This window comes from Macaca fascicularis, chromosome 8 (genome assembly GCF_037993035.2).
Source record: "Macaca fascicularis isolate 582-1 chromosome 8, T2T-MFA8v1.1".
NCBI lineage: Eukaryota > Metazoa > Chordata > Mammalia > Primates > Cercopithecidae > Macaca > Macaca fascicularis.
Window position 1 is genome coordinate 148,877,442 of NC_088382.1, and position 72,089 is coordinate 148,949,530.

The following is a 72,089-nucleotide window of genomic DNA, read 5'->3' on the forward strand; positions in this document are numbered from 1 at the left end:
AGCATCACGGAACCAAATGACGCCATGAAAGTGATTTCATTTAATCTACTCATTCTATACTAGAGGGGACTGAGGCCAAGGAGAGAGGAGATTTGGTGAAAGAAGTTTTGAAAAGAACCGCCCTGGAGATTAGATTATTGGCTCTCACTTAAATGAGAGCATTCTATAATATTCACAGGAACTTGTGCTCCAACCACATGAAGCTCCTAAAAACAGCAATGCCTGCCCTCTTTGAAGCTGTGAGCAGTCTAAGATTTCTGTCTGAGTTAATCTCCTACCAGTGAAATTCTCTTACCATTAACCAGGATACATTCTCACCTTGGTCATTGTGCAGGAAAGGGTTAACTTGGCAGACCTGGGCTCCTCAAACCCTGCACATTCCCAAAGTATTCAGGACTAGACCTTGGCCTAGGAAGTCCTTGGAGTATCCTGTCTGACCAGTCTTTTTATATGCTTAAGGCTTTGGGTCGTGCCAAATAGGTCAGGCTAATGATGGGTATTTATTGTGAATACCCATTTGTGTATGCTTGAGGCTTTGGGGCACACTGTTATCAGTCTACCCTTGGGGAAGGAGGGTGAGGGTCTGAATAGTGGAGATCAGTCTGAAAGGCACTGCACACCCATGTGACTGACTCATAATAAAAACTCTGGATATCAAGGCTCAGGTGAGAGTGCCTGGTTGACGTCAATCAGAACAGGCTGTCACACACCATTGATCAGAGAATTAACCACTGCCTGCAAAACTCCACTGGGAGAAGACACCTGAAAGCTTGCGTCTGGTCTCTCCTGGACTCTTCCCTATGTGCCTTTGCTGAGTTTAGTCTGTATCCTTTTGCTGTAATAATCCGTAACCATGAATATACAGTTTTCTCAGTTCTGTGAGTCCTTATAGTGAATCACCAAAACCGAAGGTGTCTTGGAGACCCAGACACAGCCCTCTGCTCCATGTTATATGCCAGTGGAGGTGCTCTGTTGAGACAGAAAGCACATGGTCTAGACCAGCATACTGATTATATCAGCTAACTTCAACTGTATAATAATCCCAAATTAATGGCCTAAAACAATAACTATTTATCTCATGATTCTGTATCTTTCAATCTGAGTTGAGCTTAGTCAGGCTGTCCTTCTGCTCCCTGGGCTCCTTCTGTTGCCAGAGTGGCTCTGCATTGAGGGTTGGCTGGAATCCAGAAATGGCAATGGGAGAAACTGGACTATATGCTTTTCTCCCTCCAGCAGGTCAACTCTGGCTTGCCACAGAGCAGCGGGATTCCAAGGTCAGCAGGGAAGCAAGCCTCACTGTGCAGCCCTTTTCAAGCCTCTGCTTGTATTGTGTTTGCTAATATCTCACTAGTCAAAGCAGGTTACAGGGCTCATTCAGGTTCAAGGAATGGAGAAATACATGGCTCAACATCACATTGTGAGGGTGTGGATACCAAAAAGGGAAGAATTTACAGCCATTTTTACCATCTACCGAACCCTGAAGACAAGAGTTGCAGCAGGTTATGAACGGGGTGACTGAAAGCCAGCTGATTTCATCACACTTCTTTTGACAGTCCCTGCCTGGGGCACACTGTCACCAGCAGCTGGATCAGTAAAAAGACAAAACAAATACCCTCACTGCTCACCACAGATTTGCAAGCCAGTTTATTGGTTTTGATCTAAAAAATAAATTGAGACAATTTTATCAATACTGCTAAATCCCATCAGAAATGCCTCACACTTACTGCTCTGCAAAATTTCTTCCAAATCTGTCATAGTCTTGTGTACTCAAAATAATTGTATGCATTAGGAGCTATTATCCCTGTTTGATAGATAAGAAAATTAACACATGGAGACATGGTGTAGTTGCCCACCCAGATTCATACTCTTTGTCTGATTCCAACACCACTCTCCTATCACTGTGTTGTGTTGTCTTTTATTCATTATCACAGGCCCACTTTGAGATGCGTGTTTCTGCTCCCTTTATACAGATGGAGGCAGAGGCTTACAGCAGTTCATAGTGTAGTGGCCGTACCACCCTGAGGGTCACTTCCTCTGTATAATAACACTCACCAGGCACGTATTATTTCATCCTGAGTAATAGCCCATAGCAGAAGCATAGAGAATGCAGCAGTCAGACATGCAGAGCGTGCTTTTAAGGAGTGCCAAGCCATTTAAAACATACCTTCACAGTTTTTTGTCATTTCATTTGTTCAGGTTTAAGCAGCATACAAAGATGCATAGATCTGAGCAAGAAAAATTTCATTTCGAGTAGGTGATTCAGAATATGTGCAAACAAGGGGAATAATCTCTCAGTTTGGAAGGAGTAACAGAAAAAGAAAGAGACAAATATAACCAGCTGGTTTGAGGGCGTAATTGCAATGCTTATAACACTGGCCTCTCCCCCACAATCATACTGGGCTCTGGGGCCACAGAAACAGACATTCGAATACCAGTTTCTGCCTCAAAGAGTCACCAGAATGGTACACAGAGGATTATAACAGTGGGAGAAGCTGCGATGTGGGGAGTCAAGAGGGTCCTTTCAACTCTTAGAGGCAGGTGTATTGTTATTGCATGACGGAATATTGAGGGAGTTGGACCATTGCCTTTGATTTTCCACCTGTCTCGGTATCAGAAGGATGCAGTCATGCCTTTGTCATGTGACCTGACCATTTCACTGACTAGAGGTGGAAGAGAGCTGACCCCTGCCTTGAAATTGGCTGTTGGAATGTGGGACATGGTGGCCAATCCGTTTCAGCACCAGGCATTAAAAAGACATTGCGAGTTTCCATTTGCTTTTCTCATGCCCCTGCTTCTATCCTAAAATGCAGACTCGGTGGGCAGCTGCTGGGCTAAGGGTGACAGGGACTCCGGAGCAAAGCTAAGCCTCACCACAGCCTGCAGCTGAGCACATCTGCAGACCGGTAAACCTGTGAGTGAAAAGTAGAAATAGTTGCTTCTGGAGGCCACTGAGATTTTGAGGTAGTTTATTAGGTAGAATAAAATAAGATAAAATAAAATTAGAAGCTAATAAGAGTGCAGACTCTGCTGGCCAGACCAGAAGACGCCCACTCTGTTCCTTTATGTCAAGGCTTGTGTCTCTTTAGACCTGGTTCCTCCAGAGAGCAAGTTGGCTTCTAGCTTTGGGTCCTGGTTCACCCCATTCTGGTGCCAGTAGCTGATCAGTTCTAGGCTTTGGTAGGCCCCGGGTGGCCTAGGTAGTTCCACTCTCATGTTTAATTTGCTACTGGGGTGAAAGTAGTCTAAAATGTACCTGTCATGTCTCCTATTATATATGGACACTTTACACAATCCATATCATCACCCTCATAACCACCCGGAAGGTAGACATTATTAGCAAGTTGCATGATAAAAGCAGACTGTTGTAGGATAGCAAATTCTTCTCCACGCCCTGTTTTGAACCAAATGAAAATGAAACAGAAATAGATAGCAGATGAAGAACCACAACATGGCCTTACAACTGCCAAGGCTGACACAAGAGAAGGCGACTTCTGTCTTTGGGCACCTGGGGGACTTCAGAGTACTGATCCCCAGAAAAAGACAGGGCTACTCAACCAGCCCAGCTGGAGCTGACAACATCCCTAACCCTGACCAGCATGGGGCTGCCCACCAAGGCGGAGGAGCTGCCGGGTGTTTGTAGAGGGTCCATGCTGAGAGGACCCTGGGCATGTGCCTGAGAGTGGACCTCAGGCTGCTTAGGCAAGGAGACAGAACATAAAGTAGTGTAAGGGAAAGTTTATCAACATTGATGCCCACCCCTGGGATGCAGGATTTAACACCATAGCAAACTCCCTGGGAGATGCTGCTAAAATGCTGCAGGGATGCCTCTTAAAAGCAGAGAGAAAGTGATGTCCACACTGAGCAAAAGAGAGAAGCCGGCACTGCCTTGGAGATGGAGGGAGAGGGGGAGTTCATGACCAAGGGAGTCAGGAGGAGCCGCCAAGAGGCTCTGCCGCATGGAAAGGCTTGCATGGGCCTCAGGCTGGCAAAGCAATGAGGCCTGTACTGCAGGAGCGGCACTCTACAGTCAGGGTGCACCCCCCGTGGTGTTCTCTTTGGGCTGCGGCTCATGGGCAGAGATGCTTTCATGGTAGGATTTTGAAATAACAGTCCAGGTGGTAGCCCACAGCTAACAGAAGCATGGTAGGTGCTGGACCCTAGGTCAGGGAGGCGAAGGAGCATGGAACTCTACCCAGCAGTAGGGCCAGGACTAGACCAAGGTGAGAGAGAAGCTCAGAGTGCAAAATGTAAGAAGGCTCTCACCCTCGGGGCCCGACTCTGCCCCCGTGGCCCTGGGAGGGAGTTCCTCCCTACAGTTTGTACCCTGGGCCCCTTTCTTGCCTTACCCTAGTCCCAGCCCTGGTGGTCAGCAGGGAACAATGGATATGGAAGATGGAGCACAGCATCCTGGGATCAAGATTGGAACTTTGGGCCCACCTGATGGTCTTTCCCCCTTTTTCTGAATGTATAATTAAAATAAGTGGCACACCCTGCCACTGGGTTCTTGGCCTGAGGGGTAAGAGCTGTCATAGCAGCAGGGGCCAGGTGGAAGCTGCTGAAAGGGGTCCTCATCCTGAGCCAAGAAAGCAAACAAAACTAATATTATATCCCAGGAGATGGCAGAGGTCTGGGCCCCCTTAAAGGATACAGGGGACGGCCCCCATCACATCCCCTCTTCATGTACCAGTATGGTTCCAGGAAAAGGTCCAGGAGGGTGACAGTAAACCACAACACGCTCACCTTACTCACAGCTGCTGTGCAGGGCACAGAATCTCTATTAGAGTAGATTTACACAGATAGGATGTCACCATTAGACAAATGGTTCCCATTTCATCCCTATGAGAAAGGAGAACCTGAAAGCCTTCAGTTGGAACAGACATTTCCAGGTATGCATTTCTAGTCTTCCCCAGGCCTTGACACCTCCCACTGTCCTAAGATAGTCCAGGGAATGGGGGCCGCTCAGATATTCTGCAGATCATCACGTTGCTCCACTCCAAGATTTCACTGTGTGAATTGCATGAGCTGAGCAGGAAATGGCAAGTACACTAAAGGCCTTGGCAGACAAATATGCTCCAGCGGCAAGGAGATAAATCTCATGAAGATTCAACGGCCTCACATCAGTGAAGTTGTCTTGGACATGACAGGATTCCCCTCCAAAATAAAATTATCGCACCTCCTATTGTTAAGAAGGAAGTACAACACCTGAGCAGTTCCCTGTGCCAGCAGCACATTTCACACCTGGGACTAAGTGCTTCAACCTATATACCAGGTGACACAGCAGCTGGCCAGCCTGGAAGGTGGGGTCAGAGCAGGAAGGGGCTCACCAGCAGATATGGGCTGAAGTGCAGGTGCTGTGGACTATGTGAACTGGCAGACCCCATTGTGATAGAGGCAACTGCAGTGGGGAGAGACACTATGTAGAGTATGTGGAAAGCCCCTAGAGAAATTACAATAAAAGCTCTTGGGTCTGCGATGGAGTGTCATGCCATGTCTAGTGGAGAACCACATATCTTTCAAAACATAGTCCCTGGCATGAAATTGGGCTTTGGTAGAGACGCCTGTCTATGGGACATGAAGTAATGATACTCCCAGACCTGACCATCACGAAACCCATCAAGTTGGAAAGTTGGGTGGAAGATATTCCCTGAGGGAATGGGCAGGAGCAGCACTGAGGGCATCAGCCCACAACCCGAGCAGGCAGCCCAGCCACCCCCTTGCCCCAGCTATCCCCCACTGGTGCCTTGTTCCTCAGCTCATACATGCAACAACACGCTAGTTCCTTCTGACCAGGTGACAGAGGCGGAAATGGCCAAGCGTGGTTTATGAATGGGTTGGCTTAATATGTGGGTACACATCAATAATGGGCTGATCTGTAAATTGAGAATAGTAATGCAATTTAACTCCTGAGGTGGTTGTGAAGATCTATTATGATGATGTGTGTCGAGTACTGACACATTCATAAATGTGAGATACTGTTATTGACATTGATGTTGTTAGCATCACCATCACGGTAAGGTAAGCAGATGGTGCCACCCACGTTCACCTTTCTTGACCCTCTCCTTATTTCTCAGCTCTGGTCTCTGTTTTTTGACCCGCTTTCTCCTGGTTGCCACCTGGAGCCCAGGTGATTTACTGAGCTTGAGCAGCACGCTTAGAATATCAGCTCTTGGTAGACATAGCCCTGTTACCTGGTATCAGCTCCTCCAAATGTTGCCTGAAGCCCACCGAAAGAATAATTAAGCAGCCATCTGGAGACTAATGGTGGGGGCTTGGCAAACACAGGGGAGAGTGGAAATCTCTTTGGCTTGAGTCTGTGCACCTGTGTCCAGGAGGAGATGCATACACACGTGCGTACACACACACCTGCTCACAGCATTCCAGAAGGGCAAAACAGAACACACATGAGCTCATCCCCACAGGCAGAGAAGATCAGTGGAGTCCTTGGGAGATTTGCTGGCCTTGGAGCGGACCCATCTTAGCAGAAACTCATTTCCTAGCCTCTAGGACAGGAAATACATAGTCCCAGTCAAAAACGGGCAGCCTGGAGGTCAAACTGGCCTCTAAGATTAGGACTCATGTGTCCTGGATATTAAAAAATAAATTGATTTAGTGGCCAGTATTCAATGGTGAAAAGGTTTCTTATAAGAATCCAGATTTCGAGCTTGTCTTCAGAAGCAAGGCATTCTGGCAGCACTTTCTGTATCCTCCCACTGGCCACCCTAGGCTGCAGCCACTGCCCCTGGTGGAAGGGGCACCCCTCATTTGTCATAGTCCCCCCCAAACCGTGAGTGTCAGTTGGTATTTAAGGCCTCTAATCAGGGCTGCTTCTCTCACATTTACGATGCAACTAACACGTCTATATATTTGAACTTGTAACTTGTACTTGAAAACAATTCCCTTTCTTGATAGGTAAAGAAATCAAAGCTCAGAAATGGGAAGTGAGCTGGGATTAGGCATGCATGACCCGCAGGCATGGAAAATTCCCTTTTCACAAATCCTTCTTTTCCTTCAAGATCCATTTCCATGTCTACACGATGCCTCCAAAACCATTCCATGGTACAACATTGTCTTCCTCATCTAAACGTTAAAACCACGTGGCCTCTATTTGCATTTGCTAATGACTCACCTGCTGGCTTTAGTATTTCTGTGAGTGCTGATGTCTATGTGTGTGACATTGAGTTGGCCTAGGAAGAGAGAATTATATAAATTAAATGTTGTCCAATTCTTAAAGCAGGTGGGCTGTTGTAGTAGAAAGAACTCAGTCTTTAGCATGGGACCTGGCTTCAAATCCTGACTTCATCACTAACTGGCCTTGGGACATTGAGAAAGTTACTTAATGTCTCTGAATTTCCATTTTCTTGCATTTAAAGGGGAGGCCGTAATTTCTATTCCGCATGGTTCTTGCCGAAGTAAATGACAGAAAATTTGGGAAAATGATCTATACAGTCTCCGCTACGTGAAAAGGTACATTCCCTCTCTCGTGATAATTCAGAGAGTGGTGAAGAAGAAAATCTAGAGAACAAATGATAAAGGCACAAGGGAGGGAACAGCCAAGGCCCGAAGAGAAAATCCACAAAATGCATCATGATTTATTGAGCCCCTGATACATGCAAAGCATCAGAAAGATTTTGATATGTGTGATCTCACTTATCCTGGCTACCCCTGACCTGGCTAAGGCTTTGCTGTATCCATTTTCCAAATGAGAAGACTGAGGATCCCAGAAGTTAAGGGAGTTGCCCAACATCAACAACTCCCAAGTAGGAGAATCAGGTTTGACCTCATGTCTGGGTGCCTTACCTGGGAGCCTTCCCATAGCACCTCCCTGCCTCCACGGAGATGTGTGGGGATGCTGAATACTGACCCATCGCCCAGGAGACCCAATATTCCTAGAGCTGGCAATGGCTCTGAGTCACTATGAGCTGAGGACACAGAAATTCTAAGTCCAGGCCAGGACTCTGTAGAGACCTTGTGATGTTCCACGGAAGGTCAGGGCAGGGGATCTTGGATTCTTCCAACTCACCCTTGACCTGGGTCTCACTTCTCTAGTGTGGTCCCTCAGGCTGCAGCACATCCATAAGAATAGAGGACCTTGAGACTCTGAGATCAAAGCTCACTTCCCACTGAGGACCATGCCCTGGGGCTGCTGAAATTAGGAAGGCTGAAGAGCAGAGGGTGGGATCAGGGTTAGGATTCAGAGGCCTGTGGGCAATGGCCTCCAGCCAGGAAGATGGAGGGGCTTCTTGAGGCATCTTTCCCATCCTTTAGTCACCCTCTCACTGTGAGATCTCTCTCCTTCTCTTCTTTCTCATCTTCAGGAAGGCGATCCCAACATGCTTGGAGTCCAAGGCACTTTCCTTTCTGTGCCGGTCCCACAGAGGGGTGATACGGAATCGGGAAGATGCTGGCACCATCCCTGACCTCAGGTGTCTCCTCTTCCAGAGGATAAGACAGGCAGGTAAGCAGGTGAGTGGGATGACCTTTACTGATGGCGTTGGGCCACTGGAAGCATGTGGCCTCAAGTGGGCCCACAGGTGAGAGGCCAGTGTTGGCTCAATGGAGAGAACAGGGACAATGGAGCTTCACAGAAGTGTTGTGAAGATAAAGTGATGGCTCATGTCCCTTAACATCCAACACAGAGTGCTCAAGAAGGGGTAGAGAATGATGATGATGGTGATGATAGTGATAGGCCCAAGTTACTAAATTGATTGGAGAAACGGAGCTTGTGGAAATAAAGAGTAGGGCAATAACCATTGTGATGTGAGGAACGGGGTTGTCCATAACTATAATAGCACGTGCTGCTTACTCTGTTGCCTGGACCATGGTGTAGCTAGGACCCTAGGCCCTCATCCAGGTGGGAGAGACTGCACTAGGCTCAGCTTCTCAGAGGACTATTGGTTTTGCCAAGCTTCTCATGCCCTCAGGCCTGCAGCAGTCGGCAGCTGGTATTCCCAGGCAACTCTGAAAACATGTGCCACCCAAAGCCAGACTCCCTGGCACCAAAGCAGGTTTTTGACCATTCACTGATAGAGCAGCTCTTGCTCCTGTCCTGTCAGAAGTTAGAGTGTCAAGGCCAGGTCTCTCTATGGATGCACTGACACCCTGATACACAGTGTGTGGCCCACCAAATCTGGGCCCATGTCTTGTTAGAAGATAAGCTTAGGGCTATGAGGACACAAAGGTCTAAGAATGACATCATGGACTGGTGGAAGCAGGAAGGAGGCTGAGGGATAAAAGACTACACTTTGGGTACAATGTACACTGCTCAGGAAACGGGTGCACCAAATTCTCAGAATTTACCAATAAAGAACTTATCTATGTAACCAAAAACCACCTCTTCCCCAAAAACTATTGAAATTTTAAAAATGTGATAATAAAAGGAGATAAGCTCAGGCACCTTACATTTTTAATGCATTTATTTCAGCATTCAGTGATAAATGAATCTGGTAGTACCAGACCACAAATGGTTCAGCATCCCATCAAGGGGGTTAGAGGGAAGAATTTTTATAAGGTGTTCATGGAAGCAAGACAAAGAAAATATGTGACTGGTTACTGTAGAAAGTCCTTAGTTAAAAGTTAGTTGGCAGGTTCTGATGGGTAGAGTCTCTAGTTACAGGTTGGTTGGTGATTTCTGATTGATTAAGTTGAGGTTTACAATTGAGTTGAGTTTTGTTTGCTTGTGTGGGAAGGCACCAGGGCCATCTCAGCTTACTGTCCCCTACAGTTCATCATTTTAACTGGCTGACAGGAGGAGGGAGGGGTACCTGTCTTCTCCATACTTGCTAACTCTTGCTGTTTGTCTCTCTACTTCCAAATTAAGCCTGTTCCTTAGCCTAAATCATGTGATGTTGTAGAATTTTTCTCAAGCCCTGCTATGTGAGTAGTGATCACCCTAGGAGAGCAACATGGCATGAAACCATCTTCTTACATCTCTCCTTGAGGCTGCATGGGCTACAAAGCAATTCACTCTCTCATTCAACAAGTTGAATCCATACCACCACCCCAGGAGAAGTAGGTTCTATAATAATGCCTACGCCATGGAAGAGGGAGCAAGGGCAAAGCCTACACACCCAAGCTCACCTGGCGGATCAGAGGTGAAAACCCTGAAAAAAGAGGAAAGAACAAGACAGACTTGGCTTCTGCCCTCCAGTGCTGACTGGAGGCTCCTGGAGGGAATAGACATCAAACATATACAAATCCCTATGTCCCTGTAAAGGATCTTTGTGCCAGGAGGAAGCAGATGTGGATGTGACTGGAGGGAATAATGGGGCAGGCATTTTTGGATTAGGTGACCATGGCAAGATGTCTTCCATGAAGTGAGACCAGTGAGGCCTGAAATTTGAGCAGAAGCCAGGATTTCAAAGGATCCAGCCAGAGTCATCCAAGCAGGACTGGCATGGGCCAAGTCCTGAATGCAGGGCTGGAGCCCAGGTGGGAGGAGAATGTATGGAGATGAGGAGGATGGGGAGAGAAGTAGGAAGAGGAAGCAGAACAGGTCAGCCCTGGCTTCCGGAGCCTACTAGGACTTTTGGGTTGAGAGACTGATGAGGAGGAATTTGGAGAATCTGGGTGCTTGTCACAGATCAAAGGCTATACAAGTGCAGTGCACCAGTGCTTGAAAGAGCAGAATCCTTCAGTTGGGGCCAGGGCAGGCAGGAGTTCAGGAGGGGAGAGTCACTGCCTGTACCCAAGCACATGTCCCTGGGGCTCCGAAGGCTTTCTCTGTAGATGTGCAAACTCTAGAGGATAGCACAGAAGAGAATAAGAATACCCTTCTTTTCTTTCCCCTTCTCCCTGTGGAATTTATGGGGTTTGAAACACTGTCCTAGCAGGGATGCAGGAGAAACTATGAGAAATCTGATGCCACTAATCTAATTATGGCATACTTGATTTGACAGCTATGTCCCAACTCAGCTGAGGTCTCTGTTCCTCTTCTTTAGAAGACAATAAATTTCTCTGAAGTAAATCTGTTTCCCTGGGGAGACCCTGGGGTAACAACAGTGTTAGACACGAGCCTTTGCTAAGCCAAAATTCAGAGGGAGACTGAGACTCTTTTTCATTTCAGGTTTTTTAAAAAAATGATTCTTATTTATTTCTGTCAGGCCACTGGGGGAGAACTTGGAAAACATATACATACAGACAATAAACTTGGTATCAAAGGGGGACTTGTGTGCCCAGCTGTGAAAAACAATTGGAGAATTCCAGATGCTGGGCTCTGTTTATCCTTTCATCGTGATGGATAATCACTGTTTCCCTAAGAAAGTCTGTGTGTCATAATCAGATTTGACTTTGCAAATGTTGCATTTTCCCTGAGAGAACATGCAAATGGTTGCCTTTTCGTGGCAAAGATTAACCCCAGTTCTGCTTCCTGCAAAAAGTACAGGAAATTTCATTGAAGACATTGAAACCTTAGGACAGAATTCCAGAGAGCAAGAGGCATAGGGACTTTAACCTCCACCCTCCGGAGTCCCTTTCTCAACTCCTACCTGCTCAGTGCTGGGGCCTTCTTCAGGTACATTTCTACAGGGGATGGATGATCACTATGCTTCCTGTAGGACCACTGTCTTCCTGAACAACTGCAGCTGCCAGAGATTGTCTTTTGTGAGGGGATAACTGCTCATCCCAGTTCTACCCCATGCCCTTCTCCTCGACTCCAAAAGGCTGCCTGCTTACCCACTTCTGGGCACAGCCCTTTTGTGTACAGCAAGGGACCCTCCCACTCTCACTACTCTCCCTAGTGAAAATAACATAGGTTGAGACTACCTTGGGCAAATCACTTAACCTCTCTGAGTTTCAATTTCCCCATCAAGAAAATTGTCAAAATAGTAATACTTGTGATTATTTTATATAGTGGTTGTGAAAATTCCATTACATAATATACTCCTGACATACAACGACTTCATTGTTGGTGTTAGCTAATGATGTTGTCATCATCAGCACCTTCATGCTTATCATCATCATGAACATCTTTGTCATCTTCATCATCATCATTATTGTCATTACCTGTTTCTTATAAATAGTAATAAACAACCCTAATCTCTCTACATGTTCTCATATGCTTTGGCATATGAAGCTTTCATTGTCTTGGGTCCTTTGATGAAAATACTCCTTGGACCCATCACTCCCAACCCTTGGGTCCCCCGCTTTTTTTTTGTGAGATGGAGCCTCACTCTGTCACCCAGGCTGGAATGCAGTAGAGCAATCTCAGCTCACTGCAATCTCTGCCCTCTGGGTTCAAGCAGTTATCCCCACTCAGCCTCCCGAGTAGCTGGGATTACAGGCACCCACCATCATGGCTGGCTAATTTTTGTATTTTTGTAGAAATGGGGTTTTACCATGTTGGCCAGGCTGGTCTTGAACTCCTGACCTCAGGTGATCCACTCGCCTCAGCCTCCCAAAGTGCTGCTGGGATCACAGGTGTGAGCCACCATGCTCAGCCAGTTCCCCCATTTTTAAAAGGGCAAACCAATATGTGATGCCTTGTGCATCAGCTGACAAAGAGTAGAGGTTATGACACTAGCAGTCTCCCTATGGGTCCAGGTCCCTCCTCTGGGGTGACACTTCTTTGGTCTCTGCTTTCCTCAAGGAGCTTAGGTGCTGCTGTGAACATCTAGCAGGATCAGTGGTTGTTCTTAAAATGGAAAGGAATTTTTCTTCCTTCTCTGCATAGTAACAGTTTTGGTGATGTCAGGGCAGCTAGGACTGCTGCCATTAAAGAAGTAAGAAAATGAGAGGACAAAAGGTGAACTGGTTATCTTGAGGCCTCTCTTTACAGCAGAGGTCCCCCTGCCATTCTCAGCCAGGCAGTCTTCCACAGGATGGCAGGTTTCAGGATGACATCCTTCACCAACCTATGACTTCATCCAGTTGTTCAGAATCACATGGACCTTGTTTCAAAATCTACCTAAGTTACAGATATTTATTTAATGTCTTTAAGCCTTGATTTCCTAGTCTTTTTAAACGGGACCATAATAGTAGCTGCATCATGGAGCTGTGAGTATTGAATAGGATAACCCATCTCAAGGGCTAGCACAGTACATCTTAGTAGTAAATATTCAATAAACTGGTCATTTTTCATCTTAAAGTAGGGTTAACACTCACATCACAGCTCTTGTGAAGGGAGTTTCACAAGCTTGGCTTGCAGCCTGGCAGGCTCAGTAGCTGCTGGGCAGTATCATCATCTTTACTATTATTTTGTTCCAAAGCTCCAGCCCTTCTGCCCACCACATCTGGGCCACCCGCAGTCATTGCATGTGTCCAGTCTGATTGGCAGAATTGGCAGTCACACCAGCCATCCCTGACTCTGATGCTTCCAAAAACATTTGCAAGCCAAATTCCAGACAGCAGCTCCAGCCTAGCTGCAAGAGGACCCAAAGCTCACACCAGCTGCTCAGGCCCCAAAGCTTCCCTGGCTGGTCGCCTGGCGCCCTGTACACCAAAGCCTGGGGCTGAAGAGTGCTCAGGTGGTGGATAATTATCCCACGCACTGCCAATGCCTGCATTTAGATGAGGCATTATTCAAATCCACCCCTCTCCAAAGAGCTTTGACATCTTCCTGGGTCCCAGCACGCGCAGCCACAGAGCCACGGCCCTGGGCAGCCCTGGGCAGCCCTGCAAGTGGTCTGTCAGGAAGCACTGCAGAGTTAATGAGGTTTGTTTTCTGTGGTTTGTCAACCCTTGAAGCTATTGTTACTGCCCAGCCTTCTTCCCATCATCTCTAATCTTCCTGTGGGTGTCTTTCAAAAAAGGCAGGGAAAGAGAAAGAGAGGGAGGGAGAGAAAGGGGAAGAATGAGAGAAAGAGAGGAGGAAACAAAAGAATTTCCTGAGTGCAGACAGATTTCTGCCTGCTCTCGATGCCTCCAGACATTCTCACTTTCCCTCTCACATGCTTCAAAAGGGCCCCACAGCTCTGAGAGCTCATGACAAAACTTTTCTCTCTTTCTACAAACACTCACTGTATCACCAGCAAACTCTGCCTAAGAGGAGCTCAGTAAGATTCCAGCCTGAATGCACAGAACCCACACATCATGCATATCTCATATGGACTCCAGGTACCGTGATGAGAGATGATATGTAATTTTTTGGCAAGAAAAATATCTAATTCAAGTAAACCATTGTGGCAACATGGAGACGCACCCCCAGAGGTCTTCAAGGCAAGACTTCCTGCTTAGCATCAGGGAGTGTGATCAGCAGGCAGCCTGTAGCTCTCGGCTCCCTTGGGGTCCACCCCAGCTGCAGAGAGCCACCTTGTCTAAGGCCATGTCCTTCTGGGGACAATGCATCCTCAATGACTGAATGGGGCAAGAGCATAAAGGCCCTGACATCCCTGCCCACCATGGGAGACTTCAATGGGCAACACTCCGGTTCTCCCGCTCTACTCGCTATGTCAACCGAAGCTCGCTCTCCCTCCCTTTTTTGAAAGGAACCCACAAGAAGATTAGAGATTATGGGGAGAAGGCTAGGCAGTAACAACAGCTCCAAGGGTTGACAAGGAACACTGTTGGGTGTTCATTGCAGTGTGACCTTTCCCTTTCCAATCCTGCCTCCTACACCTCCTTTCACACATGGGAGTCCCTGATATACATCTTGAACCCCACACTCTGTCTTGGCATCTGCTTCTGTAAAATAACATACTAGTTTTCACTGGGAGTGTATTGAGAAAATCCAGAGAGGGTTTTCAGGTGGAAGGGAATATCTGAGCTCATGGGATATGTCAGTCATTTGAGACTCTAAAGAAGCTATAAGAATAGGCAAATGGAATGACTGTTGCTGGGTGCCACTGATGTTCTGCAGCAAAACAAATAGCTGGAAACAGAAATGGGCAGCTAAAAGCCAGATGTGGAAGCCAGAAAGCCTCATTTGGAGGCAAAGAAACTCATCTTCTGCAGCAGGAGGGTAGAGAAAGCCAAGGGCCAAGTTCAAGACTTAACAGAGCAGCTGAACTTCAAAGACTGTGCAAGGCTCCAGCAAGCTGGGTTTGTAAGGCTAACTGGGAAAACCTGGGTCCCTGGCCCCTGGTCCCCAGTCCCTTTGGTTTCTTAAAGATTTGGACTTTTCAGACTGCCCTGAATCTTCTGAGGTTGTAGACAAGGCCCACCCCTCCCGATTATAAGACAACACACCCCATGCTGGAGGAAAGTGCAGAGACCTCTGCCCTTAAGGGAACACATTACCCCTCAGGGGCTACCCCTACCTCCCTTCCTGGTCACTAGCTCATAACTAGGGTTAAAGCACAGCATACTCCAGCAAGGATAGCTCTGAGACACCTGGAGAACAGGACGACTCCCACTGAACAACACTGCAATGTCAGGATGCTCGTGGCTGACTGTAGAGGGAGAGGGTGAAAAGTTCAGTAAGCAGGTACATGCTGGAATGTACACATGGTGTACAGACAGAAGACCCACCAGAGGACAACACTCCGAGAGCAGTCCTAGAGGAGACATAGCACTTCCTAAAGCAATAAGGAATGTGATAGTAGTAGGGGCACCATGTTCCAAAAATGCCAATAGTTCTTCTCCCCTACAGGCCAAGTCTGATGGAAGCAGAGGCTGTTATAGAACTTGGCTCACTAATAGCAACAGTGATAATGGAACCCCTGACATATCTGGGGTTATGTGACAGCCCTTGACCACCATAAACCAGGGGGTCACAATCATCACAATAACTGGCAAGACTGAGGTGGCTCTTGATGGGGTTGGACCCTCAGAGAACTGTGGAGATGGTTGACAGAGCATGGCATTCCTAGTGGCAAAATAGATCAGCAGCCAACTAGGGGTCCAGCCAGCTTGTATCAGCAGAACAAAGTAAGGATATGTGACCAGGAGGCTGAATCACAACACCTTGGCCAGTTTCTGGACTTGGTATTCCAACTTTGCTCAGCATGGGCCATTGCAGAGGCCCAACAGGTGAATGGAAGAGAGATGGTAAGGGTCCTCTTATGGACTGAATTATGTCCCTCCCAAATTCATATGTTGAAGCCCTAACCCCTAGGACCTCAAAATATGACTGTACGTGGAGATAGGGCCTTCGAAGAGGTGATTGAGGCAGTTAGGGTGGGCCCTAATGCAATCTAAGTGGTGTCCTGATAAAAGAGGAGTTTAGGACACATAGACAGGTATAGAGGGAAGACTGGGTGAAGGACAGGGAAAAGATGGCCCCCTGAAAGCCATGGAGATGGGTCTCAGAAGGAATCAACCCTACTGGTACCTTGATCTTGGACGTCCAGCCTCTAGAAGTGTGAGAAAATAAATATCTGCTGTATAAGCCACACAGTCTATGAGATTTGGTTATATGGTACCCCCAGCTGAGGATTACCCATCTCCATGCCTGCACCCATTGCCCCACTGCGTTGAGGAGGCTGCATTGGGCTTGTATTGCTGTCCACCTTCTTTATGTCTATCTAATTCTTCTCTTAACAATTCCTTTCACAGGTGTGATTCCTTATAAAGGTCTCACTTCAAAACTCGATCTCAGTGTCAGCCTCTGACTGACTCAACCCATGGCAATCATGCATCATATAGAGAGCTGCACAAGCCCTAAGTGTTAGCCCAATAATTGTCACAAGGGGAATTCACCTGTGTAACCTCTACCTTGTAGCCCAAAAGCATTCCTCATGCTCACTCAAGATAATGGCTGTGGCCAGGCGTGGTGGCTCACGACTGTAATGCCAGCACTTTGGGAGGCCAAAGCAGGCAGATCATCTGAGGTCAGGAGTTTGAGGCCAGCCTGGCCAATGTGGTGAAACCCTGTTTCTACTAAATATACAAAAATTAGCCAAGCATAGTGCCTGTAGTCCCAGTCCCAGCTACTCAGGAGGAGGCAGGAGAATCGCTTGAACCTTGCAGGCGGAGGTTACAGTGAACTAATATTGTGGCATTGCACTCCAGCCTGGGTGACAGAAGAAAACTCGGTCTAAAAAAAGATAATGGCTGTGAAATTCTTCATGAGGTTCTTGGTAGGAGAAGTTTGTTCTTCTGGTAATGACTATACAGTTTCCCAACATATAAATATACCACAATTAATTTCCTTCATTCTATTAGATATCTCCATTGCTTCCATTTTTTCTATTGTAAATCAAAATACTATGCACATTTGTGTACGTTTCTTATATGAACACATGTATTTATTTTTCTTGGGTATATACCTAGTAGTAATAGTCTTAGGTCATAGAACAGGTATGTGCTTAGATTTAATAGATAACGCCAAACTATTGTCTAAAATGGTTTTAACTTGTATTTCCCTGAAAAATAATTGGTGTTTGACATCTTTATCATATTATTAGCCATTTGCATATCCTGCTCTGTGAGGTACTCATTCAAGTCTTTGTACATGTTTTATTGTTGTCTATTTTCATATTAATTTGTAGGTCTTACTCATATATTTGAAATATTTCCCTGTCAGAGATATGTACTATAAATCTTCTGTTCCTCTGTGGCTTGTCTTTTTTTTTTTTTTTTTTTTTTCTCATTTAGTTATGTCTCTGAGCAGAGCACTTCATATATGCATGCTTGTGTGTGTGGCTGTGTGTGTATACAGACATATATCACATAATATTTTGATCAACAATGGACCACATATATGATGGTGGTCCCATAAGATTATAATACCATATTTTTGCTGTACCTTTTCCATTTTTAGGTGTGTTTAGATACGCAAATACTTATCACTGTGTTATAATTGCCTGTAGTTTCAGTACAGTAACATGCTGTACAAGTTTGTAGCACAGGAGCAATAGGCTACCCCATATAACCTAGGAGAAGAGTAGGCTCTACCATCTACGTTTGTGTAAGTGCAGTCTACCAAGTTTATACAATGACAAGATCACCTAATGATGCATTTCTCAGAACAGATGTCCACCATTAAGCAATTTATGACTGTACGTATACACACATGTAAGTTAAATCATGTGTATATATAAATGATTATACATGTATTTTTTCATTTTTGGTTAATGCTTTATTGTGTTCTGTTCAAGAAACCCAAAGTCATGAACATATTCTCTTTTGTTTTATTCTAAAAGCTTTATATTTTACATCTTACATGAAGGTTTAGGATGTATTTATTTCAAATTATCTTCATGTATGGTGTGAGGTAGGAATCAAGGTTTGTTGCTTTACTTATAGATAGCCAGTTGTTCCAGCATCATTTATTGAAAAAAAAAAATCTCTTGTTCAGTGAAATGCTGAGACACCTTCATGAGTATGAATAAAATTTACAAATTAATATGAAAATAGACAACAATAAAAAATGGACATAGACTACAATTAGTATTTCACAAAGCAGATAATATGGCCAATAATATTATAAGCCTATGGAGACAATATATGTGTGGGTCTATTTCTGGACACTCTTCTTTTCCATTTGTGTATTTAATTATCCTTGTACCAATATCATGCTGTCTTAATTACTCTAGGTTTAAAATAAGTCTTACAATAATGTATAATAAGTCCTCCAACTTTATTTTTCAAATTTGTCTAGGTTTATTTTAGGTCCTTCACATTTCCATATAAATGATGACTTTTTGGGATTGCATTGAATCTCCAGATAATTTGGGGATTGGCCATACTGAGTTTTCCAATTATGAATTTGGTATATCTCACAAATATTTAGATCTTAAATTCTCTCGCCTAGGTTTCATTGTTAAAAGTACAAGGGCAGCTGGGCACAGTGACTCACGCCTGTAATCCCAGCACTTTGGGAGGCCGAGGCAGGCAGATCACGAGGTCAGTAGATTGAGACTATCCTGGCCAACATGGTGAAACCCTATCTCTACTAAAAATACAAAACTTAGCTGGGCATGGTGGCATGTGCCTGTAATCCCAGCTACTTGGGAGGCTGAGACAGGAGAGTTGCTTGAACCAGGAAGTCAAAGGTTGCAGTGAGCCGGGATCGCACCACTGAACTCCAGCCTGGATGACAGCGAGACTCCATCTCAAAAAAAATAAAAATAATAATAAAAAAATAAAGTACAAGGGCCAATTTTTCTCCCATTACTGCAAGGGCCAGTTTGTCTCCTATTACTGCAGCTGAGGTAGGAAGAGGTCCATACCGCAGCACAGTTATAAGAAAAATTAGGCCAGGCAACACATGCTCTCCAGCCAGCATTACCCGTCAGAGGAGTGGTGCCTCTTGCAGGAATGCACCTGCAGTAGAATTCCTGCAACCCTCACTAATTAGTTGGTAGAAGCTCATAGGAAATGTGGTCTTAGTAAAAAAGCTGTGGTTGGATTCAGAATGCAACAACTGGGGATATTAGTAAGTGGTGAAGCCAGGATTTAACCCAAGCAACCACGCCTCAACATCAACTCTCTTCATTACTACACTACCTAATCTCATAAGGTTGAAAAAATAATTAAAAAATAATAGTAAGGTGTAAAGTATTGTGTACCTGGAACATAGCCTACAGTCATCAACTGTGAGTTACTATTGTTCTTGGCATACCTTTGCATTGCTTTGTGGCCGGTGTAGTTGTAATGTCGAGCAAAAGCAACTTCAGCCCAATTCACCTCTACTTTTCTACCAATACTCAAATCAGGACAGACTTTGTAATGTGATCTGTTTGAAGCTTCAATTATCAAAAACAAAAGAAGCATTTTTGTCCTTCTAAGACTGTCTTATTTCACTTAGCATAATGCCCTCGGGCTTCATCCGTGTTGTTGCAAATGATAAGATTTCCTTCTTTTAAAAGGCTGAATAATTGTCTTAGTCCATTTTCTGTTGCTTATAATACCTAAAATTGAGTAATTTATAAAGAAAAGGAACTTATTCCTTATAGTTTTGAAGGCTGGAAAGTCCAAGGTCAAGGGGCCACCCCTGGGGAGGGTCTTCTTGCTGGTGGGGACTCTCTGAGGTGTCTTGAGGCAGGAACGGCATCACATGGTGAGGCAGCTGAGCATACTGTATAACATGCTAGCTCATGTTTTTCTCCCATTGTAAAGTCACCAGTTCTCTCCCCATGATAGCTCATTAATCCATGAATGGATTAATCCATTCATGCCCTCTCCATCCAATATCTCTTCAAGGCCCCATCTCTCAACATTGCCACTTTGAGAATTAAGTTTCACTGTGAGTTTTGGTATTGAATATATAGCAATATGAGTTTGCTATTGAAACCACAGCAAATATACTCCATTATTTGTATACCACATTTTCTTTATCTGTCATCTGTTGATGGACATTTGGGTTGTTTTCCTATCTTGACTATTGTGAATGATGCTGCAATGAACATGGGCATGCAAATTTCTGTTCCAGATTCTGATTTCAATTCTTTTGTATACATACCCAGAAGTAAAAATGTTGGATCCTATGGGAATTCTATTTTTAATTTTTTGAGGAACCTCCATAATGTTTCCAATAGTGGCTATGCCATTTGACATTTCCACCAACAGTGTCCACAGGTTAACACTTGTTACCTTTTGCTTTTTTTTTTTTTTTTAATAATAGCTATTCTAACAGGTATGAGGTGATATCTCATTGTAGCTTTGATTTGCATTTCCCTCATAACTAGTGATATTGGGCACGTTTTCGTATATTAATATGTGGTAGCTATTTGTATGTGTTCTTTGGAGAAATATCTATTGAAGTCCTTTGCCCATTTTAAAATCAGTTTATTTGGGTTTTCTTGTTTTGTTTTGCTTTTGCTATTGAGTTATAGAAATTTTTAATATATTTTAGATATTAACTTCTTACCAGATAAATGGTCTGCAAATATTTTCTCCCATCCTATAGATTTTCTTTTCACTCTTATTTCTTTTGCTGTCGAGCTTTTTAGTTTGATGTAGTCCCACTTACCTATTTTTGATTTTATTGCCTTTGCTTTTGGTATTAAAATTAGAAATCATTGCCAAGACTAATGTCAAGGAGGCTTTCCACTTACATAAAGTATTCAGAATAGTCAAATCATATAAACAGAGAATAGGATGGTGGCTTCCAGGAGCTAGGAGGCGGGGAGGGGAAATGAGGAGTTGTTCAATGAATATGAAGTTTCATGTATGCAAAGTGAGTAAGTTCTAGAGAGCTGCTGTACAACACAGTGCTTGTACTAACAACATGGTATTGTGCACTAAAAATTTGTTAGGAAAGTAGTTAAGTATTCTTATCCCCCACCCCCAACACACACACACACACACACACACACACACACACACATACATATCTATATAGGGACAACAGGAAACTTTCGGAGGTGATGGACATGTGTAGTATCTTGGTTGTAATGATAGTATCACACAGGTGCATGCATATGTCCAAACTCATCAAATCGTATGCATTAAGCATGTACTGTTTTTTCACATGTCAATTTTACCTCAGTATGGCTGGTTAAATATAGAAAAATAAAATAAAACAAAAATGTATAAATCAACAATAATGTTAAACTTCTTTTTCCATCATCCATCCTTTCTCCAAGAACTAGGCTTCCTCCTACTTCCCAACCCAATCTCCCATCTACTCTCTGGGGTAAATACTTGGCTCCAGCCAAACTAGTTCCTGCACTATTCCAACAACACCCCCCTGGGCTTTCTTGCTTCCTGCTAGTTAACTGTCTGAAGTTGTTTTCCCTTGGGGCTCCCTTTCAACTCCTCCTCATCCTATGTAGTTCAGTGTCCCAGTCCCCCTAGGGAATCTTCCTTGAGCAGCCCAGCCCACAAAGATTTCTCATTGCTCTGAACTTGAACCTTGTCTGTATCAGTCACTTGCCAATTAATCATGCTGCAAGAAACATCTTCTATGGTGGCATTGAAACATAAATTTGTAATTTTATTTTGAGGGTTTACATATTGTTTCCTAAACCAAACAGAAAGCTCATTCAGGGACCACGTCAATTCAAGAAAGCTGTTCAATTCATCAAAATTCTTTCTATGCTTTTTTAATCCACAAGAAAATTTATAAAACAAGTTGAACTTGTCTTTTCCTTCAAGGAATGAACATGTGACTACAGAAAGAGCACTGGACTAGAACACCAATGATGAGAGTTCAAGTTTAAATTCTGCCACTCAAACCATATGACCTTGGATACGTTATTTAGCCTCTATGAGCTATTTGTCAAGAGGAAACCATGCTCCCACAAGATTTGCTTTTCTGATATGGGGTGAGAAGATTCCAAGCAGAGGGAACAGACTGTGAAGATCTTTGGAGAGAAAAAAAAAAAAAGAGCTTGGTGTGTTCAGGAAAATTAAAGGAAACCAGGCTGGTTATATTAATTGAGAATTTACTATGAACTGACATTTTCTAAGCATGTAGTATCTCACTTTAGTCATCACAGTAACTCTGAGAGTTACTCTCACAATAGGGTAAACTGAGATACAGAGAAGTTAAGTAACTTGGCTATACAGTTAATGCATGGGAGAGCTGGAATTCCAAGTTAGCCAATGTGTTCCAGAGTCTGACCTCTTCTACTGCCTTCATTATTCTGAGTCAGGCTGGGCCAAGCTCTGCAAAGCAGTAGAGACCCGGCCAGTGGGTTTACCTATTTTATTAAGTATAATAAAACCACTGAAAGGAGTAAAGCAGGGGAGTGCATGATAACTTTATGTGGTAAGGACACATTTTAACAGCAGATTTTATCAGGATGCAACCTACATACAAAAAAGTGAAAATATCTAGCTCGATAGATATTTTAAACCAAACACATGTGTTATCAACACTCACATAAAGAAATAAAACATTAGCAGAATCTAAAAAATGCCTCATGTCCCCTTCTAATCACTACCCATCCCCTAAATGTACTCGCATTGCTCGTTTCAAACACCATCGATGAGTTTTGCATGTTTTTTAACTTTATAAACATGGAATCATAGAGTATATTTTCTTTTGTGTTTGGGTTTTTTTTTCTCCTCAGTCATTTGTGAAATTTATCCATGATGTTGTCTATAGTTATAGCTGATTCATTCTCATTTCAGTACAAAATCTATTTAATAAGCCTATCACCTTTTTTATCCATTCTACTGCAGATGCTCATTTGAGTTGTAAATGTCCAGTTTGGGGCTATTACAAAAAGTAGTTGCTTTGAATATGCTTGTTATTATGATTTGACATATATATGTGTGTGTGTCATATATATGTCAATATATATTGTGAGTGTGTGAGTATATATGCATGATGTGTATATATATGACATATATACACACACATAATTCTTTCAGGAACATACGTAAGACTAGAACTGCTGAGTCATAAAGTATGTCAGTGTGTGAAATGGTTGAACCAGCTTATGCTCCCACAGTAACGTATGAGAGTTTCAGTTGATCTACATAGGTATCAACGCTTGGTAACGCCAGTATTAATCATTTTAGCCTTTCCTGGTGTGTATGTGGTATTACAGTGTCTTTAATTTCATTTCCTTGATGACTAACAAAGTTGACCATCTTTTCTTATGTTCGTTAGTCATTTATGAAGTCTCTGTCAAAGTCTTTGGCTCACATTTCTATGGAGCTTACTTTCTGTTTTTATTGATTTTAGAGGGTATTTTTTAATCTGCTTGATATGAGTCCTTTGTTAAGATACATGCCTTATAATTTTCTCCCAGTCTGTGGTTGCCTTTTCCTGCCCTTGGTGGTACTTCAGGTGCATGGCATGTGGCCCTTGGTTTTGATTTTCTCCATCCTATCAGGGATGACAGTTAAACCCGTTCTGAATCATCTGAGAAGGACGCCTGCCTATAATTACAGCATGACGGCCTTGCTCAGGCCTAAAATATTACAGTCTGAAGGGACCCATACTACCTGGACATTCCACATAACATCACATTAACTCAATCCATCAGTGACATATTGCTAATTGGATAGGAAGATACGGCAAGAATGGTGAAGATCTCTGTAAGAAATGTGCTCCAAAGAGCAGAAAATAAACCATGTTGAGATTTAAGGGTCTGCCATATCAGTGACATTTTTAGGAGGTCAAGTGGTCTGGGGTATTCTGGGACTTTCCCATCAAAGAAAATGCTGAATTATTGCATCTGGACTTCCCACCACTACAAGCATAATGTCCAGTAGTCTTCATCAGGTTCTAGAGGAAGTGCATCTCCTGCACTTCAGAGTACTCTTCCAGCCTATCTACCATGTGACACAGAAGGCTGCAACTTTGAGCAGCATGAGACCAGGAAAGTGCTCTGCAGCCTGTCCAGGCTGCTGTACCAGTGCCCTGCCACTTGGGCCCTATGAATTGGAAGACTCTAAGGTACTAAAGGTATCCGTGGCAGGAAAAGATGCCATGTGAGGCTATGGCAAGTTCTAGTAGGAGAATCACAGGTCACATAAGAGTAGACATTATGTGTATGGAGCAAGACCATGCCAATAAACAGATCCTGGGATGGAAGTTGGCCCTGATAGAAAAGAAATACCTGATCACAGGGCAGCAACAAACTCTGTGGCCAAAGTTTCCCTTAGATACATGGATTGTACTAGGCCCTCCAAGTCATGGTAGGCAGGCCCAAAGCACTGATGAAAGTTGTTCATACAGGATTGGTCATGAGCAGGGCTAGAGGATACAAGCAAAGCCCCCTAAACAATGGTCCATGTTATCCAGCCTGGGTCCGTGTTACCCAGGGCACCTCTCTCAGCTCACACATATGGCCACTTTTAAGGAGTTCCTTTATGACCAGAGGAGAAGAAAGGCCAGGACTTATTCAGAGGGCTCATCAATTATTTGATCCTCCTCACCTGGAGACAGCTGCCTACCCTGAGGCACAAGCCCTCCCCAGCACCAGTCTCTAACACTTAGTGGACATGGGGGTACAAAGACCCAGACCACATGCCTTGTAGTGAGGGGCCATCACTTGCTACAGATCTTTTCACAGGGCCAGGTGAGGCCTCATGCAACTATATTGTGGTTCAACACCTTACTTTGCCTCGTCTGGCTTCCCTCACACTCTTAAAGATGTTATTCCTACCAGCAGTCTCGAGTAAACTTCCTGACTGCAAACCTTCTTCTCAGCCTCTTTTTCTGGAAACCATCACCAAAGACAGGCATTCTCCACTCTTGTGAAAGACCCAAAGGGAGGGAGGAAGCCATCTGTATTAGTCCATTCTCAGGCTGCTATGAGGACATCCCCAAGACTGAGTAATTTGTAATGAAAAAGAGGTTTACTGGACTCACAGTTTCACATGGCTCGGGGGGTGGGTCTCACAATCATGGCAAAGGCACATCTTACATGGCTGCAGGCAAGAGAGCATATGCAGAAGAACTGCCCTTTATAAAACCATCAGATCTCATGAGAACTCACTATCATGAGAACACATGAAGGTAACTGTGACCATCTCTGTGGACTTTGAGTGTTTCCAGTGGAGGATATAGCAGGTAGAGGGGACAGAACCAGCCCTGAGGTGGCAGTACATTCAGCTAGCTCTGGGAACAAGGAGGGAGCCAGGGTAGCTAGAGCTAAATGAGCAAGGATAGAACAGTAGTTAGAGAAGGGGAACGTTAGAGAAATGGATGATAACTTGAGGGAAAGTACATTAGTAGAGGTAAGAAGCCACTGGAGGAGTATCAACAGAGGCATTACATGATATCAGACTTACATTTTATAGAAATCACTTTGGTTCCTGGGTTGAAGCCAACTGTTGGGACCAGGGTACAAGCAGGGAGACCAGTCAAGAGGCTTACAAAAATTCAAAAGATCATCCTGAAAAGATGGTCTCCCACCACCTATGGGGCCACTTACAACATCTCCCCCTATTTTAAAGAGAAGGGAAACATGGAGTTAGGCAATTTTAAGAACCATCAGTAAGAACAGCTATAAGACAGAATCCTACCAGGCTCACCTCCTCTTGACCACTTTTCAGTGTAAATCAGCATAAGCCAGCGACTCCTCTCCTTGCACTCCCTACACAGTAGGGGCCAGGCTCTGGGCACTCAATAGACTATAGCAAGTGGCACGTCTGCCAACTTGTTCTGCCCACAGTGTGAGCACCTTGAGAGCTGGGACCCCATCTCATTTTCTTTGCACCTTCATTGCTTGGGGAAAGGAGGCACCAAAGGAACATTTTTGGAATAGGTGAACAAATTACTAAATTACTTTATCAATCCCCAAAACACTCTCTGAGCTGAGTTTCCTAATTCCCCCATTTTACAGAGGAGGAGACAGAAGCTCAAAGAGGTCAAGAGTCTTGCAGAGCGGTGTAAAAACACATGAATCCAGATCTGTCTAAATCCAGATACCAAACTTGGATTTGAATCATAGCTAGATGGAAAACATGTATAAAAGTATGTGGCAAAAAAACACTGTTAAAAGTGTTATTTTAAACCAAATTTATGCGTATATATACCCTCCATACACACACACACACACAAAATAACTCTTCCTTGTAGGTAAGGTACATGTGTCTGAATAGATGTACACATGTATCAATGTGTACTTAAACACATATATACCATAGATATGGATAAATATAGCCATGATCGTTAATTGAATATTTAGTAGGTGCCAGTTTCTATGCTAATGTTTCATGTGCAGTATCTCATAAAATTCTAACAAATCTATGATTGACATCACCACTTTAAAAGTAAGGACAGTGGGTTTTGGAGAAGGTAAACATTTTAGTCCAGCCTCTAGGGTCACAGAGTTGCTAGTTGTCTGATGCTGAAGACAGGTCTGCCTGCCTTTGACTGTTTTGGTTCTTCCCATGTATTTGTAAAGTGTTTCTACACACTGTGTTCTCTAAGATACGATACACCCATGTGTATTTTATGCTCAAAGCAGATGTGCTATGAATGACATCATTACGTATGAGAGTAGAGATGGCATGCTGCCATGTAAGGCCCATGTTTCTACATCTGTTTACTGTAAATGGATCTACATGATATATACATATGCCCGTAGGAAGACAACTTCTTCAGGCTTACAAGTAGAAGTATTTTTGTAGCCTTTTAGTGTGCTTTTTCATTGCTTACCTGGCATGACATTAAACTTGGCAACTTTAATATGACTTTAAATTCAATTTCCTTTCCTCTTGGATGCCAGCCACACATCCCTGTTTACAGGGAGCACTAAACAAAAGTGAAGGAAGAAGGAAAACAGGTTCCGTACATTTTCCTTCTTGCTAATTGGGGATTTATTACTGGTTCACTTGCTCACAATGGCAGGGAGCAGATACACCCTTCGGTTTCTGGGCCCCGGGCTGCTAATTGGAATGCATGTGGTGTTATAAGGTTACTCTCAATGGCTGCCTCATATGGGAGCAGAAGGATGAAGGCAAAATGATATTTGTGTGCATTTATTATTGTTCTTGCAGCATAGGAAGTGCTTCCTAGAGGGTGGTGGGCTTACCCTTCAGCACGCTGAGCTGAAACTGATGGGGGTTTTGCCCCCTTAGTGTTGTGCTCATTTGTTGATTCAGTGGCTCTCACTCATAGTGTGATAAGCTTTTACTGACCCCCTACTAAGTGTGCGCCTGTGCTGGGTCCTGTGGGGTGCAGACACCTCCAGCCTTCAGGGAGCTGACAGTGTAGGGAGAGACACAGGTGGCGAACAGAAAAGGACCCTAGAGCCTCATGTGTGGTTCTCTACAGGTGACGACAGGGGCCGCGGAGGGGCTGGGAGAGAACAAAATGATCATCCTGGGATTCGGAGGATAAGTGGCCAGGTGTTGAAGGTTGAGTAAAAGTTCAGAGAGTAAAGAAGGGGCAGGGACATTCCAGAGGAGAGCCTGGAAGCCCAGGGGTGCCATGTTGGGGGAGAGTGAGTGGCTGATGGGAATGAGTATGAAGGAATGGACCTGGATGGAGAAGCAGAGTTCAGAGAGTTCATATCTGGCACCCAGAGGAAACCCTAAAGGAGTTTTAAAGATTGCCTGTGGGCTGGAAGAGAAAAGAGCGATGTAGCCGAGTATTTGAAAGAAGGAGAAGCAGGGCCAAGCAGTCAGAGGGATGCCGGGTAGGGAGCAGGAGAGGAGCTGAACGTTCCCTCCTCTCCAGATTGCTGAAGTCTGGCTCCTAGAGAGGTTGGGTGGGCATTACCAATAGTGCACTTCTGCCTCTAAGGAGATTTATGGCCCTAGTGCTAACTTACTAGCAACTGGAATAAAAAATGGCCAAGCAAACCATTAAAAGACGAACTTAGGCACATTAAAATTTCGATGAGTTTATTTCAGCATTCCGTGATTCACGAACCAGGCAGCGCCAGACCACAAGCCGTTCAGGGCTCCTCCAGAGGGCAAAAGGGTCGGTTTTTACAAGGTATTCACAGATGCACATCAAAGAAAATATGCGATTCGTTAAGGTCTAAAGACCTTAGAGGCTAGCTGGCGGTTTGAGATTGGTGAAGATTTAGTTTTATTTTGCTGTTTACATTGAGGGGGTTTGTTTGCTCATGTAGTAATGCAAGGCACTGCAGAGGTCTCAGCCTAATGGCCTTCCAATTAATTATTTTAACACCACTGTACCTTAAAGTTTCTAAAACACATTTCCACTCTGAACCCCATTTGAGCTTCTCAACACCCCTTAGGTATAACCATTATATACCTGCATTGTGCAGACAAAAACAAAAAGATTGTGCCTTTGATTTGTCTGAACACACCTTCTGGAAGCTCTGCACCCAGCTTCCTCCCACGTGTCCACCAGGGCTCCCAACTTCAGGAGGTGCTTGCTGGATACCCAAGATCACCCTCTCCTGTGTGTGCTCCCGGCTTCAACTCTTGCATGATCTGCCCTGCCTGTCCCTCCCACTTCCTGATTGATTTGCTTCATTCCTATTGTAGCATGAACGCTCCAACCTGTTTTCCAAATCCTTTGTCTTCCTGTTTCAGGGTGTTTCTGTCTACTGTTCCCACTGCCTGGACTGATCGATAATCTACCAGCCAGCTTACTCCTACACAGAGGTCAGATCTTTCACAGCTTAAACATCACTCTATCTAAAGTACTTCTGGCTTTATAATTTAAATCAAATTCAGATATTAGACATCTATTTGTGTGATCTTTGTTTAAGGTCTCTGATCCTCAGAGAACATAGCACAAAGTAACTGATCAAAAAATATTTAAAATAAAAATATGTATTTAGAAAGGTTACAAAGAGGCCAGGTGCAGTGGCTCACATCTGTACTTCCAGCACTTTGGGAGGCCGAGGCGGGCAGATCACTTAAGGTCAGGAGACCAGTCTGGCCAACATGGAGAAACCCCGTCTCTTCTAAAAATACAAAAATTAGCCTGGTGTAGTGGTGCACACCTGTTGTCTCTGCCCAGGAGGCAGAGGTTGCGGTGAGCCGAGATCATGCCACTGCACTCCACCCTAGGCAACAGAGTGAGACTCTTGTCTCGAAAAAAAAAAGAAGAAGAAAAGAAAGGTTACAAAGAATTGAGGTATGGTTAAAACCTAAAAATAAGTTTCTGGCTCTGACCGTGTGCCCTTGTGACAACACTGCACTGCCTTTGTGTGGCATTGAGTAAGTAACCACACCATCTCCGGTCTAAATCTGCCCACCACAGGAAGGCTTTGCATGTGACCTGCCCCCGGTCTGTCTTTTTACCCCCATCTGGCATCTAACAGCCTGTAAAAGGCCGCCCCCTGGCGGTCCTCTACTATCAGCAGCACCAACACTGCAAAAGCTACAAAGTCAAGATCAATAAGCCACACAGAACAGATGATTTCCCACAGTACACAGGCTTTTCTGACAAAAAACTGTCAGCCTGCTGGCCAGAGCTATTAACTCCATCATTTTCTTTAGGCTTCTCTGGTTAGGAAAGCTCATCCCTTCATAAATGGATTCTAGAAGTGAAAGCTGAAAGGAGTGGCAGCAATGGGATCATCAAGGTCAGGAACAGCCAACACTTGGCACTCGTACCACTCCTCCTCTGCTGCACACTGACAGGCATCACTAATAGATCACAGCACTCTTTCAGAACACACCACTGTAGGTAGCCATGAGCAAGATGCCTGGCGGAAACAGATGTCCCACCCAGTTGGAATGTTTGAAAAGGCTTTGAATGAAGGTGCTCTTTACACAAGGGCTCCTAACCCTGTGATCAGGGTCAGGAGAACCAACACAGACTGCCCAGTCACCAGAGACTAGAAGCACTGGGGTTGGGGGATCTACCCCTAGAGAAGAAGCAGGTGGGGAATCAGCCTGAAGAGTGGGTTTAAAGCTGGAGCCATGAAGAGGGCCACCTGATAAGACAGACACAGGCATGGTCCTAACTGGGCAACCAATGCAGGGCAGGAGCAGAGAAACACACCCCCCCCCATCTCTGTCTCCTCTGCCCTCTAGCCTCCAGCCCACCTGGAAGCCAGGAGGCAGTAGACAGCTGGTGACATATTTCCCTGAGGCCAGTCAGACCCCTCCCCACCCAGGACACAGGGCAGGACAGAGAAAGTCTGAGCATGGAGTCTCCAGAACACAGCACGAGGAAAAGGTCCAGGTTTGCAGTCGTCTCAGGTTGAGTTCCTTAACTGCAGGGATGTGCAATGACATGGCTTCTTCTCATAATGTTCAGCAAAGCAAGCGGGGGATGCAGGATGGAAGGGAGAGCTGAGCCAGATCCTTGGGTTAGGGGAGGCCTCAGCCGATCTGCTCCCCTTTCCCTTTAGGCAAGGGGGCCGGCCCCATGTGCTCCATTGCCAGCCTGTACTTGGCTGCAGGCTGTTCCCTGGGGAGGGGGCATTCTCTCTCTGGAAAGGATACATCTCAGGAGGAGAGGACATCGGGAGCCCTCTGTTGACAAAAGTTACAGCTGATAGGGATCTGAGCTGAGCATCAATACTATCCATGGCAGAGTCAGGCATCCGTGTGCAAATCCAGTCTCTGCCACTATTAGCTGAGTGACTACAGGAAAATGTTTAACTTCTTTGAGCTTCAATTGGCCATAACCTTCAGTGTCAGGGTGAGGAGTACGTTAACTAAGGTACGTAGAGCCCCTGGGACAGTGTAGGCCGGAGCCGCCTTCTTTCCTCCCTAGCCAATGCTCTTTCATCTCTGATAACTGAAAATGTGGGGTCATAGAGACCTGACTCTTGCAAAGTCAGGGCATGGGGGCAAGAGAAGGAGGGCAGGAAAGAAGGGAGGGTAATGGGCAGCTGTAGGTTGCAGTTTCAGCAGCCAGGAAAGTTCAGTGGTTAGCACCAAGACCCTAGTCCCTTAGAGGAATGGGCTTTTGGAAGCAAAGATTGAACCCTAGCAGGCAGAAGCTGGGAATCTATGGATGAGGTGGAAGCATTATTCCAGAAGAAACAAGACAGGATTATGAGTCCTGAATCATAGGATCAGCACTGATCCTAGGCAGCTTGAACTGATGTTAAGTGTCCCTAGACACCCTCTCTGAGTGATGCTCTTATTGTAGCATTCAGCAAGGTACCCTGAAAATAGAAGGCACTAAATAGATGGCGTTAGTAATCACATAAGGATTAAAACAAGTGGCACTCAAGTGGCTCCAGCTAATTGCTGAGGTACAAGTGCTGCCACAAAGCCTCTATGAGTGCTGTCAACTGAACTGTGTCCCGCCCCCACCCCCCAAATTCATATGTTGAAGCTCTGATATATTAAGTTTAAGGTAATTACAGTTAAAGGAGGTGATAAGGGTGGGACTCTAATTCCACAGGACTATGGCCTTATAAGAGCAGGAAGAGAGAGGACCAAGAGATCTGCCTGTCTCTCTCCACCATATAGGGACAAGAAGGCAGCCGTTTGCAAGCCAAGAAGAGAACGCACACCAGAACCCAACCGTGCTGGCACCCTGGTCTCAGACTTCCAGCCTCCAGAGCTACGAGGAATAAATGTCTGTTGTTGAAGCCACTGTCTGACATTTTGTTATGGCAGCCAGAGCTGATGAACACAGTGAAGAAGGCGAAAGAGAGCAATCGTGTTTCTGCTCTCATTGTAGGAAAGCCAGGGCTGTGCCCACTCATCTTTGTGGCAGGGTTGGAAGGAGAGGAACCTTTGGGAGAGGGAGGAAGGAGTGGAACCTTTGCCTTTGGGGAGCAGGGAGGGTGTGGAGGAGGGGATATCTGAGTTGGCCCTGAACGATCCATGGGTTTTGCTATGAGAGATGATGTAGAAAGACCTCCCTGGAGAAAGAAAAATAAATAAATAACCGTGAGTGAAAACAGGAGAGTTTTCACCTATGGCTGTTCTTTTAAGACTGATTCATCTTTCATGCGTTCAGAAGATATTTGAGACTTCCAGGCCCCTGCAGGGGACAGAAGAAACTGAAATAGGAAGTCAGTTTATCAAGAGGATCGTAATTGGGTTCTAACTTCACAGGGAGGAAGACTGGGGTGGGGGTTCACAGGGCATGGGGTGCAGGGACATTAGCATTCCTTGGTGAGACAGAGATCACATAAAAACATGCTGTATTCCTTATTATCTCCTGGTCTTGCTTTCACTCTGCACCTCCTAATTCAGAATCTAAAGTTCTCATCCATCGCCATCTTGAATGTATTTAAGAGGTTCCTCCGGAAGATCTCTAGCAGGTGGGGCCTTCAGGGTGAGCTCTCCTCTAGCAAGACAATGGGAGAGAAAAATGGATAAATAAAATATAGAAATACAGGATCCTAAGAATGGAAGACCCTTGCAGGGGACGCCGTCGAAGGAGGGGAGGGCCAACAACCCTTTATGATCACCTCACTCATAGCTAACCTGGACAAGGGGCTTGGGAAAGGGCCCTGGATCAGACACATCCGTGTTTCAACTTGAGCGGTCATTTAGTGACTGGGTGAGTGGAGGTCAAGGGGAAAGCATACTTGGTGGAAGGAACAAAGAGCGAAGATGTGAGTGGACAGTACCCCGCACTGGGGGAATGAGGTCAGCAGTGAGAGGGGATGAGGCTGGTGAGGGGTTGGGGGCAGATCAGGGTATGTCAGCATAGAAGTCTGGACTTTACACTGGTTAAAACAAGGAGAAGCCTGAGAAATGATTCAAAGGCCAGAACTGCATTTTTGAAACATCACTTTCCAACACTGGAGACGGTGGGGGGTAAACAGAAGGTGCTCACTTGTGCATGAAGTGCAAGGCTCCTGGTGCCTACTGAAACAAGGTCAGCTTCCCTGATCTACATTCCTGCCTTCTCCACAACTGAAAGTACAACTAAGTCCCCATCTCCCCAGATATCTTTCCTTCGTGCTGGCTGCTTTTTCAACTGAATGTGGGAAGTTTGATTCATTTTCTTCAATATCAGCAAACACAGAGGAGGCAAGACTGAAGGCAAGAATCCAAAGTGGTGCTGTCTACCCTTACAGAACTGGTGGGCTTGGATGCGTGCAAGGTTTTTGCTGAAAATGAGTCTCTGCAGGGCCTCTGCAGTGGCTGAGAGCTCAGAAACAAAGCAATTAGCTGCGGACTTTAACTTAACAAATCCAAGCAGCTCTTGGTTCTAAAACTCTGTTAAGCCTGCTCCCACACCAATATCCCCAGCCCAGTAAATGGCATCTACTCTAGTAGAAAACTTAGGAGACATGCTTCATTCAAATGTAGCCCAAATCCCTGTCTGCTCACTGTCTCCACCCTTGGCTCTAATTCAATCCACCTATCATCCATTCTCTGGCTTCCACACTTGGCCTCAGGATCTTTAAGGACCTTTCAACCCACGGTCTTTAAGGACCTCTAAAATCGTGCCTCTGCTTGTGGGTGCATCTTGTCTTCTGCAACAACTACCTGTCCCTACAATGCCCACATACCCACTCCCCTACACACATGCACACACACACACACGTGTGCACACACATACAGGCACACATGATGTCACAGCAATACATGATTGATTTCACTTCTCCATGTAAATTACACTTTCTCATTTTTCTGTTCCTTTGCAGTTTCTTTTCCCGCTATCCAGGAAGCCTTAACCTCCACCTATCCCGATAATAACAAAATGTTGTTATTTCTCCTGGTTTGTCCTTGAATGAGGCATGGAGGAAATATTCACTCCCCAAACCTGAATTGAGTAGCTGCAGAGGAATGGAGAGAGGACTAAGACAGGGGCCTGTCCCTTTCAGGAAGTGTTCAAGCTGGTGGATGGGCGGAAAGAGGATGTGGCAAAACACCGGCTCCCACCGACAAATGCCCATAAATTCTCTGAATCCTGCTCAGGTGTTAACCTCTTCTTTGACACCTTCTCTGACAACTGAGCCCCTCTGGAGTTACGTAGCACACACATGACATCCATGGGTCCATGTTTACCTAGACAGCAAGATTGTGAGCTCCTTGAGGTCAGGAGACTCAGAGGCTTCTCCACATATCCCAGGGCCTAGAACCTAGGGAGGAGATCATCAAATATTTATTGGATTGAGATAAACTAGTCAGGGCTTCCACATCAGCCACAGCCTAAGCACTCTCACAACAGAATCAATCCCAACCCCCAGGAAAGGGGAGATGAATGGCGAAGGGACTTTTCCAAATCCCACCGCAAGTTAATAGCCGACTCTCGCTGAGAACCCAGTAATGAACTCCCAGCCTAGGGCTTGTTTCTAGAATTCCAGGCTTGCTGGAGACCTGGAGATGTTGGACATGGACTTAAAGGCCAGCAGGACTGACTAGGCACAAGAATGTGAATGTCGATAATGGAAAATCACATATCAGTTAAGTGACTATTAGTGATTGAAATTGTGTGAGGAGTAGAGACCACCCCGCCCAGGAGGCCTTAGAGAAAGCCCGGCACTGTTGAGTGCTGTGAGGCTCCCATTTTCTCTCTGTATTTATTTGCTTCTTCTCCTGGAAAGAGAGATGATTAGAAATGCCTTGTTTTCTTTTGTCACCAGTCCTTAAAGGCTTGGTGTGTTTGGGATGTGAGTATGCAGTGTGCATCTGGAGGGTCATCTCCACATTTTTGTACCCCTCAAATCCCTGCACAGTTAATTAAAAGTAATGGCATTCTCTCTGCTGCAACATAGCATGATCCCATCTCCACAATCTGTCATCCTAATTAGCAAGGAGAGAAGGGATTGGTCTACTTTCAATTTGTGTGTTCTAAAGCTAGAGAGAAATTCATAGGAAATGGGCCTGGCTGAATCCAGCATGAATGTCTGCTTAGAAAATTGTGAATTTTGAAATATGATCTTGGGGTAGTTTACTTCCAGGTACCCTGTATTATTTCAGCTGATAAATAACAATAAAATCACAGTGTTAACTATGACAATAATACTAAGAGAAGTTACTGCTTTTAGTGCCTATCAAGGGTTTTGTATTTTTAAATTGTGCTCCAAGAGCACTAGTCCTTCGAGATGCTCCTTGGTAAATGGTTGTAATGCCCAGGTCCACAGGGCATGTGTGACTCACTATAGGCTCCTTTTGTATGCTTATAATATCCACTAGACTGTGAGAAGCACTGAGAAATCACGCCATTTTAAAAAGTTATTTAAGTTTAAACCTATTCAAAAGTGGAAATCATTTGTGGAATAACTTTTGTTCAATGCAATATTTTTAATTCTAAAAACTGAGTAGGTAGCTTCCATATCACAGATAAGAAAAATGAGATCTACAGCGATTGTTCTGAGGTCTATGAGCAAATCCCTAAAAACTGAATCCACATTCCAAAGTCTGTGCTCCCCAGTCTCCACAGGCCCCCGACAGTAGCATGGCAGGGTCTGCACCTGCACAGATAGGTCAAGTTCATGCCTCACCCTTGCTATGTGGAGGCTGCTTTCCAAGCCCACACACCCAGAAACACTAGGTGGGGAAGGGAAGAGGGACAGAAAAGAAAGTAAGCACTTACTGAGCATCCCTGGGCACCAGACGCTGTGCTTGACTCGGAAAACACAGAGATGCAAATATCCTAGTCCTTACTCTTAGAAGTCTCACCACCTGGTAGGAGAAAGACGTGAATGACCAGCTTGTCACAAAAGCACAGGCTTTGGATCCAGACAGTCCCGAATCTTGTTAAATGCCTTTATGTGCTGGTTGGTGTTCTGAGCACACCATTCCCTCTCTGTGCCACTTTGGGCAAGTTACTTAGCATCTCTTGTTCTCTTTCTATATAATGAGCATCACCCGCTATGTAGGGTTTCCATAGGAACTAGCAAGTCTCAGTGTTCTAATGCAGTACTGGTGCTAAGCAGTTTCCTTTAACATCTACAACCATCTAATAGGGAATTTAGTGAGTTCAGTGGAGAAATCAACTCTGAAAGAGTTATAGAAAGGCATCAGGGAGGAGGTCATATTAAGCCCAAGTTCTGAAAGCTAAGTTCAACCGTGTAGACAGTGAGAGGAAGGAACACTCAAACTGGGTCCAAGCAAAAATAGCATCACTCCGACAAGCTCTATCTCTCAGCCCCATCTCCTATGCTGGTGTCAGCCAGGCAGGCTCTTCCCAGACCACAGTGAGATGGCACACGAAGCCTCTTTACACATGCTGTCTACTCAACAACCCCAGCAGAGAGAAAACGCCCTTTTAGGACCAGTCCCAACAAGTGTCACCAGCTGTGTACCTTCATTTGCCCCCCAAATAACTGCTTTCCCACCCAGGAACCTTAAAACTTTTTTCGAGATTCATGGAAATTGACCACCCTGTTTCCTTCCTTCTTTGATATCCCCGAATCCTTGAATCACTGTGCCTGGTATAGTACTTGGCTAAATAGTCCCTTAATAAATCCTGGGTGAAAAGACAAAGAAATGAATGACACATTCTTCTAGAGTACTACCTGAGTTTATTTTCTTAAAGAGTAGTAAGATTCCAGTGGTGTGGAGCACATCAGGCAGGTGGAGTGGGTTACTTTGCTGAAAAACATCTGAAAATCAGTTTATTCTTTTGGACTTTGGGACAATTTAAAAATTACTGTCAATTCTTGTGCAAAGAATAAGACTTGGAAAAAGCGTGGAGTGGCCATGAATGAGTGTGTAGTTCTGCTCATCTGGAAATAAGGAATTTGGAATAAGGATGGAAGGCTTTGCCTCTTCCCTCATTGGCCTTTCCAGAAGTCCCTCCAGACTTTTTATTTCTTTCTGGTGTAGGAAATCCTTAAGGCAATGACTTGACCGGTTGGTTGAGGCTGTTCTTCCTACCTGGGATGACAAGCTGGATTCTTGGCTTTAACACTTTGTGTTTGCCTCCTTTGCATCCAAATTGCCCTTTGACCTGACGCTGGTCACTAGTCCTGGTTCATTATATTTGACCTAGCACAGGTGCCCCATTTATCTAGAGTAATTGTTCATTAGCACTCTAAATATAACTGTTGGTGATTTTGAGCCTTTCTCCAGATGTTGCCTTAAATGTCATTTTAAAAATAATCAGCCCCAATGAGATGAATCAACTCCAATCCAAGCTTCCGTTTGATATCTGAGAAGGCTATTGGGACGGCCAAGAACTTACAAAATAGATAGTAATTTACACAATGAACAATAATTTGACAAATTATATACAATAGTGAGCCCAAAGCTTGGAAGGGTCAATACAGTTTGAGAAGTTTCTCAAAGAATTGACCCACTCTGCCAAAGTGATTTGGCCTAAATCACTGGGGTTTCTTTTTGCTCCTTAATGAAAAGAAAATTCACATAAGAACTATAGAGTGTTTTCTTCCTTTATTTGTTACTTCATCTCACATTTATCAAGTGTCTATTTAAATTCAGATATAGGACTAGGCATAGGAGACTCAAAGATTCTGGACGGTCGATGAACAAAAGGAAGTAGAAAGCTGGACCCCGTGGTTCCCTACGGTGATTCCCTCCAGTCATTCTTTGTAAGACTAGGAGGAAGGTGTGCAGCTGGTGATGGTGTTAGAACTGCTCCTGGAAAGGCACTGTCATTCTCCTGAGGTTGCTGAGCAGATGGGATGTGAAAGCTGAAGTTTCCTGTTGGCCATCTTGCCATTATAAGGGAAGAGTCTGCCTGAGTAGAACCAATGCAGAGAAAACAGAGCCAAGAGACAGAGGTCTTGTCCTGAAGCAGCATCCCCTGGATGTTCCAATTATGTGTATTACTGCATGGGACGCCTCTTGTGTTCCATTTCAAAGCCCTTGGCCTCACATGTTGTTCCACTTGAAGCTATGGCACAGGTTTCCACTGTCTTCATTGCCACATGGCCTGGCAGCACCCCAGGCCCCACATGGGGTATATGTCACCCCTCTGGCTTCTGGCCCCAGGGCTTCACCAATTCAGTGAATGGGGTAAGGACAGTCAATGCTTCCTATTCATACTTTCAGAATCCAGGACTCTGGAGGAGCTGACATAACTCTGGGGGACTCCGTGACAAGTGGAGCATGGAAACCAATGAATCAGTGCTTCCGAGGCTCATTCCTCAGGCAGACGGGCCTGAGATGCCCCTCGCAGGATGCTTGACAGGTAGAGGATGTAGTCAACCTTCCTGGGATCTTCTATTAACCCTTCCCTCTTTCCTGCTGTCCCTCACTCATGCACAATGCGATCAAAATCCCAAATAAAACATTTGCACATTGTCTTTTGTTTCTGATTCTATTTTTTATGGAAATCAGGCTAATCCTCTCTTAGAAAGGAGTGGATTTCAACACAAACCCTCAGAATAGGATTTCTGACCTGGGCATCTCACCACCCAGATGGAAACAGGACCCCATTGCTGGTGGTAAGTTGGTGGCTGGTAACCCACCAGCATACAGTACAACGACAGTTGCAAAGGTATTCGTGTAGCTGTTATTGGGATGAGGTATGGATACAGGGAGAAGCATTGGATCATGTAACAGCTAGGACATTTGAATGATAGGAAAGCAGCGGTGACTATAAAGTTTGTCAAGGGAACTCACTTTTGTTAACTGCTTTGGAAGCCTTGTAAAGAAAATGACAGACTTGGGTCAACCAAACATGAGTTCAAGACTCCAGTCTACAACTTAAGATAATTCTTATTTCAGGAGATGCAAGGCATAGTGTACTAAAAGGCAAGCCTAGGGACCAGTGGTAAGAATAACAGTAGATATAAAGGTCCTTGAATGCACAGTCTCTACATGTCTCCCATGTCAAAGTTAGGACTCATATAAGAAGATAAACTGAGGCAAGAAATGGGACAGTTCAATAATTTGCATACAAAACTTGAACCCCAGATTTTCCTGAATCCTCTAAGCCTGTAGAAGAAGCTCTTTCCACTTGCTACAGAAGAGAAGCTCCCCCTAGCACGGACCCTAAAAAAGATTTCAGTTGAGCCAGGTGTAGTGGAGTATGCCTGTAATCTAAGTGCTTTGGGAGGTTGAGATGGGAGGATTGCTTGAGTTCAAGAGTTCAAGACTAGCCTGGGCAACATAGAGACTCTATCTTTACAGAAATTTTTAAAATTAGCCAGGTGTGGTGATGCATGTCTATAATCTGAGCTACTTGGGAGGCTGAGGCAGGAGGATCACTTGAGCCCAAGAGATTGAAGCTGCAGTGAGCTATGATCATGTCACTCCACTCCAGCCTGGACAACAGAGTGAGACCCTGTCTCTAAAAAAAAAAAAAAAAAAAAAAAAAATCAGTCGAGGCATGTATCTTACAAGGTATCTTTTTTCAGAGACTTTTTTCCCTATCAAGCCCTGCACCCATATGTCCTCATTGCCTCCAGGAAAATAACTAAAGTTATATTTTAGGATGGGCTGTATAGGGAATTAAAGCCTCTACCCTAGGAGGAAATAGCTTGTATCCAGAAGTATTAATAGTTGCAGGATTAATTTAAAATGTGGCAGTGGAAATGAGGATCAGGATGGTTGAGTGGAGCTATGTGAGATTAGATATTGAGAGTGTTGAAGTAGGATATAAGAATCATACTTTAAGGCCATTGTAGAGCTGTGGACAAAATTAAATCTACAAATTCTAAACTCTAAAGGAATGAACCCATGAGCAAGAGACAGAGGATAGTTTTACATCTGGGGTCAGCTTCTGAGATTTGGGGTAGTACGGACAGAGATAGGACCTGCCAGAGAAGGACATTTTTTTTTGTTCAAGAAAGAAAACAAACTTTGCCAAATTTTGACAAACTTGGGGACTGGCATGTCTGATTTGGATCTGGAAGATGCCTGAACACAAATATAATTCTTCAAATAATTATCTTACATAGGCATTTTGCTGAATAAGGAATTGTGTTAAAAAGCAGAAAGAGAGCTTGCCAGCTCAGAGACTCTTGCACTTGTCATCTCATAGTCTCACAGTTCGAAGTCTATTGACTTTGATGCCTTAGTCTTATGATCTTTTAGTCTTATGATCCCATGGTCCTGAGGCCCCATGTTCCTTAGTCTGTAATTTCACAGTCTCATAGTATCCTATTCCTGAGATCTCTTAAGTCTGGCAGCCGATAGTCTCAAAATCCCAAAGACCCATGATTAGAAATCTTATAGTCTCAATATCTTGAATTCTCATGGCCACAGGATCTTTGAGATTTAAATATCTAGGTGTCTCGCAGCCTAGCAGTTTTGCGGTAGAGCAAATATGAGCCCTCTCAATTCCAAGGATTTTCAGTCCTACAATGTTTGAATCCAAAGACTTACCAGAGAAAGAGGCCTGAACTCACTTTAAAATTGTTTTAAGCCAGTAGTAAACTACACTTAATCAAAGACCAATCAAATTCTACCCAATTAAACTTCTAAGGAAATAAAAAATACCAGTTCCTTGGTGGTACAGGAATTGGTTGGGGTAAAAAAATAACAAATAAACTCCTTATATTTCTTGTGCTTGAAGTCACACCCTTTCTGGAGGAAATAAAGACAAAACCATGACCTAAAACTGCTAACCTTCCATTTACATCAAAATGATCAGTTCTTCCCCCATATAATCTGCCCCAGCTGTTATTGTTCTTTTAGATACAATGTAAGATAATCAAAAATTATAAAATTATAAAACAAGCATAGAATTACTAAGAGAAAAATCGAGTCAATGGAAACATACCTAAAAATGATCGACACATTGGGATTAGCTTACATAATTTTAAAATAAGTATAATTAATATGTTAATAAATCTATATAAATATATACAGATACACACACATACATACACATATATATTCATACATATATTTTTATATAGTACAAAAAACTTGGATAATTTCACAAGAGACTTTAACTGTGAAAAAGAACAAAATTTAAAACCTAGAACTAAAAATACATCTGAACCCAAAGTTGTAATGATATGAACAGCACTTTGGAAATAATAAAAGAAAGGATCAATGGACTTGAGATGAATGAAAAACATCCAAACTGGGCCACGCCTGTAATCCCAACGCATTGGGAGGCTGAGTGGGGTGGATCAACTGAGGTCAGGAGTTCGAGACCAGTCTGACCAACATGGTGAAACCCCATCTCTACTAAAAACACAAAAATTAGCTTGGTGTGGTGGCACACGTCAATAATCCCAGCTACTTGGGAGGTGGAGACAGGAGAATCACTTGAACCCAGGAGGTGCAGGTTGCAGTGAGTCATGATCGCACCACTGCACTCCAGCCTGGGTGACAGAGCGAGGCCTCGTCTCAAAAAGAAAAAAAAAATCATCCAAACTGAAGCTCAAGAAGAAAAAAACTCACTGAAAAAAGAATTAAAGACACTTAATGACTTGTAAAACAACATCAAGTACACTAATCTAGGTGTAATTGAAATTACAGAAGAGGAGAAGAAGAGTAGGGCAAGAAAAATATTTGAAGAACTATTGACTGAGTTTTATCCAAATGTGGTAAAACAAATAGCATCCCACTGTCCAGAAAGATCAGTGAATCCCCAGTAGTATGTATACAAGACAATAACAACTACAGAAAACCTAGTAAAACTCCTAAAAATCAAAGATAAAAGAAAAAAGTGTTCGAAGTACATGTATAAAAAAGAAAGAGATGTAATATACAGGGAAAATATAAACTAGACAGTTAACTTCTTATCAGAAACAATGAAAGTCAGAAGATAATGGACACAATCTATAAAGAGCTAAATGAAAATTTATTAATTTAGAATTTATATCCAGCAATACTCTTTAAAAATAAATGAAGAAGTAATGAAGACATTCTCATATAAAATAAATAAATTTACTGACAGCAGATCCAACTATAAGAAATGATTTAAAACGTCTTCAAGGTGAAGGAAAACAAGACCAAATGGAAATCTGGGTCTAAAAACTAGAAGACACTGGAAAGATTAAGTGTACAATAAATATTTCAAAAATGTGTTAATTTTTAAAAACAGGATTGATCACTTAAAGCAAAAATTATAACAAGGCATTGAGGGTATGTATGTGTAAGTAAAATATCTGACCACGGTAGCACCAGGTATAAGAGAATAGAAATAGATTTATACTTGTGTGAAAATCTCACATTATACCTGAAGTTGTATCATATGAATGCAAGGTGAATTATATAAGCATGCATATTGTAATCCGTAGAGCAAGATTTTTTTTTTAAGTGCAAACAGACATAGCTTAAAGTGAAAGAAAGAAGAGAGAAAGAGATGTTTAAAATAATGAATTGACCCCAAAAAAGGCAGGGGAAAATGAAAGAAATAGAATAGAAACAAGCAGAAAATACTTAAAAGAATTGTAGAGATATTAATAAATCCAAGCATACCATTAATAACATTAAATGCAAACATTAGGCACTCTCATTAAAAGGAAAGTGTTTTCAGTTTGGATAGAAAAGCACGACCCGCTACATGCTGTTTACAAGAGATGTACTTAAAAATAACTATTCAAATTCAATGAAATTAAAAGGACAGATAAAGCAGGCAAACAGTAATCATAAGAAAGGTGGTATCGCTCTACGAAAATTAGATAAAATTGTCTTTAAACAAGTAGGATTACCAAAGGTAAAAAGGGTCAATTAATGATGATTAATGGCCAATTTCTCAAGAGGATGTTATCATCTTAAATGTATATTCACATAGCACCAGAGCTACAAAATATAGGAAGCAAAATTTGACAGAACGAAAGAGAGGAAAAGATAAATGTGCAATCATAGTATGAGATGTTAACACCACCCTCTCAGTAATTGGCATAAAATAGGCTCAAATTGGTGAGAAGAAGCTTCTGCTATCAGCATTTTGAAAGTAGAAAACTACACATAATATGTAAAGTTGGTTTTCAGACTTTGGACAACAGTGATCGCTTAGGGGAAACAAATTAGGTGGGCCCTGTGATCACCCAGACTTTCTGCCTAAAGGCACAAGTTCTAGGGCGGAGATCTCAGGCAGAACACAGTGGGCTCTGAGTCGAGGAGACAGAGATCCCAACTGGAGAAGGCTGAAGCAGCTGGTATTTGGAGGATAGAGTGGAAAGGATGGAGCTACATAGAGAAAAAAATTCTCCAAACCTTCCTAGATGTCCCCTTGAATTGGTTGCTGAATATTAACTGTTTGCTATGACAGACATTTAAAAAAACCTCACAGACAGGTAGCAGTCACTGAGTTAACGATGGCATCGGAGGCTTCCAGGTACTGCTAGCTCTCAGTTTTCTTCTCGGTAAAATGGGTAGAGGCCTGAGTTTCCAAGGGATTCAGATGATTCTGAAAAATTCCAAGCCCTGGCCTCATAGAAAAAGTACTTGTGAGTCCTCGGGATGATAGCACGAATCCACAAGGCAGAAGGGTTTCATGCCAGGTGTCCCAGGAACTCTTGGAGTTTTGCCAGAGCTGCCTGGCCACCTCTTCCTGTTTAAGGAGAAGGAAACATTTTCTGCTGATTTGCAGCCAGCAACAGGCCAGGCCACCTGCTTACTTTCAGGAAAGAACAGAGGGGAAATTTTAGGGAGGGCCTCAGGTGACAGCCGGGCCCAGGGAGGGAAATCATGCCTCATCCATGGGGAGCTGCAGCTCATTGTTCAGGCTCTGGTGATCTCTATGAGCACAGGCAAGGCCATGTGCCACCATATGAGTCAGGGCTGTCACTTTAATGGAAGTAGTGAAGTTAATACTTTATTCACTGATTAATTCATTCACTTTCCTCCCTTTTACTTTTGTGTCCATTTAACATTTCCTTTTTCTTTACACAATGAGGGTGACAGTGCCTAGCTCAATGGGTCCCTTGTGATGATCCTTGCCAGGGTACACGGTGGCCTGCCCCACGTTCTGGCCCAGAAAGCATGTAGTAGACTTGGCATTATTGGAGGTCTTTTCTGTAAGTGCTCTCATGGTGAGTCTCTGTCTTTTTCTCCAGCTATCAGTCACCAAACTGAGTTTTCCTTAGACTCTATCCTTTTTGCTGGAGAAACTTATCAGGAAAATCATTCTAGATTGCCCCATCTGGGGCGACCAACAGTCCAGTTTTCCCAGGACAGAGTCCATCTCAGGCTGTGAGACTTTCTGTACTAACACAGGAGCAGTGTCAGGCAAATGGGGACAAGTTGGTCCCCTATCCCATCATCAAATGGACCGGGAAAGAGCTAGTATCAGAAACCAAGAATCTGTTTGAACTCTTGTCTCTGTGTGAGAATACAACTCATTCTTCTTGATTTACACAAGTGTAGATCTCTCCACCCCCGTCAAGCTGAACATGAGAGGCAGGAAGGGGTAGGGTTAAGGCCCTGACTTTGGAGTTCTGTCCTGGTTTGATCACCTGTAATCCATGAGCTCTTGGACAAATTACTAAATTTTTCTCTCTTCCTTACTTCCTCATCTAGATTTAGTTTACTAATATCTTATTTAGTATTTTTGCATCTATATTCATGAGGAATTTGATCTGAATTTTTCCTTCCTACAGTGTCCTTATCTGGCTGGGTACCAAGATGACACATGTCCTGCAAATGTGCTAGGGGAATAAGTGCTAACCTATGGAAGCATCTGTATAACTTTGGAATTATATATTCCTCAGTGTTTGGTAGATTCCGGGCTGTGGAGACGTTTGAGTCCTATATTTCTAGGAAATGTTTCATTGTGTCTATTTTTAAATTTATTAACATACTGCATTCTTATTATACTATTATTAATATCTTAGCATTTGTTCATTCATCAGTCTTATCAGATGTCCATATTATTAGTATTTCAAAGAAACAAAGATTGTCTTCTATTTATTTCCTACATCATTATTTTTCAGTCTCATATTTAGATTTTTCTTATGTATTGGGCAAGGGAAGAGTTACTTTCTTATCCTTTTTTTAGACTTCTTGATGCTTTAACTCACCAACAGTAAAGCTTTCCTTTTTCCCAACGTAAAATACCATCATTCATATGTAAAACTTTCATTATTAGCAATTTATAAAATATTGACAATGTACTATTGCCATTTCTTCTTTAAACCATGAGTTATTTAGAACATGATTTAATTTCAGATTCTTCTGGGGATGTGAAGTTATCAGCTGTCTGCCCCTTCAGGTCTATGCGCCATCCTTCCTTCACCCTGTTCTCTGTCCAGGAAACTGAGAGATGAGAACTATGTCAACTGGCTCTGTGACCCGCTGGCTGCTAGCTGAAAGGAGGTAAGAGGGTGGAAGGAGAGTGAAGTCAGGTGTCTATTTGCTGGACTCCCTTTTCTTTCCTTTATTTCATTCAGAGCACAGGCCACACCCTGAAATCATGCTGTTTACCTTAACTTAACTACTCTTGTGTTTTCTGTCCCCACATTAAAAAGGTAAATTCCACTGCAACAAAACCTCCAGCTTCCACCCCAGGGCCTGGCTCCTGAAGGTAAGAGGTGAAAGAACCTTTATAGATCACAGAGACGAACTCCTTCCTGGTATGTCTAAGGAAACTGAAGTTAAGGGACAAGGAGACTTGCCAAAGATCAAATGTCTCATTAGAGGCAGGGCCACCTACACCCTGACCCTGGATTTCTTCTATAGCATGAGCCCCCCAAAATAAGGTGAGAAGAAGAAAGAGGGGGAGCCCCTGCCTGGACACAGTGTGAAGGAACTGGCTGCATTGTAATTCTCTGAGCAAAGGAGGGGAAGTACCCACAAACCTGAATCACTGATTGCTTTGCCTCTCCCAAGTTTCACAAGCAGCCTCTGATCTCTGTGCCTCGTATGTCAAGCCTCCTCAGACACTCAGTTAATTAAATGAGGCCACAACAGCCAAATGGCCTAGGAAGGTGTCTGTTTCCACTGCCAGACCTCTAACTTCTTTATGGTGGAGAATAGAATAAACAAAGTTTCCCAAGAAGCTGAGAAAAACCTCTCTTCCTGAGTTCCTGTCACATAAGAAATGACTGCTATGAACAGATGTCCAAGTCCTGATCTTAGAGCAGTCGGGGCCCAAAGCTGGGATGCCGTTTTCATTTTATCTCCCTCTTCCACTAATCCTGCAGGGCCCAGAACCAAAGGACAAGATGAAATACATCAACACTTTGGAATAAACCACTGTGGGCCATAGGAGGGAGGAGACCCATCAAAATTATTGAAAAGTTTAATTGAAGGTGCCTTTAAAAATACCGATGATTTTCCAGGGAGACCTTTTCTTCTAAGCAGATTTTTAAAAATGCATAATTTGTTTAAAAGTGCTTATTTACACCATGGAATACAATACAGCCATAAAAAAGAATGAGTTCATGTCCTTTGCGGGGACATGGATGAAGCTGGAAACCATCATTCTCAGCAAACTAACACAGGAAGAGAAACCCAAATGCTGCATGTTCTCACTCGTAAGTGGAGTTGAACAATGAGAACACATGGACACAGGGAGGGGAACATCACACACCAGGGACAGTCGGGGGTGGGGGGCAAAGAGAGGGAGAGCATCAGGACACATACCTAATGCATGTGGGGCTTAAAACCTAGATGACAGGTTGATAGGTGCAGCAAACCACCATGGCACACATATACCTATGTAACAAACCTGCACATTCTGCACATGTATCCCAGAACTTAAACTAAAATATTTTAAAATACGGTTATTTAGAAAAGACCTGAAGCACTTAACCTTGGATCAGAGGTATGTTCAAAACTATTTCCAGACTCCATGAACTTGACTATCAGAGATATGTTCAAATCTTTATTTCCATACGCCATGAACTTGACTATCAGAGGTATGTTCAATCTTCATTTCCATACACCATGAACTTGACTCTAACCTGGGCATTTCCGGCCAGGTGGGCACACTTCTGCCTGCTTTGCATCCCTAATTCTCAAAAGTGAAGCTTCAAGGTAAGTTCCAATCCTGGGAAGCACCTTACGGTTTACAAAACCCTCTCGTGAGTTTATGTCCCATCATCTCCTTACATGAGTATAAGAACTGAGGCTCATGGAGGTTGAATCAACCTGCAAAAGTCTGTCCAGCTACTGACTGACAGCTGCAGAATCTGAACCTCCCCTGTCCTGTATGTTACCCTGGGGCACCTCATGCTGTGTTCGTCATTAGCTAAGTGTGTGTTTGTCTGCCCAGGTGACTGTGAGTTTCTTGAAATAATGTCTCATTCACTTCCCTATTGGCCACATCTATCTTGCTGGATGGCACATAACAGGACTCTCTTGGTCCTATGTTTAAAACACCTACATTCTGGTTTGAATGAATGAATGGAAATGCCTCTCAACAGGAAAGCCTGAAAAATAGTGACTTTATCTTGGCTTTGCTTCGTGATTTGGGACACCTTACTTCCTCTTTCTGCTCCTTATGTTCCTACTGGAATATGAGTTCTTTAAATCCCATCATTTCTCATTCTCCTCTTCAGGCCAAAGGTCTTTGTGTGATGCCACATAGCAAATTCGAAAGTGAGATCTCTTCCCCCACCCTTAAAACCAAATCAAAGACATACTGAGAGAAAGAAGAGAGAGAGATTTTTGTCATGAGTGACTAGATAGCAGGACTGGTTACATAGTGGCAGGCGGGGGGCAGTGCAAAATTGTTAAAATTATTTAAAGAATTTCAAACTGGCAATGGCAGAACCTTAATCCAGTGCAGGCCCTTTTAGGCATGGGGTCCTTTGCAACTGCACAGTTTATATGCTATGAAGCTGGTCCTGCAAGCAGCAATTATGACTTAAACATGCAGCTCTTTCTATGACCACTGATGGAAGCATTTCCCTTTTAGGAGCCAAACCCTCTAAATGCACAGAGCCCAGGGTGATGGGAATGGGAGTGTTGGAAAGCAGAGCCAGCCATCTTCCCCCATTGGTTCCCAGACCCTCAGCCTCCCCATTGGGTCACAGAACCGTATAATGGTACTTGATTTCAGGCAATAGTTTTCAACCATAAAGGGATATCTAGGGGAGGTGGTGCTTCTACTCATATAAAGTGTGTGGAGGCCAGGGATGCTGTTAAACATTCTACAATGCACAGAGCAGCTCCTCATGACAAAGAATTATCTGGCCCTAAATGTGAATAGTCCCAAGAGTAACAAACCTTGATTAAGGGTATATACTGAACTTGAAACTTGACTGTTACGGCAGGCTCTTCCATCTTCATTGACCGAACGTTCACCATATGGAATACATTTATCTTACCAATGTCTATAACACACTTGCTGCTTCTTGCTCAACCAGTCTGATTGGTCTGATGTCATCAATATATAGTCAAGAAGGTCACATTATCTGGGATTTCCGAATGATCTAGATCCCTTCAGACTGTATGATGGAAGGAGATGTAAGATTCACATGGCTTTGGGTGAGAATGTAAATGCATATTGCTATCTGTCCTACACGAATGCAGACTGCCATGAGCTCACTTTCTCATTAGGATTTTTTTCTAAAAGACCAAGTTCACCATAGCAAAGCCCTCCTCAAGGATACATACGAAACTCAAGCAGGTTTTTAGTGCAGTGGCGAAGGGAATGGAATGTAAGTTATGAATAAATGGAGATGGATGAATGAACAATCTATACATGCATACATCCAGGCAGGAAAATCAGGGAAGAGTTCTTGTAGAAGCCAGTGATGGAGATAATGATGGTATTCTGTGAATTCAGGAGTATGATCATCATGTCCCTCTGAAAACATAGGGAAAGATCTCACTTTTGATTTTGCTATGCTGCATCAGACAAAGACCTTTAGCTTGAAGAGGAAAATGAGAAATCATGGGATTTAAAGAACTCATTTCAGATAGAAAAACAAAGACCAGAAAAAAGGTGTCCCAAGTCATGAAGCAGACCCCCACCCACTCCTGCACACTCAAGGAAAGGTAAGGCACAGAGAGCAGGTCTAGGGAAAGGGTAGTAATTGGTTGGTTCCACATCTGGCACACCCAGGTGCAGGTGCTCAATAGGCAGAACTAGAGATGGTGAGACAGCTGGAGGTAGAATCCAGCTCCCATGGAGAACCAAAGCCCTGAGGACAGGTGAGATCCTCAGGACAGCTGCAGAGAATGGCTGAGTGCAGTGGGCTCAAGACAGAGCCGTGGGAAACCCTGATGCTTAAAGGAACAAAGGGGATGATGAACCCATCCAAGAAACTGAGAAGAAATGTTCAAAAATTATGATAATCATCAGAAGAAGGCGGAATGAAGGAAGCTAGGGTAGAAGAGAATTTTCAAAGGCCTGAGTGGCCATTTCAAAGGCAGCAAGAGATGCTGGATAATAAAGGCTGAAAACTTTTTAAAAAGATGGACTGTAATTTTTGCTTTTATCATCAGATGAAGCACTGAATTGAGGTGAATGGGTTTGGGGGAGTGTGGAACAGGAAAGCAGCTCAGAAAGCAAATCGGTAATCCCTCTAACATCGTCCCTGCTCTACCGTGGACCTTGTCTATTGCCACAAGTGAACATCTGGCCTCCAGTGTTGTCCTAGATGGAATAGAGATACAATTGTGTGATGTGCAAGGTTTTATGATGCTCAAGTGAGAGAGAAAACGTAAAAGTACTTTTTAGACGATTTGTTGGTTCTTTTAACACATTAGCTAAAGCTAACAAGAAAGATTTGGATTTTGAACCATTGCACACCTTCCTGATAAAGATCTCAAACTTTTTATGGAAGCTTGCTTTCCTCATTTCCAGTATGGATATTGTAAAATGCAAGCCTATGACGTTGTCCAAGTCCAGGATAGGGGCCTTTGAAATGTATGAAAATGCTGATGAGATCACTTTTGAGAACTATTGCAAGTCACTGCTTTTGACTGAACTCTACCCTGAGCAGCAGGGACCCTGAATTTACTTAGCCCATCCTCTCTCTCTATCGGGGACCTGCCACCCTCCAGAGATAAGGCACAGTCTCACTCATTACTGTACCTTTCCCAGTGACCAGCACAGTGTCCAGCAACAAGAAAGAGCACCCCAAAACACGTGATGAATGGCTGGATACTAGGAGGAGGAAGAAAATGTGTGCTAGAAAAAAAAATGAATAAAGAATAAGCAAAGGAGAGGTGCCTTTGGCCTGAAGGAACTGGGAAAGCTTCCTGGTAAAGAAAGCAATTGACCAAAACTTTGAAAGAAGGAAGGACTGGTCAGGGAGACAATAGAGAGGATATTCCAAGTCTAGAGGAAAATGTGAACAAAAGCACAGAATAAAGAAAATGCAGGAACATTGGCAGCTACATCTATGTTCTTTCCAACAGATCTTGAAAGTGCCATGCATTGAGTGCTTGCTATGTGCCAGGCACTTGCAAGACTGTTTCCTTCTCTTTGAAGGGGAAAGAAAGGACATGAGCACTGGAGACAGCCATGGGGAAGGGATGAGGTAGGCAAGGGTCAGACTCATATGTGTTCTAATCCCAGCTGCACCACCACAGGAGTGTGACTTTCCAGCAAACTAATGAATTTATAATCCTCTTGCTCCTCATCTGCCAGGGCAGGCAACGGTGCTTACTCAGGGGTGTAATGATTAAATGATATAATGAATCATACACATGCCCAGCATTGAACATCATTAGTGCTCAACCGACATTTGCCCCTGTCCCTTCCACCAGAGCCCAGTGATCCTAGACAGCTTTCAGGCATCTTGAGTTCTCAAGGGCTTCCTTTGGTTCTCTTTGTACAGTAAGGACTATGGGGATGCAAGATGCCACTTCTGTGCCAAGAATGTGAGGAGCATTATTTTCCTCCCAAGTCAGGTCTTTATGGTAACCTTAAAATGGTGCAAAATTCCAGCATCTCAACTCCCTTTCCCTGCCGTTATTTTTATCTCTTCTCACTCTGTCATGTTCATAGGATGCTGCCTCTTGCTGTGGCGACAGACACGAGGCTGGGTTGAGAGCAATCAGAGACAGATGGCAAAGACCTGCTGGAAGAATCCCGGAACATAGGAGCTGGAATCCACGTCCCCTCCCTCCACTGCTTCCCACAGCCTCCTGCAAAGCCCTGCAACTGAAGTGCGGGGAGGGGGTCACAACCTCCCCTGCATCCGGGTTGGGGAACCTAAGAGGACCACCCAGAAAAGTAAATTATTTTTAAGCAGAGTATGCTGTTATTTGAAAAATGCATACATATTTGATATTTCACTCAAAATATGTCAACCTTCATTTGGCATATCCAGGTAATATTTTTAAATCCCTTAAATTTTTTCCACCAAAATCTACACATAAAATTGATGCTCTGGCCGGGCACGGTGGCTTACACCTGTAATCCCAGCACTTTGGGAGACTGAGGCGGGTGGATCACGAGGTCAGGAGATCGAGACCATCCTGGCTAACATGGTGAAACACCATCTCTACTAAAAAAAAATACAAAAAATTAGTTAGGCGTGGTGGCGGGCACCTGTAGCCCCAGCTACTTGGGAGGCTGAGGCAGGAGAATGGCATGAACCCGGGAGGCGGAGCTTGCAGTGAGCAGAGACCATGCACCACTGCACTCCAGCCTGGGCGATAGAGCAAGATTCCATCTCAAAAAAAAAAAAAAAAAAAAAAAAAAAATGATGCTCCACATATAAATCCACACTGGATATTTGTTCTGTTAGAGTCATGAGCTGCTGAACACATTACCCTATTTCCCAGTGAAATGTGGACTTCAGGATGAGAAACCTGAGTAGATCCCAACTTCAAAAGACGGAACTAAAGCCCAGAGGTTGCAAATCCATCCTTTCTCTTCTTTTAACTTTATTCTCCATTTACCTTCATAAACATTCTTCTATTTAATCCTCACAAGAAACCTACAAGAAAAGGAGGAAGAACAGTGTTGTTATTGTCTCCACTTTGTAGGTGACATCCAGCAAGGTGACGGGATTTGGCTGCTGCCTCCCAGGTTGCCATGGTGAATTCCAGCCCAGAAAAGAAGATACATACAGAGCCAAGAGTGAGAACACCGTGAGATGTGGTGACAGAGGGAGATGGAAGCTTTGATGGGAGCACAGAGGGGGCAGGTAATGCAATCTAGAGATCTATGGAAGACCTGCGCTTCACTTCAATGGCAGGTAACAGTGACACACCAAAAAGAATTTGCTTGTTGCAAATTCACATCCAAATGGAGAAGCCTAACACCGGGCCAGTTATGTAAATGGGATGACAACTAGACTGCCCAAAGATGATCTAGTTGGCAAGATGAAGTCTCAGAAAGAAAAAAAAAAGGATCAAACTAGATAATAAGAAGCTCTTTCCACCCTTCTCAAAAGAAGTAAGGGAGCATTATGCTGCTGCCCTCTCTTTGCTGCAAACGTCACTTGGATGAGTGCTAAAATGACCCAAAAGGCAGCATTCATGAGCGGAAATTCTCTGAACTCCAGTGGCCTCCGGGTAAGTTTGTGGGGATCCCAACCTCTATCCCATCTCCAACTCCACACCAACCCCGAAGGCTCCCCAACCCCCACACCCAGCCAGCAGTGGGCACCGCACTTAATGGTCCTATTTATTCATGAGTGGCTGTCTCCCTGCATCAGCCCTAATGCACTCTGGAGCTTAGAGAGGAGCTTTTCTAATCCTGGGGACACCTTGGGGACAGGGTAGATAGGGTCGTGCCTCTGCCAAACCCTCCCTTTTGAGTAGCTCACCCTGTCTCACCTGAGTGTGAGTGGATATGCTTCAGGAGGATAAATGGCCAAACTGGACGTTGATGAGGGGCCAAAAACTCTAAAGGAGCTAGAGCAAAGTTAATGCCAGTCCTCCTCTCTTCCAGTCCTGAGAGAGCCTCCCTTGGGCTTGAATTTCTCATGTGCAAATAAATGTGGCTCACTATCCTATGGGACCAAGGGAGCCTGCGGCCAGAATCACATAGGAAGAGACGGCCCAGCTTAGCAGTCAGATGACCCCAGTGGGTGAACCCCTGGCCCTGCCACCTGCCACGAGAGCACCTGAGCCCGCTTCACAGGCAGATGGTCCTGTGAGCTTAACAGGCAGCCCCAACCCCATGGCGAGGTCTTGCTGCAGGAGCTTAGTGTTTTAGCAGGTACCCTTAACTCACACTGCAGACCCTGTCATTTGTCTGCCCCATAACTGTGCCCCTATTTATTTAGGGAAGTTCTATGATATTTGGGGAGGGAATGAGGACAGACTCCTTATAGCAACAGTGACCATGTGACTTAGTTCTGGCCAATCAAAGTTGAGAAGTCTCTAATCTGACTGGACCTTCTCTGATAAAATGGATAAAGCCACACTGGAAGAAACCCTTCCTCCTTCTCTCTGTCCCTTTCCAACTACCAGAAAAGCAGCAGGCATCCGGCAACCATAAGAATAAAAGCTAAAAGGAGTGAAATATTCTGGGTCCTTGATGGCTAGTGACCCTTGCTCTGGGCGGGCCACCTCCAAGTAAAAATAAGCCTGTGTTTGTCTAAGTCACCTCTGTTCGTTTGCTAGAGCTGTCTTAACAAACTACCACACACTGGGTGGCTTCAACAACATAAATTTATCTTCTCACAATTCTGGAGGCTAGAAGCTTGAGATCAAGGTATTGGCAGGGGCGCTCCTTCCAAGGGCAGCACGGGAAGGATCTGTTCCAGGCCTCATTCCTTGGCCTGTAGACTGCTGTCTTCTCCCTGCGTCCTCACATGCTCATCCCTCTGCATCAGTGTGTCTGTATCCCAATCTCCTCTTCTTATAAGTTCACGAGTCATACTGAGTTAGGGCCCACCATAAACCTCATTTTAATGTAACGACCTCTTAAAAGACCCTATCTCCAAATACAGTCACATTCTCAAGTATTAGGGGTTAGGACTTCAACATGGAATTTGTGGGTTTAAGGGCAAAATTCAGCCCGTAACACCATCATTGTGGGGTTGTCTGATTTGCCGCTATCTACGTGGATATTTACCATATTAGATCAACGGAAGGATCTTAGATGCTGTTGGTCTAGGTGCTGTTTGGTCTATCCACATGGATATCCACACACGGTGCAGTTTGCTGCCATCCACACAGCTATTCACCACATTAGACCAGCAGTAGGATCCTAGATTGAGGTGCCGTTTGGTCTAGGACTGGGCGACAAGGGCTGGCAGCCAGCCTGGTAGACATAGGTGTGTACAAAGGGCACAAACACAAGACTTTAGGAGAAGAGGCCTGGAGGGAGGTGGGAGGAAGGCAAACTCACCAACCAGTAATAAACCATGTTTGATGAGCAGCTGTGCAGCAGAGAGCGAGCAGCAGCGCCACAAAGGGGACCCCCTTCCAGGACCAGCACACACTCGCTTGACCTGTGATCTTGCAACACGCGCATATGCCCATGACACACTCCATCGATGTTGTCCATGCCTCGTAATTTGGCACAAATGATAAGCAGCTGCTATGATAACGATTAACCCTTTGCCAGCATAAAGGAATCTGCCAATACTCCGATGGAAGCTGTGTGATTGATCAAGGAGCAGCACCATGAGCGAGGACAGCATGGATTCTTAGCCAGAGCTGGGTCTGCCCCTTGCCTGCTCTGTGACCTTCAGCAATCAGTGCCCTCTGTGCCTGCTGCCTTATCTCTGAACAGGGATGAGGATCGCCAAACTGACCTTACTAGGTTATTGTAAGGAATAACCAATTAACATTTGTGAAACGTAGAAGAGTACCTGGCACAGAGTTAGTTCAATTTAAACGTTCAGGTTTGTTTTTGCTTTTATTTTTTTTCATTTCTAGTCCCAACATTTCATCCAAAATCACAGGTCCGTGGGTCAATCAATCCCTACCTTATTCTCAGCCTCTGATTTCTCTTCGTAAATATCTACTCAGCAAATTCGTGAAGTACATGCTATATATATGACACTAAGACCAGAGCTGTGAGCTGAAGGCTGGTGATGCCGTCTCTGCCTTCTTTAAAGGGTTGTTATTGGCCGGGAGCGGTGACTCACGCCTGTAATTCCAGCACTTTGGAAGGCCAAGGTGGGTGGATCACTTGAGGTCAGGAGTTCGAGACCAGCCTGGCCAACATGGTGAAACCATCTCTACTAAAAATACAAAAATTAGCTGGGGGTGGTGGCATGCACCTGTAGTCCCAGCTACTTGGGTGACTGAGGCAGGAGAATCGCTTGAACCTGGGAAGCAGAGGTTGCAGTGAGCCAAGATTAGGCCACTGCACTCCAGCCTGGGCAACAGAGTGAGACTCCATCTCAAAAAAAAAAAAAGAAAAAAAGAAAAAAATATATATATATGGGGTGGGGTTGTTACAAGGATTAAATACAATTGTGCTTGGTAAAATGTAAACTGTTGTGCACATTTTAAGAGTTGCTAGTATTACCCTGAATGTGTGTGATGACATGTTTTTCAGCAGCTCTGAGTTGGTTATTCTGGTAGGCAGGGTGAAGGAAGACCCAGAGCAGCTTGAAACAGGAAGCTGAGGGACAGAAACCAGACATAAGGAGGGAAGGGACGGCCATTGGTAAGTTCCTGCCATGGGTCAGGCATTGTGCTAGGCCCCTGACATGCCTTTTCAGGTGGAGAATGCTAGGTCTCACACAGAACCAGTCCTCTGCTCCTGCGTGGTCCCCTGGAGAAGCTGTGCCTTGCAGCCCCTTATTGTTAGGTGGCACCAGAGACTAATTCTGTCTGATGGACTGTACATGGGAATGACATGCCACTTCCAGAATAGACATGGGCTCTGCTCCCTTCTTTCCCTTCCATGGAGGCTTCTTTCCCTTCCAGGTGTGTGTCCCAGAGGGTGGCTCTAAAAGTTGAAGGAGGATGGCCTTCCCCATGTCAGATATAACAGGGCCACTAGTGCACCTGCACACTCTTGATTAGCCACTAAAATGTTGGGATGAATTTGTTCATTTATAGATTCCCAACCACCTTCCCTACCGCCATCACTTCACACCCATCCAATAGGCTATTCTCAGCACTGCAACCAAAGCAATTCTGTTATGATGTAAATCCACAGCTCACACCTCCGCCCTCCCCCAGAGGTTTCCCTTCCCACCAAGAAAAACCACAGTCCTGGCACCCTACGCCTCCACCCTTCTACCTTGGTCCCTCTCCCCTACCATACTGTCCTGCCTGCCAGCCCCTCCAGCCCCCCAGAAGAGCTCCTCCCACAGCGGGCATCCTCCTAGAACCTCTGCATGCCCATCTCCCTCGTCCTCATACTTGGCCCCATCGACGTTCCTCTGGCACTTTCCTTGGATCTTTGCTCAGGTGTGCCCTGCTTACTGGGGACTTTCCTTACCATTCCACTTAAAACTGTGCCCCGTCTTGGCCTTCTTGGCTTTGTTTTTCTGCATGACTCTCAGCACCACCTGGTGCATATTTATTTCTGTCCAATCGTCTGGACCCAACATCATGGAATTAGATGATAGCGTAATCTTCATGAAGGCAAAGAGTTGGGTTTGTTTACTCCACTGCCAACTCTCCAGTGCTGAGAACCATGCCTAGCACATATAGTAGCATGCACCCAAGAATTGTGGACTGGACAGTCCTTCAGAATACATCTGGTGGGCTGAGATCCCACAGCTAGAAAGTGGCAATTCCAGGATTTAACTGAGGTTTTGGTCTCAGGACAGTTTCCCAAGCAATAGTCTCTGAGATGGGGATTTGCAAACAGGAAGTTTATCAGGACAGGTTCTCAGGATCTAACCCCATGTGAGAAGGGGAGAGAACAGGATTAGGCAAAGAGAAAAACGGAAATGCAGTGTGGGCTCCATGGGGTCCCTGAATCCATAGTGAGGTCTGGAACTAGGATGATGACTCTCAAGATTGTTCCACTTGAGGCCAAGGGATCTGCCCTTTACCCCTGTGGGTGGACGAGTCATGGGCTGTGAGCTGCACCTGGGGAGGGGTGTGGAACTCCCCCAAGGCACCCTCTTCCTGGGTGACTCAGAGAAGCACTGGGCTGAATTTTGGCAGCCACACACTGACTCTCCACACTGAGTCCTGAGTGTGGCACCCCCGGGAGTCCGTTTCCTCTGAACTACAGTGCTGGGGAAATACTCCTTGAGTTCAGTGTCTGTGCTGGGGTAAAGGAAAGCAAGACAGCAGCGTGGGTTGATAATTATTCTGGAAAACAGTTCACCAACTTCCCTGGAATGCTGCAGCAGCTCAGTTTATGCATTTGTTAAAAAATTATTATTCCTGAGGTTTTCCCCCAAAATCACAGAAGAAAAGCTGAGACGTCATATAGTCTCCTGCTGTTTTTAAAAAACAATAATAACTTAAAAGGAGGAAATGAAATCAACACAGTTGCTTGGAATCAAGTGACTCTTGGAGCCATAATGGTGACGTGGAAAAAGATTACAGAGCAGAATTCACAACTGCGTTTTCCTGCTATGCTCACTCTCTTACTGCACACACAAGTGACATTTTAATTATGGAGCTCTGAGCTGGGGAAACACAACTGCCGGACTGTCTCCCACTTACCCAATCTGGTTTCCAGTCCAGCTGGGAGGGAAGGGGGTGAGATAAGGCCACAGCCCTTGCATGAAGGTGAGGATTTCTTCTCTTAGAAAGGCCCCTTCTCCATTTCATCTTTCACAAGAATGCTTCCTCTGTCCTGGAGTCCAAGGTCACTGCTAATAGTTCTTCACTCTGCTTTCACTGACAGCCACTTTCCTGAGGACCTGCCACGTGCCAAGGACCTACTATGTTCTGAGCACCATGGCCATCCCCGAGGCAAGGAGGTGCATGGGGCCCCCTTCAGAGGGCAGCCTGTCAGGCTTGCAGAGTGACAGGCACAGGCAGAGGTACAGCATGGAATGGCCATGTGGTACCCTGATCCAGGGGAATGGGGGCCCGAAGAGGGACACTGGAACTCACCTGCATTAGGGGAGACTTCCTGCCAGGGCACTCCTGAAGCTTAATTCCTGCTAGTTCCCGACTCACATGGCTTCCTCTAAAAGCAGGTCACTTCTCTGTCAAGAATACCAATTGTTAAGCTCTCTCTTGGATTAAAATCTCTTAGCTGGGTGCGGTGGCTCATGCCAGTAATCCCAGCACTTTGGGAGGCCAAGGCAGGCAGATTACTTGAGGTCAGGAGTTCAAGACCAACCTGGCCAACATGACGAAACCCCATCTCTACTAAAAATACAAAAAAAATTAGCCAGGCGTGGTGGTGCACGCCTGTAATCCAGCTACTCGGGAGGTTGAGGCAAGAAAGTCGCTTGAACGTGGGAGGCAGAGGTTGCAGTGAGCCAAGATCACGTCACTGCACTCCAGCCTGGGTGACAGCGAGACTCTGTCTCAAAATAAATAAAATAAATAAATAAATAAATAAATAAATACATAAATAAATCTTTCTCTTGGATTAAAATCTTTCAAGCTTTCTTTAATTCAAGCTTTCTCTTGTATTCAAATCCCTTGTCCTTGCAAGGGCCTGGAAAGACCTGTGCTCTCTGATTCATCTCTGGAAAGCCCTGTGCTCTCTCTCTGATGCATCTCCTACTGCTGTCCCTTTTCTCACTCCCCTGTGGCCACTTCCCTGTTTGGCCTAAAACACCTCACACTCTGTCCCATAGCAGGGCTGTGCACTGACTGGTCCCTGTGCTCGGAAGGTTCCCCTCCAGATGTCTGCAGGTGCAACTCTCTTTTCTCAGTCACATATTTGCTATGGGTTACTGTCTCAAAAGACCTACCCTGAGCACACTTTATTTATTCATTCATTTATTTGAGACAGTCTCGTTCTGTCACTCAGGCTGGAGTGCAGTGGCGCGATCTCAGCTCACTGCAAGCTCCGCCTCCCGGGTTCACGCCATTCTTCTGCCTCAGCCTTCCAAGTAGCTAGGACTACAGGCACCCGCCACCATGCCCGGCTAATTTTTTTGTATTTTTAGTAGAGATGGGGTTTCACTATGTTGGCCAGCATGGTCTCGATCTCCTGACCTCGTGATCCACCAGCCTCGGCCTCCCAAAGTGCTGGGATTCCAGGTGTGAGCCACCATGCCTGGCCCCTGAGCACACTTGAAAACGGTATGCCTCCTCCCTGCATTTCCAGGAGCCCATATCCCACATTATTTCTTCTTTTGCATTTATAATTTTCATTCCAACCATTGCTTATTATTGTATAGTCAAAATACTACATATGTTTTATGTTTTTATTGGCCATCTCCCCCCACCTCCTAATATTAACTACATGTGCACAAGAATTGTCTTTTCTGTTCACTGGTGTTGCCTCAGTGCTTAGACCAGTGCCTGACATAAAATTTGTGCTCAGTAAATGTGATGAATGAATGGATGGATGAGAGAATGAATGAATTCAGGGCTCCAAGACTATTGGGGAAACCATAAAGAAAATATTTAGACCAGCATAGTTCTCTAAGCATTGTGATGGCGTTAACACAGTGTGCCAGGAGACGGCTTGGGAAAGGGCTGCTCGCTCTGACACAGGCAGAAACGTACACAGGGTGAGGCTTGCCCTAGGGCACTCTATGTCATCACTGGATGGCTCTGCCAAATTGCCTTCTCGACAGTTTTATCTGAGCCTCTCCCCAGATGCTGTACCCCTTGGAGACAAATTCCACCCTCATGTGTGGTGAGCTGTTGATGTGAGGCCTCAGAAGGCACAAAGCAATGAGGCCCTCCATGAGGCGTTCCTAATTGGAACCTCGGGTCCCTTCAGCTCAGCCTGAATCAATCAAGATTTGTTGATTTATTCCTTCCAGCATGGACTGGATCTGGGGACACCCACCTGGAAAAGACATGTTTCCTGCCTTCGAGGAGGTCCCAGGCTGTAGGGAGTGTGATGCAGGGGCACCAGATGAACAGTAGGGCATGTGGGCCAGCAGCAGGTCTCTGGGACTGAGCACATCAGCTGAGTATTCTGTCATGGACTGACTGTGGGACCCTCAGCAGCAGCTGTGATTGTTGACTGTCTCGCCTGCAAATGAAATTGACACTATCTCCTTCTCAGGATTGGTGTGAAGATGCAATAAGACAACACCGTAAGAATACAGCATTCTGCTCTTCGCCTGGCATGCAGCATGGACTCAATACATGATACTGACAGTGCTTTTGATTCAAACTATGGTAAGCAAGAAATAGAAGAAAAAAAAAAATGCATCTTTTGAAAGTTCAGAGAAGAATGCTTCTGTGTTGGTTTCCTGTGGCTGCCGTGAAAAATCACCACGAACTTGGTGGCTTCAAACAACACACATTCACTCTCTTAGAATTCTGGAGGTCAGCAGCGTGAACTCAGTATTATGGGCTAGAGCCGAGGTTTTGGGAGGGCCCACTCCCTTTGGATGCTGTAGGGTAGAATCCGTTAACTTGCCTTTTGCAGCTCCCAGAACTGCATCCTTGACTCCAGGCTCCTTCCCCCATCTGCAAATCCAGCAGCATAGTGTGTTGCTTCAGTGGCCACATCTCTACTTCCATCTATGTCAAATCTCCCTTTGCCTCCCTTTTATAAAGACAATTATCATTGTATTCAGGGCTCACCTAATCTCCCCATCTCAAAATTTTCACCACATCTGCAAAATCTCTTTGCCACATAAGGTAACACTTACAGGTTCCAGGGCTTAGAATCTGGATCTTTGGAGGCTATTATTCGGCCCACCACAGCTTCCAACTCAGGGAAGACTTCAGGAAAGAAGGGATGATTAGTTTATGGGGTTGAGTCTTAGAATAGGAGAAGACATTCACTTTGGGAAAATTGGAGGAGAGTCATCCCAGCTGGGACAAACAGCACATGCAAAGGCATGGAGGAGAAGGGAGGAAAAGGTTATGAACTTTCCTCCGCACTGAGTCGAAGAGCCAAAAGAGAATGGTTTGGGAGGAGCTTCAATCACAAGAACAAGTGGACTGCAGCAGGGCCATCATGACCTCCAAGAAAAGTCAGAGACTACATTAAGTCAGATCCAGAGAAGCCATTCTCTGCCACATGTCGTCTGAGGGTCCTGCCGAAGTAACTTAAGGATGTTACAGTTCGCTGCTGTATCACTTTCAGTTCTTATAGAGGGTCAAGACGAAATTATACTGTTCAGCAGTGTTTCTTAATGGAAACACAATTGAGGCCATTATTCATAATCCTAGTCACTTAGTCTCATAGTGACTGCTCCAAAGCATCTCACTTGAGTTAGGTGCCATGGTGGGGGAAGCCATCATCCACTTGGCTCACTTCCATAAGGAAATGGCATTCCCCGGGAGAGACAGCACTGCAGGGAACAGCTTTAGTTTCTCTTCACACCCCTCCCCATGGGAGCAGGAGTAACTCACCTCGTCAGTAAACTAGACGGACCTTGACATTAAGACGCATCAGCCAGGGATGTGGCTGCAGCATTCTGAGGCCCTGATGCTTGGCTCTGGCCTTTCTCGTGTTTCTGCTGGGTATTCTGGAAAGTGCCATGTAGACAGCAGGGAGTGGGTGTGGTTTCAGTTCTCCCCAGGGAAAGGGCCTAAGGTCTAGCTTTGGGGTAAGTAACAAGACTCACTTTTGGCCTCCGGCTTTAGCTGTGCTGTCCAACACCAAAAACAAGGAACACTGTATTTGGATGTTATTGCTCCTGCCAAGCCAGCAACACCACCAATTCTCTACTCCGATTGTCATTACCCTCTTATTTCTGTTCTCAATTGGTTAAACACTTAAATAGGAGAAGGCCTGAGTAATTACAACCACAGAATTTCCAACTTTCTATAGGTACACTAGGAAACTCTATTTCTTTTAGACCCAGTGAAATTGTGCAACCCGATTTTCTTGCCCTTTATATTCAGCTGACAGAAAACGTATAACCAAAGACCACATGGCCATCTCCTAGTACAGCGGTCCCCAACCTTTTTGGCACCAGGGACTGGTTTTGTGGAAGACAATTTTTCCATGGAGGGGAGGCAGGGGGTATAGTTTCAGGATGATTCATGTGCATTACATTTATCATGTACTTTATTTCTGTTATGATTACATGTAATATATAATTAAATAATTATACAACTCACCATCATGTAGAATCAGTGGGAGCCCTGAGCTTGTTTTCCTGCAAGAAAATAGTCCCCTCTGGGGATGATGGGAGAGAGTGAATCACCAGGCATTGGATTCTGATAAGGAGTACACAACCCAGATCCCTCGCATACACAGTTCACAATAGGGTTCGCGCTCCTATGAGAATCTAATGCCGCCACTAATCTGACAGGAGCCAGAGCTCGGGTGGTAACGTGAGTGATGGGGAGCGACTGTAAATACAGATGAAGCTTTGCTCGCCCACTGGCTGCTCACCTCCTGCTGTGCAGCCCAGTTCCTATCGGGCCATGGACCGGTACCACCTCCCAGTATCATCCACTCTGATAATCAGTGTGCAAATAGGGCAGCACCCTGAAGTGGTAAGAGAGGGCTTTGCAGCCTCAGTCTCTCTCCTTTCCTAACTGCCTGGGCCCTGGTTACCAGTCTCGAGGGAAAGCTGGGGCGATTTAGTTAGCACAACAGGATGACAGACAGAGCGGCAGCAAGGGTTCATGTAAGAAACTGTAAGGAAGTGAGGGAAGCAGCATAGGCCAGGAAAGCAAAGGCATGAATTCAACAATTCAACGGCAGTCCAGCCTCAACCAGACACTGCAGGTAGCGTTGGTGGCTTGTCCCACCTTGAGGCAAGAGCATCGTGCATTCACCCCCGCAGCGGCCAGTCACCGGCTTCTGGGCACCCTCAGGGGAAGGTATACCTGGCAAGGTATACCTGGGCAAAAGAAGCCCACAGACCAAGGGAAATTTGCTAGAGAATGGCGTCCCTTGAGCTGCAAGCAGACAACCATCATAGCAGATGGAGGTGGGTATGTGGGCAGGGGATGAGGGAAGGTTTCAAAGCATCTACTCCAGTCCACTCCTAGCACCACTCATGTCCACTTTCTTCCCACATCAGGACCACTCAAAGTTGTAACAACTTCTCCAGAGTTCTGATGGCTTATAATTTCTGGGTAAAGTTTAACCAGGAAGTTTAATGGGACAAGCAAAGCCTTTGAGGATGGAGTTGGTCCCAAGGCCATAAAGCACTTTCATGATCTCCCTCCTCTGCCATGTTCTCTAGATTCCTCTCTCCCTCTGTTAGTGCTTGTTCTGGTCTACATGGCTGCCCTGGTGGAGTGATCCAGAGCCTCACCATGTGCAGACTGAGTTCCTAGTTAGCCTGCCATTGTAAAGCCATGGTTACCATGATGCAGGGCAGGTTCTTGGCTTTGCTCAGGAAAGAATTCAAGAGCAAGTCTGTGGTGGAGGAAGGCAATTTGTTGAGGCACCAGCTGTGTGACTGCTCCTGGCAGAGCAGGGTTACCCCACAGGCAGTGTGTGGAGACTAGCAGTGTATGGGCAATTTGTAGTCATATTTATACCCACTTTTAATGACATGCTAATTAAGGGAGGAGTTATTAAGGAATAGCTGGAAAATAGGCAGTACCATATGGGTGTTGCTGTGGCACGAGCTAGTAACTTCTGGGTGTTGCCATGGCATTGGTAAACTGTCATGGATCTGGCAGGAGTGTCTTCGGCAGCAAGACCAATGGGGGTGCTTTCGGCACCTCTTCCCAGTTTTGGCCAAACTTCTGGCCTGGAGACCAGTCCTGCTGGCCTCCTACCTCAACTACAGAGTTAAAATTGGGCATGAGACTACCAAAAGATTCTCCAATAGATTACCAGAGTGCTTAACATATTCCTCCCTGCCCTATGTGGTGACAAAACCACATCTCATAATGTCAGCATCAATCACACCTGTCCTCTCACTAATCAACTGGCACGGGAATCTGATGTGACCAAGCAGAAACCACAGCTCTTAGTCGGACTCATTGCATCCCTTGGTGGAAGCTTTTGCTCTCTGGGAACCAGGACCTCTAGACCCATAGAGCCTAAATTTTCAGAAACAGGAGGACATTTTTCCCAGATGGGTCATGGGGAGTGATAGTGAGCAGAACCACTCCTACCTCCACCCCTAGGTTCCCTGAGCTATGGATTCTACATATTGGAGGTGCAGCATCATATCATGGCTGTTGGCTTGGGTTAGAGGTGCCTTTCTAAGCTGGTGCCTCCAATATCTCTTAAGGTCATTGGAGGGCTCTGTGAGGTAGGCCATTTCTAGATGGCATGGCACATAACAGGACCAGTAAATTCTATGAACCATTTACCCACTGCTCTGTCTCCTTACTAAACAGTGGGTCCTTGGCCTGAAGCAGTGCTGCAGGGTTTTATATCATGACTCCGGATGCTGAGGGAGTTCTAGGGCAGCGATGCTGGCTAAGACACTGAGGGCAAAAGGCAAACACACACTCAGAATTCATAACGACCCCACTCAGGACAGATGGTGGCCTTTATCCCTTGGAAAGGCACAATGAAATCAATGTGCCAGCAAGAGGCTGACCTCATCCATCTATGCTTTGATTGGCAGATGGCTATGGCTAATGAGTGATTTCTAAACAGTGGCAGACAGGAAATGCCAGTAGAGGTCAGGACAGTTGATTTGCAATTTTTAGAGTGCATGTAATGTGGATTGTTCCTGCCTTTGTCTGATTAATAAGTTACCTTTTGTTTTAGCAGCAGGTAGTTAGGACTGTTAGCCATGTGTTTGGAAACACAAGACAAAGGAAAATAGTCAACCTATGCATCCCAAGAATGTGGTTTAGGGATTTTGAATGGAGAACTCTATTGAAATATCCATGGATAGGGCCAGAAATGTAAGACTGTTGTACCTGACTACCCATTCAATTCAGAAACGCCCTACTACTTCTGTTAGGTGGTTAGCGGGGGCCATCTGGTCTCTGCTGGAACATCTCCGATGGGCAACAGCTTGTGACTGATTCCTGAAGTCACCCATTTGATCTTTGACAAGTCTGACTATTAGATTTGGGTTCAACAGAGAGAGGAACATTCTGCTTCCCTGTGGCTTTCTTGCCTTTCTCCTCTATCTGCTGCTTGGACCTAAAAGAATGCCCAGTCCCTGTCTGGTAAATGAGCATCAGGTGTATGCAGTAGCAATCACTGAGCTGAGACACTTCATTATGTCCAACTCCTCAACTCCAGTGCCTCCAAATTATCCATATTTGCTTAAGACCAACCAAGCTTTCTCAGTGACCCAGAACAGATTCCAAAGTCCCTGCCTTGGCCTACCAGGCTGCAAGTGACCCGCTCCAGTGGACTCTGACACCATCCCTTCCACTGCTCCCTCCTCACTCTCATCCAGCCTCCCTGGGCTCCCGCTGCTCCAGGAATCTTCAGAGCCAGCATTCAGGACCCACAGGTCTTCTGTCCTCCCTGCCATCGCTGTCCTCACTCAGACCCCTGCTCAAATGTCACCTCCTCAGAGGGGCTGCCTGACCACCCGGCAGAGGTGGCACTCTCCCTACCCTACTCTCCGCACACCCCATTCTCCTTCACAGAACTTATTTCTGCCTGACATCTAACTATGTATGTGTCTGTGTATGCCTGGTCCTCCTCTCACCCCAACACACTGGTATTGAACCCCAGGAGAAGGGCTTTGGTGGGTAATGAAAGAATGAATGAACCGAATATGCTCACCCATCCACCATAACCCTAGTTTCCTTCCTCCAGTCAAACTCCAGGCTGTCCCTATTCTTTTGTAAATCACGCTATCCGGAGCTGTAAGGTTCCAAGTGTGGTCTTACTTCCCTTGTGAAATTGGGTAAGTCTGTTGGTCTCCCTGGGCTTTGGTTTCACCCATGTGGGACTGAGCCCATAACGATGCCCTGGTGTCACAATGGGAGTCACAGCATTATGAGGAGCTTGTGAAGTGCTCTGTGTGCTGTAAAGTGCTGTCTTTGTATAGGGTAGAGGGTCTGGTATACTTATTGCATCAGTACGCACAGGAGGCCCTGCTCACCTCACTCCTGGTCACTGTTCCAGGGAGAGTGATATGCAGGGACATGCAATCTGGAATCCTGTCTACTCAGAACATGGGAGCTCCCTGGTGGAGCTCACTGTAAGGTCATAGCAGCCTCAGAGGAGACCTGCAGAAGGGCTCTCTCTCCTAAAGATGAAGGAGCAATGGCAAAGGCTCTGAGAAGCTGGCTTGGAAAACAGCGTAGCTGCAGGGTCCATATCTCCTTTACTCTGAAGCTGGCACTTGGGGAAATGTCCTCAGGTGCCTGAGATGAGATAGTATCCAGCAGAGAAACTGAACAGTAGCTAAAAAGTAAGCTCATTAGCAAATTTCCCAGCCCCGAATCCTCCAGAAAGTATTGGCCTGGCAAAAAAAACACGCAACCTCCTCTGCTCTCAGAAAGGCAGGTGGGGTCATGCTGAGAACGCAGGCTCAGTTCAGGTAGACCTGAGTTTCAGTTTGCCCTCTGCCTCCCCATGGGGTGTTGGCAACCTTTGCTCTCTTCTCTCCTATTTTTGGAGTCATGGATCTCCCCTTTGGAAATCTGTTGAAAATTGTTGATCCCCTTGCCAAGAAAACTCTCTGACCCCATTTCCTCATCTTTCAGGTGGGCATAAGGAGGCCTGATATTTGTCCTCTTCCCTTTGGTAAAGTCTGATGATGGTTTAAGGCTGGCATCCATTCTGATTGGTTTGTGTGTTTCCTACAGGTAGTTATTGCATTTTAAATAGCATCCCTGGGGGCTTCTGTGAAGACAAAATGAGGCAATGAGAGGGGAATCGCACAGTTAACTCACTCAGTCAACATCCATGCCTTCCTTTAAGATAAATGATTAGCTCTGGGCCAGGTGCAGTGGCTCATGTCTGTAATCCCAGCATTTTGGTAGTCTGAGAAGGGCAGATCATTTGAGGTCAGGAGTTCGAGACCAACCTGGACAACATGGTGAAACCCTGTCTCTACTAAAAAGAAATACAAAAATTAGCCAGATGTGGTGGTACACACCTGTAGTGGAGGCTGAGGCAAGGGAATCACTTGAACCTGGGAGGTGGAGTTTGCAGTGAGCCGAGATTGCACCACTGCACTCCAGCCTGGGTGACAGAGTGAGACTGCATCTCAAAATTTTAAAAAAGATAAATTATTAGCTGTTGATAGCTCATACATCATCCCTGGCCGGCATCAGTTCCCTTTACTAAATGAATTAGAGGTGGTGTGGCTCTGGGCAGGAAGAAACTATTTTAAAGACAGTCACATCTGAATAAAGGATCTTCCAATCATGAAAGTTCACTGAGGGTCTCATCTTGTTGAAAAAGATAATTTGTAGACCAGAAGCTTTTCAATAAGTCGCTGAGATGTGGGGATCATTTGCTATGGGAATTGCCTTTTTTTCTCATAATAAAGTTGACTGCATGCTGAGAAGGTGAGGACAAGAATGGAAGTGCTTCAGCTCGTTTGAAAACTCAACTCTCCAAGCTAATAGTCTAGTGTCTCTCTTTGCAGAAGTCAGTTCTTACCATTAATATACCTGAGTTCCCATACAGGCTTTTCTACTAACTTGCTGTGCAATCTTGGAAAAATTGCTCATCCTGTCTGTTTTTTTTAATCTCAACGATGGCATGGCTAAAATAGATAGCATCTAAGAGCTAGAAGCAATCTTAGAGAACATTAGTTCAATTTCTGACCTTACAGAAAAGGAAGGTAAGTTCCAAAGAGGGGAAAGGGTCTGACTTCTGATTCCTGAAGCCGCTGGGCTCTAAATTCTAAACAACTCACACAGCCACTGCAGACAGTGCTAACATTAGACACGCGAAGATGCAACCTCACAGGTTCAGGTTCCTCCTCAGGTGCACCCGCCAATAATGAAGCTGGAGTCTGACTGAAGTGCTGCTTCAGAATCCTATTCTCTTTCCTTGAACACATGTCTGCCGGGCCATGCAGGGTGAAGATAAAAGATAATGGAGTTGACTCCAGTCTCCCACCCAGCTGATGAGGAGGAGGCTGGTGGCAGAGATCAGCGGCCAGCATGGTATGGGGGTGGCTGGAAAGAGTTTCCACCAAGGGTGGTGAGATATGTTCCCTTTGGGGTCACTTATTAGAGGCAACTTTTAAAAAAAAAAAAGAAAGTATGCTTATATCTGCCTTTTCTTTTTTTAAATTTGTTTACATTTAAGGAGTACACGTGCAGTTTTGTTACATGGATATATTAAGTAGTGACAAAGTCTAGGCTTTTAGTGCCACCATCACCTGAGCTGTTTAGGAGACGGAAGAGGAAAGAATAAGGGTCAAGAGAGAGGAGTCTGATGTCAGGAAATCTAGGATCAGACTAAGAGGATGATGGAGCTGGGAGGAGCAGGAATGCCTGCCCATTTCCTTGCTCATATTTACAAAAAAAAAATCATTTTAATAAATACCTCTCGGATCAAACTTCAGCTTGCCTCATATCCTTGCTCCGCCTGACCCTTCAATGCTGTGCCCCTCGGCTTCCAAGTTTTGCACTCTCTTCTCCTATTTCGGGCTCATGGCTCCCCTCTTGAGGATCTGATGGAATATTGGTCCCCTCACCAAGAAAGGCCATAAATGCATATATGAAACTGCAGATCACCATCGCAGGGAGTTCTAAACCCTTGGTCTGTAGACACCGGTGGTTCCCCATACTCTAGTAACATCTATGCCCTACTTACTCGCAAATTTATATCTTTAGCCCAGAATTTTTCTCAAACATGTTTCTGCAACCCAAAACACCCCCTTCTATCAATACAATGGGGAGAATTATGACAGCACCTAAGCATGCCACAGGGTATTTGTGAGTAGGAAATGAAATACCCAGTGAAAAAGGCCATGGTGTATGGCAAGGGGCCACACAGACGTCTTGGGAAGCCCGATCATGCTCTTCAGCGAAGGAGAAGGCCTCCCACGTAGAAAGGTAGACGTCTTTATCATTTCCATCCAAAGGGGCAGAATAAGAAATATCATATTGTATGATTCCATTCACCATAAACCTATGATGAATGGAAGGGAGAATGTTCTCACAATGAGAGCTCACCCAAAGTAGAAGTTCAGACCAATGTGGTGAGATTCAAGTATCTGCCTCTTGGCTTCTCAGATGTATTTTAGAGGAGAGATCTTGGTTTTCAACAGGATATTTCCAAACTCTGCGTCTAGCAGGTATGCGTTTGGAAATAGGTTTCCCTTCCTTATTGCAGTCTGTAAGGAGTCATTTCCACGGGTTGCAAGTATATGTGCTGTTTCCAAACAGTGTGTGTCCTCTAAATACCCCATGGAGCTAATGGAAAATGAAATCTATCCTACAAAATAACTCGTTAGAAAATACATTATGGTGCTAATACTTGGTTCTACAAAATCTTTAATCATATTTCACTCTGGAAGGAACAGAGGCCTGGGCAAAGTTAAAAGTTTAGAATAAAAAAATCCCAGATTTTTACCTATTGGTTGAATTTAAAATCATTTTTAAGAACTTTATTTTTCTGCCACTATTTATTCTATAAGCCCTTCACTAACTTACATAAAACTATCATGAAAACCTTCTCCGTGATTTAGAATTAAGATTAATTCTAAATGTAGGCTCAAAGTGGAAACAGGCTTGCTGCACAAATTATGAGAGAAAAAGAACATGTTTTATTTTCACAGTGAAATTCACAAACTATCATCATTGACTTTTCTTCAGCAATGAGTGTGCTAATTACTGCTGCTGATACCTATTTGTTTATTGTCACCTTTTTCAAGATCCTCAGAGGTGTTTAATTTCATTGACTTTTTCTCTGTCCCTGATGGCTGTGATACTCCATTTACATGAGATTAATAAAATCAAGTCCCTGTTAAAATAGTAAATAATGGAAAAGGTTGAAGGTTCCAGATGAGTTTTTGAATAGGATTTAGGAACACTGGATTTGGAGAAAGATAAATGGTTTTAAAACTTGAAAGTTGTTTTAACTTTCAGTTTTCTCATCTGTAAAATCATACCAATAATATTACCTATTTCAAAGGATTATATTAAAGATTAAATGTGATAATGTATCTGAAGTGCTTAGTGTATTGTCCAGCACATAGTAACATTTCAATTGAATACTTGTTATTAATATTTAGTGCTACTAATTTTAAGGTTGTTGTTAAGATGAGCTAAATTGTTTCTAAAATTATATGTGACTGCAAAAGACTTAAAATAGGAAAACAAAAATCTTAAAGAAGAAAAAGCGGAAGTACTCAAACTATCTAATAACAAAACTAAATATAAAGCTACAGTATTCAAGAAAGTGTGGAATTGGTATAACAATAGACACATGGGCCAGGTGTGGTGGCTCATGCCTGTAATCCCAGCACTTTGGGAGGCCAAGGTGGGCAGATCACCTGAGGTAAGGAGTTCGAGATCAGCCTGGCCAACATGGCGAAACCCCATCTCTACTAAAGATACAAAAATAAGCCAGGCGTGGTGGTGCACGTCTGTAGTCCCAGCTACTTGGGAGGCTGAGGCTGGAGAATTGCTTGAGCCCAGGGCAGGGAGGTTGCTGTGAGCCAGGATCGTACCACCACACTCTGCCTGGGCAACAGAGTGAGACTCTGTCTCAAAGAAAAAAGAAAAAACATAGACACATGGATGAATGAAGGAACAATGGAATAGGTCAAGTCATATATAACACGTTATTTGGTATTCCAAGGAGGAAATACATACTTTTTCAATGTAAAGGGCAGGAAGAATGGGATAAATATACGAAAAAAAGTATCAACTCCCTTCCTCCTACTATATGGGTAAATTATTTTAAGATGGATTGTAGACATAAACATAAGCTAAAATTATAAAGGTTCTAGAAGACTATATAGAAGAAATCTTATAAACTTGAGATAAGAAAATATTTTGAATAAGATATATGTAATCAAGAATTTTTAAAAATTAATTGGATTAGATTTTATTTAGATTTCATTAGAACTAAAAGTTTGACCTCATCAAATACAGTGTTAACATAATGAAAATAAATAACAGATTAGGAAAATAGTATTCAAAATGCACCTAGGACTTGTAACCATAATATATAAAGAACTTCAAATCAATAAGACAAAAAACCTCATTTAAAAATGGGCAAACAACTTAAACAGACACTTCAAAAAAAGAAGAGGTAAAAATGGCGGGGAAACACATGAAAATGTCCAACATCATTAGTTATCATTAAAATGTGAATTAAAATCACAAGTGATATGTTTTCCTACTCACTAGAATGGTTACAATTTAATAACTGATATCACCAAATATAAGTGAGTATGTGGCACATATATTTCTGGTTAAAATATAAATGGTTGACATACTTTGGAAAACTGTCAGTTTCTTATAAAATTATGCATAGCTACCATATGACTCAGCAGTTCTACTCCTAGAAGCTAAAGAAATGAAATAGTATGTTCACAAAAAGTGTCTGTACAAGAGTAGTTATAGAAGCTTAATTCATTAAAGCCAATAATTAGAGACAACCAGAATATTCAATAAAGAGAAACATATTGTAATATATTCCTACAATGGAAAACTACTCAGCAACAAAATGTAATCACCTACTGATATATATATAACAATATGAATCAATGCCACAGGTAATGTGCTCAATGAGAAGCCAGACACACAAGAAGGGTGTCTGTGGTACCATTCCACTCATATGAAGTTCAAAATCAGTAACATAAGTCTGTGATGATAGAAATCGTAACACCATTTGCCTACAGGAGATGGGCACTCACTAGATGGCAAAATAAGGGAATTTTCTGGTGTGAGAAATATTTTTTGTGTCTTCATTGGTTTCATGGGCATGTACCTTTATCAAAACTCATAGAATTGCGCACTTAAAATTGATTATTCCACTCTAGGCACATGCTATATTGATAGGGCTTTTTAAATGCTAAGAAAGTCGGAAAGATCTTTGAATACTCAGAGCTAACTAAGTTCCCTCATTTCATAAAAATACTCAAGATCAGAGAGACAAGGCAACCTGCCCAAAGTCACCCAGCATGTAGGGCACGATGAAGATTAGAAGCCAGGTCCTCTGACTTCTTATCCAGTGTCCCCTCCAATATACTGTGCTAACACCCGCATCCAAATCCACACAGCTCCTGACAACAGATCCAATGCTAGGACCTAGATATTCTCATTTAAAACCTTACATTGTCTTTAGGATTATTCAATGTGCCAAAGAATCATGGCATGAATTATCTAAGCAAGAAAACCAAAGCTATGAAGAATGATGCTAGGGAAACCAGATTTGGAATCAAGAGATGTATACTTTACTCTTGGCTCTTCTGTATCTTACTGTGCACTCTTAGGGAAATTACTTTTCCTTTCTGTGCTCAGTAGCATCACTGGATTGA

The 72,089-nt window shown here is 44.3% G+C and overlaps 1 long non-coding RNA gene across 2 annotated transcripts; it reads left to right on the forward strand.

Annotated features, from left to right (window-relative positions):
* The first annotated feature begins 8,315 nt into the window (after positions 1-8,315).
* On the forward strand, positions 8,316-38,296 carry LOC135964569 (uncharacterized). 2 transcript variants are annotated; one of them, XR_010577057.1, is made up of 2 exons: positions 8,316-8,455; positions 38,047-38,296. It is a non-coding gene; the product is annotated as an uncharacterized lncRNA (long non-coding RNA). The 2 variants fall into 2 exon arrangements; XR_010577056.1 differs by having other exon boundaries at positions 8,322-8,463.
* Positions 38,297-72,089: the final 33,793 nt, after the last annotated feature.